Raw genomic sequence first — 72,089 nt, 5'->3', positions numbered from 1 at the left:
CACAGTGACTGACAACTCTCCATTTATACAAACTGAGCAGGGCAGAAATCTCGCAGACTCCCCTGCTTGTTCAGTGTCTGAGCTCTGGTGATTGGTAATCTGGGAGGGGTCGTCTTTACACCAGTGATCATATGTAGGAGAATGTAACTGCCCCCCCCCCGCATTATAAGAGCTCAGCGAAGATGTTGGGAAGGACGTCTTTCCAAGACAAAACGTTTGCTGACTGTTTCCAATAACAACGATCATATAATTCAGGCTGTAACTCAGGATCAGTACAAGTGATTACAATGCAGATTCATTCTATAAACAGTTCGAGGGGCGACGATACCGCAGCTGGGAGAAGTTTTAATGGAGCGGCGGTCGAGCGCGACCAATAAATCGTAAACCAGCCGAATTCTGAAGAACGCTTTAGAGGTGACTGGAGTAGAAGACACAAACCTGTCTGATGGATTACATGGAAGGAGGCGTTTACTCACTGGGTAAGTGTGAACGGACATGTTGTCTTCAGGATGGACTATCGTCGTGTCGGCGGCGGCTCCTCAATAACCTGCGGGAGCGGAGCACAGATCAGCCGGACATTCACCACCTGGATGGGACAAGAAATTTGCAAAAAAAAACAAACAGAAATTTTTCTCGTAACTCACCAAAATTGGAAAAGGACTAGAAAAGCCGGCATGGTCTACAAGGAAACGTAGCCTAAGCCACATGTATGAACCCTCCAATGAAGGCCTCCGGGTACTCCTACTACAGAGCTTATCCAGGTCTTTGAATAATCTGCAGCATGGCAGGGGATGGAAGAAATATATAATCTGGAATTGACTCACCCCCTGATGTACCCACCGCACCAGCGCTGGAGCCACGTGATCCTCCGCTCTGGTCACGTGTCACTGCAGCCAATATCCCGCCTCAACCACCTGCATGTGACCGCTGCGCCGGAGAACGAGGCCTTAGTACGGATAGGGCGGGGGTACCTTATAGTTTATTATTATATACAACACCTGCCGCCGATTTCAGAAGTCCCCGAAAACCCCTTTAAGCCTTGCCAGAACTCGCAGTGAATTGTACCAGCGATCCAAAAACCACCTGCTCAAGCCCCCCGAAAAAACATATAAGAATCAATTAGACCCCACACACGCGACCGTAGATTTTATCCGTAAATATGGACCAGTTCATTTCTACGGCTGACCGGCACCTTCCCGGATAATTACAGGAAGGTGTCCGGGCTGAAGGAAGTTTCTGTAAAAAATAGGACATGTCCTATTTTTTTATTTTATGGACCGCGCCTCAATACTTTATAATGGGGGCACGGCCCGCAAATGCAGGTGAATGTCTGCGGCCGTCCATGGTCGGCCGTGCCCGTAATTACAGACCCTTCAGTCAGGTAATCTCGGACCTTTCCGTCAGGGGAACTCATGGGTTTCCATTGGCATCACCATTAATTGCAGTGGCAACGGATCCGGTGCAATTCGTTGGTCACCGTTGTGTAACGGTTCTGTCGTTTTGCCGGAATGATCAGTGCAGTCCACTACGGTATGGATTCCATCAAAACGACGGAACTCTTACACAACGGGGACAAATAGAAACCATTTTCACCGGATGCGTCACCATTGAAATCATGGTTTCCGCTTGTTTCAGTTTGGGTTCCGTTCATGGGTTCCCGACAGAAAGCTCCGACCGAACCCATGAACGAAGCCTTGTTTGGTAAAAGTAGTAAACAAAGTGCAATATATATATATAGGGGATGTGACATCATCTTACTAATTACATATACAAATTCATATAAACATCAGATCAATACAGGTGATCCCATAAACACAAACGTTAATTATTAAGCTAAGTTCACACTGGCGTTACTATACGTTCACCTCTCTACCGTCAGAGGAAGAGGGGATCTAAAGATTGAACGGAACGCAACGGTTCCGTTAGAATTACCATTTCAATGGTAATTCTTTTGTTTCAGTCAATTTGCGTTTCCGTTTTTTTGACGGAAGCAAAAGTGCAATCTGCAGAACATTTGTTTCCGTGAAGGAAAAAAAACGGAAACCTAGCGAACGGAGACAAAAGGAAAGCAACTGAAACAAAAGAATTACCATTGAAATCAATGGTAATTTTAACGGAACCGTTGCGTTCCGTTTAGTCTTTCGATCCCCTCTTCCTCCGACGGTAGAGAGGTGAACATGTACCAACGCTAGTGTCAAAGAAGCCGAAGATAACTCACTTACATAGACTCCGATAAAAATCCGGACTCCAAGCCAAATAGAGTTTAAATCTAGATACATCCAATCGGCGTCCAGCCATCTCCAAGGCCCAAGCGCGAACCACAAAATAGATCATGAAAGCGTTCACGTACCCCGGATACCATGATCACGTGACCCAAAGTGCCACGTCACTGCGTATTTGCATTATGAAGACATCCAGTCTCCATGACTACCGCCCGTATGTCATGGACGGGGACAGGGCACCTACCATTTATCCACATTTCAATATATACAATGCATTGGTAAAGTCTTCAGACCCTTTCACGTTTTTCCACATCATGACAAAGTGAAGACAGGATGTTAGTTCTTTGCTAATTTATTGAAAAGGAAAAACTAAAATCTCACATTGACACAAGTCTTCAGCCCCTTTACTCAGGACTTAGTTGAAGCCCCTCTGGAAGTGATAACGGCCACCGGTCTTCTTGGGTATGTGATGCCACTGTCACGGCGCGGGGTGTGGACCCACGGGGCCGTACCGTGTAGCCGGGTAGCAGCTGGCCAACAAGGTACAACACAAGGTCTATAGTTCAGAACGGGTACCTGAGGCAATGTAGACAGTAGCGGAAGCACGACTTGACTTTCTCAGTAGATACGATAGCACGGGATACAAGGTACAGGCCGCAGGAACGGGTAACACTGGGAACTAGGAAACACTGGGAGACCATTTGCAAGACAAACTTGGGTAAACAACAACACTCAGGCGAGGAACAAGTGGGCAGAGCCACTTTATAATAGTCCACCAGCCATTTGGGCTAATTATTGGTTGGTGACAGCTGGACGCGTACTGGCCCTTTAAGGCCGTGCGCGCGCCCTGCGGGAAACAGTCCGAGGACTCGGAAGTGAGTGCCAGGGTCTCCCTGGAGGAAGCGGACGCCGAGAAGACTGATGTCCATGGCCGTCAGAGGGTGAGTCAGAACGACGGCCCCCGGCCATAGACGTTACAGTATCCCCCCTCTTACGCCCCCTCCTCTTGGGGCCAGAGCAGGAGAGAAATTTCATTACGAGGACAGGGGCATCAATGTTCTCCTCTGGCTCCCAAGACCTCTCCTCTGGGACAAATCCCCTCCAATCCACCAGGTAAAACATCCTTCCTCTTACTTTCTTGCTGGCTAGGGTCTCCCTCACTTCGAAAATTCCGGATGAGCCGCCAGGAGCCACTGCGGAACTAGGCGTCCAGGAGTAGCGGTTCAGGAAGACGGGTTTCAGCAGGGAGTCATGGAAGGAGTTAGGGATCTTGAGGGTAGGAGGCAGCCGAAGCTTCTAGGACACAGGATTGATCTGCACCAGAATCTCGAAGGGTCCAAGGAACCTGGGAGCAAACTTGCAAGATGGTACCCTCAGCCGGATATTCCTCGAAGACAGCCAGACCTTAGTACCTCGAAGAAACTGGGGAGGTTCTCGCCTTCTAGTGTCTGCCTTTCTCTTCATGCGGTCAACCGCAGCAGAATAGAAAATTGGGTCTGCTGCCATATCTGCAGAAAGTCCCTGAAGGTGGAGCCGGCTGCAGGCACCTGGGACATAGTAGAGCCGGGCAGGGGTATTCGAGAATGTTGGCCGTAGACTATGAAGAACGGACTGGAGGTGGTGGACTCACTGGTATGGTTATGATAAGTGAACTCTGCCCATGGGAGCAGCTGCACCCAGTCATCATGTCGTCTGGAGACAAAGTGCCGCAGATAGTTCTCCATAATTTGGTTAATCTTCTCAACTTGTCCATTGGACTGAGAGTGGTAAGCTGAAGAGAAGTCCAACTTTACACCGAGTAGGCCACAGAGTGCTCTCCAGAACTTTGAGGTGAACTGGACCCCTCGATCCGAGACAATATGCAGAGGTAATCCGTGCAGACGGAAGATGTGTTGCATGAAGAGATCAGCCAGTCGGGAAGCAGAAGGCAGGCCAGTCAGGGGAACAAAATGAGCCATTTTAGAAAAAAGATCCAAAACCACCCAGATCACACTGCATCCCGCAGAGAGAGGCAGATCTGTGACAAACTCCATAGCAATATGCCGCCAGGGGACATCGGGCACAGGCAGTGGTTGGAGCATACCGGCTGGTCAGGAGTGGGCAACTTTGTTTGCTGCACACACCGTACAGGAAGAGACAAAGTCCATGATGTCTTTGGGCAGCGTCGGCCACCAGAACTGACGGGCAATTAGGTCTCGGTTCTTACGGGCACCCGCGTAACCTGCCAGTTTGCAACTGTGACCCTAGTGAAGGATTCTTCCTCGATCAGCCAGACGTACAAAAGTTCTTCCCGGAGGAATGTCTCTAACCTGCAGAGGGTTAACAGAGTAGATGCAGGTAGGATCGATAATATTCTGTGGGGACTCCAGTGTCCTCTGTCTCAAATGACCTAGACAAGGCATCGGCCCTCACATTCTTGTCGGTAGTGGAGTTCGAACCGGAACCGTGCAAAAAACAATGACCACCTGGCTTGACGAGGATTCAGCCGTTGAGCCGTCTGTAGGTAGGTCAGGTTCTTGTGGTCCGTGAAGACCAGGATAGGTTGAGCTGCGCCTTCCAGTAGATGTCTCCACTCCTGCAGGGCCAGCTTGATGGCCAGTAACTCCCGATCCCTAATCGAGTAGTTGCGCTCTGCTGGAGAAAACAGCTTGGAGTAGTAACCACATACCACCGTCTTGCCTTTCGAACCTCTCTGGAACAATAGTGCACCGGCACCAACAGAGCAGGTGTCCACCTCTAATAAAAACTGTAGGGACACATCAGGGTGATGAAGAATAGAAGCGGACGTGAAGGCCTTTTTTAAGGTTTTAAATGTGACTTCCGCCTCTGGAGTCCATACCTTGGCATTCATACCCTTCTTAGTGAGGGTGGAGATGGGGGGGCTGTCAGAGAAGAGAAGTTGGGAATGAACAGTCTGTAGAAGTTGGCGAATCCCAGGAAGCGTTGTATGGCCCTTAAGCCTTGGGGGACGTGGCCACTCCATGACAGCCTTGACCTTTTCAGGGTCCATCTTGAGACCCTGATCAGAGATGATATAGCCCAGGAAGGGTAGAGACTTGTCTGGGAACATGCACTTCTCTAACTTGGCGTAAAGATGATTCTCCCTTAATCGAAGCAACACCTGGCGGACATGGCCCTGATGAGTCACAAGATCTGTGGAAAAAATCAAGATATCATCGAGATACACCACAACACAGACATAGAGGAGGTCACGAAAAATGTAATTCACAAATTCTTAACACACTGCGGGAGCGTTACACAGGCCGAAGGGCATGACCAAATATTCGTAGTGTCCATCACGTGTGTTAAATGCAGTCTTCCACTCGTCTCCCTGACGGATCCGGATTAGATTGTAAGCCCCCTGCCGGTCTAGTTTTGAAAAAATTTTTGGCCCCGTATGCGATCAAAGAGTTACGAAATCAGCGCCAATGGGTACCTGTTCTTCACCGTGATCTGGTTGAGGCCTCGGTAGTCAATGCAGGGTCGAAGGGATCCATCCTTCTTTTTGACAAAGAAAAACCTGGCTCCAGCCGGGGATGAAGATTTTTGCATGCAGCCCCTCTCCAGATTCTCCTTAACCCCTTAAGGACGCAGCCTTGTTTTGGCCTTAAGGCTCAGAGCCCATTTTTCAAACCTGACATATTTCACTTTATGTGGTAATAACGTCGGAATGCTTAAACCTATCCAAGCGATTCTGAGATTGTTTTCTCGTGACACATTGGGCTTTATGTTAGTGGTAAAATTTGGACGATATATTCAGTTTTTATTGTTGAAAAATTGCAAAATTTAGGGAAAATTTATAAAAAATAGCATTTTTCAGAATTTAAATGCATCTGCTTGTAAAACAGACGGTTATACCACCCAAAATAGTTACTAGTTCACATTTCCCATATGTCTACTTTAGATTGGCATCGTTTTTTGAACATTATTTTATTTTTCTTGGACGTTACACGGCTTAGAACATAAACAGCAATTTCTCTTTTTTTTAAGAAAATTTCAAAAGCCTTTTTTTTAAGGTACCTGTTTAGTTCTGAAGTGGCTTTGTGGGGCCTATGTATTAGAAACCCTGATAAAACACCCCATTTTAAAAACTAGACCCCTCAAAGTATTCAAAACAGCATTTAGAAAGTTTTTTAACCCTTCAGGCATTTCACAGGAATTAAAGCAAAGTGGAGGTGAAATTTGCAATTTTCATTTTTCTTGCTGAATTTCAATTTTATTCAATTTTTTTTGTGTAACACGGAAGGTTTTACCAGAGAAATACTACTAAATATGTATTGTCCAGATTCTGCAGTTTTTAGAAATGTCCCACATGTGGCTCTACTGCGCTCGTGGACTAAAACACAAGCCCCAGAAGCAAAGAAGCACCTAGTGCATTTTAAGTCCTCTTTTTTATTAGAATATATTTTAGGCAGCATGCCAGGTTTGAAGAGGTGTTGAGGTGTCAAAACAGTAGGAATCCCCCAATAGTGACCCCATTTTGGAAACTACACCCCTCACGGAATTAATTTATGGTTGTTGTTATCATTTTGACCGCACAGTTTTTTCACAGCACCTATTTGAATTGGGCTGTGAAATTAAAAAAATGAAATTTTTTCCAATAAGATGTAATTTATGATCAAAATTTCCTATTTTCACAGGGAACAAAATACCCCATTTTGTTGCCCAATTTGTCCTTAGTGCGGCAGTACCCCATTTGTGGTGATAAACTGCCGTTTGGGCCCATGGGAGGGCTCAGAAGGAAAGGACCACCATTTGGCCTACTGGGGATTTTTTGGTGCAAAGTCATGTATGCAGTAGCCCCTGAGGTACCAGTACAATTGAAACCCCCAAGAAGTGACCCCGTTTTAAAAACTACACCCTTGAGGCATTCATCTAGAGGTGTAGTGAGCATTTTGACCGGAGACCTACACCCCATAAACTGTAATGTGGGTTCTCACGGGTACGTCAATACCCTACATGTGGCTGTTATCAGCTGCCTGGACACACTGCAGGGCTCAGAGGGGAAAGACGAGGGGGGATAAGCTGTGCGGAGTTCATCAGGGTAAGAAAAACTGGGGTAGATTAAAAATCATGGGATGTATGATAAATTTTGAAGCACTCTTTCATACGGAGCCTTAGTTTTTCGGGACACGTGTCACATTGATATATTGTGTCCTCCCTTATCCTCCTCTTATAGCAGACTTTGTACCTCTTTTGACTTTTTTCTTTCTTGCCAGTTTGGGGAACTTCTCCTGGAAAGTGTTACCCTGGTACGATGCGTGTGGGCTCGCTTCCAGAAGAACTGGGTGCCCCCCCTTCTTGGTCCATAAAAATTAGTTTCTTGATAATCACCTCTTGAAATTCCAGGAAAGTTCCCGTCTGGCCTGTACATCGATGTAGCACGTACACATTGTACAATGCCATCTGTATGATGTGCCCGGCCAGCTTCTTATACCACACCGCATGGCGCTTCAGGGCTTGATCTGACAAGTCCACCCGTCCCATGTACCTATAGTAGTCCAGGATGCAGTCTGGTTTGGGGGTCCCTGTACTGGTACCTCGTACAGGTACATGGGTACTGATGTGGCATCTCTCTTGTCCTTGTACTTGACACACAATATGTTGCTGCTAGATTGTGCCTTTCTCTCACCCCTTCTGAGCGTTTGCCCTGCAGAGTCTTAGGGAGGCCTCTCAGGTTTCTTCTAGCAGTGCCGCATGCCGCAGGACTTCTGGGAGTGAGGCACTTGAAGAGTGGGACGCTGGTATAAAAATTATCCAGGTAGAGGTGGTGACCCTGGTCCAGCAGTGGGTGCACCAAATCCCACACAATTTTTGCATTAACTCCCAGTAAGGGAGGGCATTCTGGCGGCTGAATACTTGTGTCCTTCCCTTCATATATCCTAAACCTGTAGGTATACCCTGATGCAGTCTCGCAGCTTATACATCTTCACGCCATACCTTTCCCTCTTACTCGACAGGTACTCGCGGAATTGAACCCTCCCTTTAAAATGTACCAGGGACTCATCAATAGAAATACACTTCTCGGGGGTGTATGCTGGGAAAACCGGGCACTGAAACGGTCTAATAGGGGTCTCCGTTTATACAAACGGTAAAAACTGGGGTAATCTCGGGGTGGGCACGGCTCATTATCAGTATAATGGAAGAAGCGAAGTATTGCCTCATTTATTTATTTTTTTAGGTTCCAGTTCAGTTCTGAAGTTGCTTTGAGGGGCCCATATATTAGAAACCCCTATCAAACACCCCATTTTAGAAACTAGACCCCTCAAAGTATTCACAACAGCATGTAGAAAGTTTATGATCCCTTTAGGTGTTTCACAGAAATTTAGAGCAAAGTAGAGGTGAAATGTAAATTTTTTTTTTTTGTCAGAAAATCCTTTTTATACCATTTTTTTTATAACACAAAAGGATTTATCAGAGAAACACAACTTAATACGTATTGCCCAGATTCTGCAGTTTAGAGAAATATCCCACATGTGGCCCTAGTGCGGTAATGGACTGAAGCACCGGCCTCCGAAGCAAAGGAGCTCCTAGTGGATTTTGAGGCCTCTTTTTTATTAGGCACCATGTCCGGTTTGAAGAGGTCTTGGGGTGCCAAAACATTGGAAACCCCCCAAAAGTGACCCCAATTTGGAAACTAGACCCCTTGAGGAATCCATTGCAGTTTTCTTGGGGTGCATGCGGCTTTTTGATCAGTTTTTATTCTATTTTTAGGTGGCGTGGTGACTAAAAAACAGCAATTCTACTATAGTTTTTTATTCTTTTTTTTACAGCATTCACCGTGCACTATAAATGACATATTCACTTTATTCTGCGGGGCGATACGATTACGGCGATACCAGATGTTTATAGTTTTTTATGTCTTATGGCGTTTGCACAATAAAATACGTTTTGTAAACAATCATTCACTTTTTGTGTTACCTTATTCTAAGAGCCAGAACGTTTTTATTTTTCAATCAATAAAGTCGTGCGAGGACTTATTTTTTGCGTAACGAACTGTAGTTTCCATCAGGACCATTTTTCGGTACATGCGACTTTTTGATCTCTTTTTATTCCATTTTTTGGGAGGTGAAGTGACCAAACAATTGTGATTGTGGTTCGGTTTATTATTATTTTATTTTACGGCGTTCATCGTGCGGGATAAATAATGAAATAATTTTGTAGTTCAGGCCGTTACGGACGCGGCGATACCAATTATGTATAGTTTATTTGTTTATTTATTTATTTTTATTAATAATAAAGGACTGATAAGGGAAAAAGGGGGACTTTTACTTTTATTACTTTTAAATCTTTTATTTTCTTATTTTTACACATCTTTTTTTAACTTTTTTTTAACTTTATTACTTTGTCCCACTAGGGGACTTGAGGGCAGGAGGCCCTGATCGCTATTCTAATACACTGCACTACATACGTAGTGCAGGGTATTAGAGCTGTCAGCTACTCACTGACAGCAAGCATAGTGGGTCCTGACTTCGTCAGGACCCACTAGGCTTCCGTCTATGGCATAGCCGGACGCCATTGTTTGGTGTCCATTTGCCATAGTCACCATCGCCGGCCGCTATCGTGTAGCAGGCCGGCGATGGCGGATTAACCCCTAAGAAGCCGCGATCGCTATTAAACACGGCTTTTTAGGGGTTAATCAGCGGGGACACAGCGATCGGTCCCCGCTGTAGGAGCTGTGACAGCTGCTGTACGAGACAGCAGCTGTCACAGCTCCTGTATGTGTCGGGAGGATGGCCGAAACGGCCGTTACTCCCGAGACGTACTATTCCGTCATGGAGCGCGAACAGGGCGCTTACCATGACGTAATAGTACGTCAATGAGCGTTAAGGGGTTAATGTAGGCCGACATAGACTGGGTCTCCGGCAAGGTGAGAGGGTATACTCTACCGCGATGAGGGGACGAATCAGGAACCAAGTCGATAGCACAAATCGTATGCCCGATGTGGTGGCAATGTTTCTGCTTCTGCTTCCTTCCTGTTGAAGACATCAGCGAACTGAGAGTAACAAGGAGGCAACCCTGTCAATGACTGATGCGGAGAAGGCTGGGACGGATGGACATGCACCAGACAGCGGTCGAGACATTTGGGACCCCACTGGAGAAACTCCGGACTTCCAATCCAGGACTGGAGCATGAAGACGGAGCCAAGGCAAACCCAGCAGCACGGGGTTGACGGCCTTGGACAGGACATACAGGGAGATGAGTTCGGAATGAAGAGCTCCCACTTGGAGTCTCAATGGCTTGGTCACAGACAATACTGGGTCAGGCAAAGGCAGTCAATCTACCGTGGCAACGATCTCTCCAGCAGAACAGTGGGCAACTAAATAAAGATCAACAAGGTCTTGGCAGATGAAATTGGCTGCGGAGCCAGAGTCCAGGTAGGCAGAGACTGGATGAGGTCTCTCGCCAGCGACGATGGTCACGGGAATGAACAATTTGGAAGAGAGTTCTCTATTAAAACGCCGTAGCGCCCAGGGTTGTCTCTCCAGCCAATCCCAGGCGTTGGGGTTTCTTTGGCCTCTGGGAACACAGACGCATGACATGGCCAGCGAGGCCGCAATATACAGAGTCCAGAGGTGCGCCTGCGCTGTTTTTCTTGATCGGACAGTTTAAGCCGATCCACCTGCATCGGAACCTCGGGCGCAGCTGAAGAACAAGGCAAGAGGGGTTGCTGGAAGTTGGACACCAGTCTAGGAAGCCGTTTTTCCTGAAGAATCTCTCGGGATCTCTCTCTGAGCCTTATGTCCACACGGGTAGCCAGTAGAATCAGATCATCCAGGGCAGCTGGGAGATCTCGAGCAGCCAGTTCGTCCTTGATCTCGGGCGATAGGCCATGCCAGAAGGATACTACCTAGGCCTCATTGTTCCAGGACAATTCTCCTGCCAGAGTCCAGTACTGGATGGTGTATTCGCCCACGGAGGCGTCCTCATGAGGCAGGTTAAAGATAGCAGTGGCTGCCGACGAGGCTCGTCCAGGCTCCTCAAATACGGAACCGCACAAACCCCTGGAAGTCGCGGTCCCTGTTGTTCCCAGATTGGATTCGCCCACGCCAGGCCCTTGCCGGCAAGTAGAGATATAATGAAGGCGATCCTGGCTCCGTCCGAAGGAAATGCTCGGCGTGCAGAGTGAAATGGATATGGCATTAATTAAGTAAGCCCCTGCACGAACTTGCGTCTCCATGGAACCGAGGTGGTAATGGCCGCGAGAACCGAGGGTCCGAAGTGGGACTGCCAGGAGGTGTAGAAGGATGGTCGATCGGAGGAGCTTGAATAGGAGCAGTGGATTAATTAGCTAGCGCCCCTAGCTGCTGTGCCATGGAGTCTGCTGCCAAGAGGAGTTGATCCTGTCGTGCTTGCAGATCCTGCAGGTCCGCCTGCATGGCTTAGGAGGATGACAGGCCTGGCCTGAGCGTACTGTCACGGTGCGGGGTGTGGACCCACTGGGCCGTACCGCGTAGCGGGGTAGCAGCTGGCCAACACTTTCTCAGTAGATACGATAGCACGGGATACAGGGTACAGGCAGCAGGAACGGGAAACACTGGGAGAGCATTTGCAAGACAAACTTAGGTAAACAACAACGCTCAGGCGAGGAACAAGTGGGCAGAGCCCCTAATTATAGTCAATTAGCGATAATTCCTGCATCAACTCTCCAAAACAAGACCAGGAGTCTCACCAAGGAACTGTCATCATTAAGACGATCCCAATAAAGTCATATCACATTATTAAAATCTCCCACGTTCGAACCTCTGGCATCGCATTGACCCAGGACGTCACCTCTCTAATAACCTGGGAGTGTACGGAGGAGAAATATGTACCACAGGTGGATCCAATCAAGGTGTAGAAACAAGTCAAGGACAATCTAGAGACACGGGAGGCCCCAGAGCTAAATTTCAAGTGTCATAGCAAAGGGTCTGAATATTTATGTCCACGCGGAATAGGAGTTTTTCATTTTTTAAACATTTGCAGAAATTTCGAACATTTTGTTTTCACTTTGTCATTATGGGGCAGAACGATGGGGAAACTGGATTTAATTTTATTATAGCGCAAGACCTGAACATAACAAAATGTGAAAATAGTGAAAGGGTCTGAAGACTTTCCGAATGCACCGGAACCGGCTCCAACTCCTCATCAGGTGCGGACCTTTATACAGGGTGGTGCATCTCTATATTACAGTATCAGTCACGTGAAATTATCTTCTACCGATATGAGTTTATGGATTAGAGGATTATCGTTTTGCCCGGGATCGGTTTAAATTGTGCCAATATATGACGGCTCGAAGCCGGTGCAGATTTGACTTTCTGACTGAGAGCAGAAAATGTGGAAAGTTTATAAAGATGCGACTCCATGTTCTTTACCTCGGCTGCTGCGCCTTTCCTCGGTCTGCAGAACAATTTATTAGGTTTCGTCTTTATTTCCACCTGAAGTCCGCCGCCAGATACGAGGTCAGAGGGTCCCGCCGCCAGATACAAGATCAGAGGGTCCCGCCGCCAGATACGAGATCAGAGGGTCCCGCCGCCAGATACGAGGTCAGAGGGTCCCGCCGCCAGATACCAGGTCAGAGGGTCCCGCCGCCAGATACCAGGTCAGAGGGTCCCGCCGCCAGATACCAGGTCAGAGGGTCCCGCCGCCAGATACCAGGTCAGAGGGTCCCGCCGCCAGATACCAGGTCAGAGGGTCCCGCCGTCAGATACCAGGTCAGAGGGTCCCGCCGTCAGATACCAGGTCAGAGGGTCCCGCCGTCAGATACCAGGTCAGAGGGTCCCGCCGTCAGATACCAGGTCAGAGGGTCCCGCCGTCAGATACCAGGTCAGAGGGTCCCGCCGTCAGATACCAGGTCAGAGGGTCCCGCCGTCAGATACCAGGTCAGAGGGTCCCGCCGTCAGATACCAGGTCAGAGGGTCCCGCCGTCAGATACCAGGTCAGAGGGTCCCGCCGCCAGATACCAGGTCAGAGGGTCCCGCCGCCAGATACCAGGTCAGAGGGTCCCGCCGCCAGATACCAGGTCAGAGGGTCCCGCCGTCAGATACCAGGTCAGAGGGTCCCGCCGTCAGATACCAGGTCAGAGGGTCCCGCCGTCAGATACCAGGTCAGAGGGTCCCGCCGCCAGATACCAGGTCAGAGGGTCCCGCCGTCAGATACCAGGTCAGAGGGTCCCGCCGTCAGATACCAGGTCAGAGGGTCCCGCCGTCAGATACCAGGTCAGAGGGTCCCGCCGCCAGATACCAGGTCAGAGGGTCCCGCCGCCAGATACCAGGTCAGAGGGTCCCGCCGTCAGATACCAGGTCAGAGGGTCCCGCCGTCAGATACCAGGTCAGAGGGTCCCGCCGTCAGATACCAGGTCAGAGGGTCCCGCCGCCAGATACCAGGTCAGAGGGTCCCGCCGTCAGATACCAGGTCAGAGGGTCCCGCCGTCAGATACCAGGTCAGAGGGTCCCGCCGTCAGATACCAGGTCAGAGGGTCCCGCCACCAGACACCAGGTCAGAGGGTCCCGCCACCAGACACCAGGTCAGAGGGTCCCGCCGCCAGACACCAGGTCAGAGGGTCCCGCCGCCAGACACCAGGTCAGAGGGTCCCGCCGCCAGACACCAGGTCAGAGGGTCCCGCCGCCAGACACCAGGTCAGAGGGTCCCGCCGCCAGATACCAGGTCAGAGGGTCCCGCCGCCAGACACCAGGTCAGAGGGTCCCGCCGCCAGATACCAGGTCAGAGGGTCCCGCCGCCAGACACCAGGTCAGAGGGTCCCGCCGCCAGATACCAGGTCAGAGGGTCCCGCCGCCAGACACCAGGTCAGAGGGTCCCGCCGCCAGACACCAGGTCAGAGGGTCCCGCCGCCAGACACCAGGTCAGAGGGTCCCGCCGCCAGATACGATGTCTACGGGCAGCTTTGGCGCATTATATGGGTTCCCCTTACGTTAATATTTGGGAGCCCCGTGATCACCGTCTCTCCACAATTGGGGCTGAGAACATTTTGCGGTGTCGCCCTCTGCGCTGGCGATGACTTTTGGCGGCGTGTGACGATGTTATACCACGTAAATTAATTTCTTCATTTCTTAGTTATTGATGTGAAACCGGGAGATCTCCATGACGACGCCTCGATGCCCCCGTTACACAGCGTCGCCTACGGCAATAGTCGCGGGACAGCAGCCATATTGGAACACCCGATACCAAATCGATCAGAATGGGGTCTGTGTGCGTTACACCATCCTGTGGGTGGAGCTACGTATTACCATGGCAACCGCCTCACCTGACAGCAGCGTTATATACATTTATGTAGCACCAACAAGATGAGGAACAGAATATATATAAATAATGAGGGAACGGCACACACAATACACAGGTAAACCTATAGACACACGTATATATGCTCAGTATACACATGGACAGCGCTATAGGGAGGGACGGGTGACGTCATCCATGTACACAACACACATGATGCGGGTGACAAGTGCACAGGGCGCGGATGGATGAGCTCGGGTTTTCTGTACCTGGCTCGCAGATCACACGCCTGCACTCATAGCGGCTTCTGTTCCGCCAGGAGAGATGATTGCGGCCGGCTGATCCGTCAGATCTCTTCAATCGGTTCTCCGTACAATGGGCGCCGCCATGACAGAGACACCGCGCATGCGCAACGCTTCACCGTTGAAACCACGTCACGCCGCGCGCTCCGGGGCCACGCCCACTAATGTTAACCACAGCAGTTGTCTCGGAGGTCTCCTGTGATTGGTCAGACGGTCTGTAACCTCGAATAACATTAGTGGGACCGAATTTAGAGCGCAAGCGCAGAAGGTACGGCCCCAAAGTGAGATCCTCAGAGAGAAAAGCGCGGGCTACACCAAAACCACTCCACCTGCTCCGTGTCACCCCTCACCGAAACCACTCCACCTGCTCCGCGTCACCCCTCACCGAAACCACTCCACCTGCTCCATATCACCCCTCACCGAAACCACTCCACCTGCTCCGTGTCACCCCTCACCGAAACCACTCCACCTGCTCCGTGTCACCCCTCGCCGAATCCACTCCGCCTGCTCCGTATCACCCCTCACCGAAACCGCTCCACCTGCTCCGTATCACCTCTCACCGAAACCGCTCCACCTGCTCCGTGTCACCCCTCACCGAAACCACTCCACCTGCTCCGTATCACCCCTCACTGAAACCACTCCACCTGCTCCGTATCACCCCTCACCGAAACCACTCCACCTGCTCCGTGTCACCCCTCACCGAAACCACTCCACCTGCTCCGTGTCACCCCTCGCCGAATCCACTCCGCCTGCTCCGTATCACCCCTCACCGAAACCGCTCCACCTGCTCCGTATCACCTCTCACCGAAACCGCTCCACCTGCTCCGTGTCACCCCTCACCGAAACCACTCCACCTGCTCCGTATCACCCCTCACTGAAACCACTCCACCTGCTCCGTGTCACCCCTCACCGAAACCACTCCACCTGCTCCGTGTCACCCCTCTCCGAAACCACTCCACCTGCTCCGTATCACCCCTCACCGACACCGCTCCACCTGCTCCGTATCACCTCTCACCGAAACCGCTCCACCTGCTCCGTGTCACCCCTCACCGAAACCACTCCACCTGCTCCGTGTCACCCCTCACCGAAACCACTCCACCTGCTCCGTGTCACCCCTCACCGAAACCACTCCACCTGCTCCGTGTCACCCCTCACCGACACCGCTCCACCTGCTCCGTATCACCCCTCACCGAAACCACTCCACCTGCTCCGTGTCACCCCTCACCGAAACCACTCCACCTGCTCCGTGTCACCCCTCACCGAAACCACTCCACCTGCTCCGTGTCACCCCTCACCGAAACCACTCCACCTGCTCCGTATCACCCCTCACCGAAACCACTCCACCTGCTCCGTGTCACCCCTCACCGAAACCACTCCACCTGCTCCGTGTCACCCCTCACCGAAACCTCTCAACCTGCTCCGTGTCACCCCTCACCGAAACCACTCCACCTGCTCCGTATCACCCCTCACCGAAACCGCTCCACCTGCTCCGTGTCACCCCTCTCCGAAACCGCTCCACCTGCTCCGTGTCACCCCTCTCCGAAACCGCTCCACCTGCTCCGTGTCACCCCTCACCGAAAACCGCTCCACCTGCTCCGTATCACCCCTCACCGAAACCCGCTCCACCTGCTCCGTATCACCCCTCACCGAAACCACTCCACCTGCTCCGTATCACCCCTCACCGAAACCTCTCCACCTGCTCCGTATCACCCCCTCACCGAAACCGCTCCACCTGCTCCGTATCACCCCTCACCGAAACCGCTCCACCTGCTCCGTATCACCCCTCACCGAAAACGCTCCACCTGCTCCGTATCACCCCTCACCGAAACCACTCCACCTGCTCCGTATCACCCCTCACCGACACCGCTCCACCTGCTCCGTATCACCTCTCACCGAAACCACTCCACCTGCTCCGTATCACCCCTCACCGACACCACTCCACCTGCTCCGTATCACCCCTCACCGAAACCGCTCCACCTGCCCCGTATCACCCCTCACCGAAACCACTCCACCTGCCCCGTATCACCCCTCACCGAAACCACTCCACCTGCCCCGTATCACCCCTCACCGAAACCACTCCACCTGCTTCGTATCACCCCTCACCGAAACCACTCCACCTGCTCCGTATCACCACTCACCGAAACCACTCCACCTGCTCCGTATCACCCCTCACCGAACCCACTCCACCTGCTCCGTATCACCCCTCGCCGACACCACTCCACCTGCTCCGTATCACCCCTCACAGAAACCACTCCACCTGCTCCGTATCACCCCTCACCGAAACCACTCCACCTGCTCCGTATCACCCCTCACCGAAACCACTCCACCTGCTCCGCCTCACCGACACCACTCCACCTGCTCCGCGTCACCCCTCACCGAAACCACTCCACCTGCTCCGCGTCACCCCTCACTGAAAGCACTCCACCTGCTCCGTATCACCCCTCGCCGACACCACTCCACCTGCTCCGTATTACCCCTCGCCGAAACCACTCCACCTGCTCCGTATCACCCCTCGCCGAAACCACTCCACCTGGTCCGTATCACGCCTCCCCGAAACCACTCCACCTGCTCCGTATCACCCCTCACCGAAACCACTCCACCTGCTCCGTGTCACCTCTCACCGAATCCACTCCACCTGCTCCGTATCACCCCTCACCGAAACCACTCCACCTGCTCCGCATCACCCCTCACCGAATCCACTCCGCCTGCTCCGCGTCACCCCTCACCGAAACCACTCCGCCTGCTCCGTGTCACCCCTCACCGAAACCACTCCACCTGCTCCGTATCACCCCTCACCGAATCCACTCCACCTGCTCAGTATCACCCCTCACCGAAACCACTCCACCTGCTCCGTATCACCCCTCGCCGAACCCACTCCACCTGCTCCGTATCACCCCTCGCCGAAACCGCTCCACCTGCTCCGTATCACCCCTCACCGAAACCGCTCCACCTGCTCCGTGTCACCCCTCTCCGAAACCGCTCCACCTGCTCCGTGTCACCCCTCACCGAAAACCACTCCACCTGCTCCGTATCACCCCTCACCGAAACCACTCCACCTGCTCCGTATCACCCCTCACCGAAACCACTCCACCTGCTCCGTATCACCCCTCACCGAAACCTCTCCACCTGCTCCGTATCACCCCCTCACCGAAACCGCTCCACCTGCTCCGTATCACCCCTCACCGAAACCGCTCCACCTGCTCCGTATCACCCCTCACCGAAACCGCTCCACCTGCTCCGTATCACCCCTCACCGAAACCACTCCACCTGCTCCGTATCACCCCTCACCGACACCGCTCCACCTGCTCCGTATCACCTCTCACCGAAACCGCTCCACCTGCTCCGTATCACCCCTCACCGACACCACTCCACCTGCTCCGTATCACCCCTCACCGACACCGCTCCACCTGCTCCGTATCACCCCTCACCGAAACCGCTCCACCTGCCCCGTATCACCCCTCACCGAAACCACTCCACCTGCCCCGTATCACCCCTCACCGAAACCACTCCACCTGCTTCGTATCACCCCTCACCGAAACCACTCCACCTGCTTCGTATCACCCCTCACCGAAACCACTCCACCTGCTCCGTATCACCCCTCACCGAAACCACTCCACCTGCTCCGTATCACCCCTCACCGAACCCACTCCACCTGCTCCGTATCACCCCTCGCCGACACCACTCCACCTGCTCCGTATCACCCCTCACAGAAACCACTCCACCTGCTCCGCCTCACCGACACCACTCCACCTGCTCCGCGTCACCCCTCACCGAAACCACTCCACCTGCTCCGCGTCACCCCTCACTGAAACCACTCCACCTGCTCCGTATCACCCCTCGCCGACACCACTCCACCTGCTCCGTATCACCCCTCGCCGAAACCACTCCACCTGCTCCATATCACCCCTTGCCGAAACCACTCCACCTGCTCCGTATCACGCCTCCCCGAAACCACTCCACCTGCTCCGTATCACCCCTCACCGAAACCACTCCACCTGCTCCGTGTCACCCCTCACCGAATCCACTCCACCTGCTCCGTATCACCCCTCACCGAAACCACTCCACCTGCTCCGCATCACCCCTCACCGAATCCACTCCGCCTGCTCCGCGTCACCCCTCACCGAAACCACTCCGCCTGCTCCGTGTCACCCCTCACCGAAACCACTCCACCTGCTCCGTATCACCCCTCACCGAATCCACTCCACCTGCTCAGTATCACCCCTCACCGAAACCACTCCACCTGCTCCGTATCACCCCTCGCCGAACCCACTCCACCTGCTCCGTATCACCCCTCGCCGAAACCACTCCACCTGCTCCGTATCACCCCTCGCCGAAACCACTCCACCTACTCCGTATCACCCCTCGCCGAAACCACTCCACCTGCTCCGTATCACCCCTCGCCGAAACCACTCCACCTGCTCCGTATCACCCCTCGCCGAAACCACTCCACCTGCTCCGCCTCACCGACACCACTCCACCTGCTCCGTATCACCCCTCACCGAAACCACTCCATCTGCTCCGCCTCACCGACACCACTCCACCTGCTCCGTATCACCCCTCGCCGAAACCACTCCACCTGCTCCGTATCACCCCTCGCCGAAACCACTCCACCTGCTCCGTATCACCCCTCGCCGAAACCACTCCACCTGCTCCGTATCACCCCTCGCCGAAACCACTCCACCTGCTCCGTATCACCCCTCACCGAAACCACTCCACCTGCTCCGCCTCACCGAAACCACTCCACCTGCTCCGCCTCACCGACACCACTCCACCTGCTCCGCGTCACCCCTCACCGAAACCACTCCACCTGCTCCGCGTCACCCCTCACTGAAACCACTCCACCTGCTCCGTATCACCCCTCGCCGACACCACTCCACCTGCTCTGTATCACCCCTCGCCGAAACCACTCCACCTGCTCCGTATCACCCCTCGCCGAAACCACTCCACCTGCTCCGTATCACGCCTCCCCGAAACCACTCCACCTGCTCCGTATCACCCCTCACCGAAACCACTCCACCTGCTCCGTGTCACCCCTCACCGAATCCACTCCACCTGCTCCGTATCACCCCTCACCGAAACCACTCCACCTGCTCCGTATCACCCCTCACCGAATCCACTCCGCCTGCTCCGCGTCACCCCTCACCGAAACCACTCCACCTGCTCCGTGTCACCCCTCACCGAAACCACTCCACCTGCTCTGTATCACCCCTCACCGAATCCACTCCACCTGCTCCGTATCACCCCTCGCCGAACCCACTCCACCTGCTCCGTATCACCCCTCGCCGAAACCACTCCACCTGCTCCGTATCACCCCTCGCCGAACCCACTCCACCTGCTCCGTATCACCCCTCGCCGAAACCACTCCACCTGCTCCGTATCACCCCTCGCCGAAACCACTCCACCTGCTTGGTTTGGCTTGGTTGGGGGTCCAAGCACTGAGACCCCCACCAATCGCTAGAACGAAGCAGCTGAAGGTCTCGTGTGATCGCTCAGCCCTTTGTGTCTGTTCGGCTTTTTCCGGAAAGCCGATGTAGCGGTGTACGGGCTCATAGACTTTCTACTGAGTCCGTACACAATACATTTATTTCCGGAAAAAGCCGAACAGACAGGAAGGGCTGAGCGCTCACACGAGACCTTCAGCTGCTTCGTTCTAGCGATTGGTGGGGCTCTCAGTGCTTGGACCCCCACCAAGCCAAACTTCTGACATGTCTCTATGACATGTCAGAAGTTTGTCGAACGTTTAGCTGCACTTTAAGCTCATCTACTAGTATTCCTGATATAGATCAACCTCATCATTTACTTACTGTTAAAACCTTGTTTTATCCATTCAAATTTACTGTGAAGTTACGGCCACTAGGTGTCCCTTCAGGCCCTGTTCACATGGAGATTTTTGCAGGCTGATTTTGACCTGCCTGCATGTTCTTTGTGGCATTTTTTGCAGCGTTTTTTCGACTGCGGCCATTTAACGCCGCAGACAAAAAACGCACTGAAAACCGCTTTCTCTGCCACCAATTGATGTCAATGGGAGGTCACAGACGGAACCGTGGGCAGAAAGAGCATGCCGCTTTTTTTTTTCCTGCAAGCGTTTTTTCTCACTCTCAGGAAAAAGAACACCCGTGCCTCCCATTGAAATCATGGAGTCGATTTCGGCCATTCTTTGGCGCGCTTTCCTCATTAAAAACCGCCAAAAAACTCAGTGTGAACTAACCCTTACTGTAATCTACTGTCCACCCTCTTTTGTCAAGGAAAATTTGAATCTACTCACAGAGCAGAGGAGACAGACTGCAGGAAATGGGGGTGTCTCTTCACTGCCTGCCAATGGAAGTCTATGGAGAGGGGAGGGAGAAGCAGAGAGAGACAGACACGCTGCCCATACAAGTTTATATAGGAGGGAGGGGGAGCAAACGGAGGGAGAAGAGAGAGACAGACACGCTGCCCATACAAGTTTATGTAGGAGGGAGGGGGAGCAGACGGAGGGAGAAGAGAGAGAGACACACAGACACGCTGCCCATACAACTTTATGTAGGAGGGAGGGGGAGCAGACGGAGGAAGAAGAGAGAGAGAGACACAGACACGCTGCCCGTACAAGTTTATGTAGGAGGGAGGGGGAGCAGATGGGGGGAGAAGAGAGAGAGAGACACAGACACGCTGCCCATACAAGTTTATGTAGGAGGGAGGGGGATCAGACGGGGGGAGAGAGAGAGACACAGACACACTGCCCATACAAGTTTATGTAGGAGGGAGGGGGAGCAGGTGTAGGGAGAAGAGAGAGACACAGACTCGCTAAGTTATTCCTTTTTCATTTTAGTCATAGCAGCAGGTCCTGCACGCTGGTCATCTCTAGCTATTCAGCAGTAGCTGGGGCTGTAGCTGAGACAACTGATTCATTATTGTAGGTCGGATGACCCCATAGATTTGAGCTTGTGACTCATTCAGACGAGCGTATATGTAGCCCGTGTGACGGCCGTTAAAACAATGTCTGTCACACGGACTCATGTACATCAATGGGTCCAATCACACGACCATTGTTTCAACGGAGCGCGTGAAGGGTCCCTGAAAAAATAAGACATGCTTATAGTACTTGCTCCGAGCGTTGGCCATGTGCTGGTCCGATCGTGTGCTCCACTCTGGTGTTGTGTTTTTCCGTGTTTGCTTCTCTGTTTAATTTTCTTAGTTTTATACAGTTTCAATGTTTTCTTTTCTGCTTTCCTTGATTCCCTCAGTTCTCGATTGGTTGGTGTTTTCGTTGACCCTGCTTTGTAGTGTTTTCCTGGGGCAGCGTTTCCAGATTATGGACTCCATCATGGATAGTGAGGGTTAGTGGTGGGGTGTTATGGTCAGTGCTTAGGAACAGATCCAGGGATGAATGTAGGGTTAGCTTGTTATCATCTACCGTCCGTTTGGTGGCCATCACCAGACTGTTAACGTCGTTCATCATCCGTCTGACATCATCTTGTTCCATCCCTGTCCCCAATCGGTGAGTCTGTTTCTTGTATTCCTGTTGCCTGTCAGTACTGTGATACATGCTCCATAATTATTTTCCCTTTGACTGTCCGGTTGGCTCACAATTTGGCCCTGCTGTAGTCCTGGGACTGCTATAGGTGAAGCCTAGCCCGGTCGTCTTGTGGCCAGCCATCAGTGCTACAAAGCCCTTTCCCAAATATCACAGGGCCCGTGGGAAATGGTGTGAACCCACTGTGTCACTAAGTGTTTTGACCCGGGGAGCGGAGTCTAAGGGGACCACAGGCCACTTTTAACTCCTTTTAGTCACCCTTTAACCACTATACAATGGTCTGGACTTCGCTTCAGGGGAACCCCAGGTTGGTACCCCCAGAGTAGTCTCCATTGACAATGGCCAATGTCAAAAGACGTAGTTGACAATCAGACAGAATGCGAGGTCTTGTATAGAATAAGTCAGGGCAAACGAGAATCTGCAGTTGGTTGACCCAAAGGTCAGACGACAAAGGTTTGTCATGAGTCTCAAGCAATAGGTCAGGGCAGGCGAGGATAATCAAAGGTTCAGGCAAAGGTCAATCACAGGACATCCAAACTAAGTAAGTGCAGGTTATCGCTAGCAAGCTAGGAAGGAACCTAATTGCTCATACTTAAATAGGGAGATAGCCTTTTATAGCTTAAAATGCTGGGTGGACAATTTGACGCTCACTGGCCATTTAAGAGAAGAAGAGTCTAGGAAGTGCCTGAGATTCAGGAGGAAATCGGTGGCAATATAGGCCGCGATCAGACCGGCGTGAAGGAGGGACGTGGCGCTGGCCAGGAGCCAGAAGACAAGGCAAAGAGTTGAGTACACAACGGTGACGGACTTACACCGGTAAAGTGAGCCTAAGTAGGGCATAATATATATCAAAAAACCTAAAAAAAAATAACCAAAAGACCTAAAAAAAAAACTAGTATAGCCCTATATTTCACAAAAAAATGTGCAAAAATCACTTTAATAACGGAGAAAATAGTAATAACTGTTTGACCAGCAGTTGCGAAAAATTGTTATGGTAATTAAGGCCTAGGAGTAGCGGGTATTAACCCTTTCGCTGCCAGGGGTTTTTGGCAATTTTTGGTAACAGGGACAATTTCCACACTTTTGACAATTACAAATGAAACCTGAATTATTAATTAAAAATATCATACTAAAAAATCTATTACCTCTGTGCCGGCGATCCCCGGGGACGCCGGCATGTACTGCACCCGCCCGGTGCTCGTTCCCTTAGTGTACGTGCGCACGCCCTGGTAACCTCCTAAAGGGCTAGCACGCGCACTACGATAACCTTCCCTAGCCTAACCCTGTGCACCGTCCTACTTAAATCCGTCCTGCCTTCCTTCCTTCTTGTCCTGCCCTCCTTCCTTCCTGTCCTGCCCTCTTTCCTTCCTGTCCTCCTTCCTTCCTATCCTGCCCTCCTTCCTTCCTATCCTGCCCTCCTTCCTTCTTGTCCTGCCCTCCTTCCTTCCTGCCCTCCTTCCTTCCTGTCCTGCCCTCCTTCCTTCCTGTCCTGCCCTCCTTCCTTCCTGTCCTGCCCTCCTTCCTGTCCTGCCCTCCTTCCTTCCTATGCTGCCCTCCTTCCTTCCTGTCCTGCCCTCCTTCCTTCCTATCCTGCCCTCCTTCCTTCCTATCCTGCCCTCCTTCCTATCCTGCCCTCCTTCCTTCTTGTCCTGCCCTCCTTCCTTCCTGTCCTGCCCTCCTTCCTTCCTGTCCTGCTCTCTTTCCTTCCTGTCCTGCCCTCCTTCCTTCCTGTCCTGCCCTCCTTCCTTCCTATCCTGCCCTCCTTCCTTCCTATCCTGCCCTCCTTCCTGTCCTGCCCTCCTTCCTTCTTGTCCTGCTCTCCTTCCTTCCTGTCCTGCCCTCCTTCCTGTGCCTGAGCGTTGTTGTGTCTTCCCATGTTCGTTTAGCAAATTGTCCCTTAGTTGTATCCTGTTTCCTGTATCCCATATCCAGTAATTGTGTTTGTTCCAATATGAAGTCTAGTGTCGTAGTCGATTTCGTCATCTGTGCCAAGTGTCATCACAGCAAGTGTCTGCCTGGTACTCTTGTCCTAAAGACTTTCATTGGCTGTTGTTTGGCCAGCTGCTACTCCGCTACGGCGGGGAGGCCTAGTGGGTCCACGTACCCCATAGCCGTGACAATTATAATAATTGGTCAGTGCTAACAAAGTTGAAATCAACTATCGTTTATCGCAGAGCTGTGGATTCGGACACCATTTCAGGTGGAGTCAGAGTAAAATTTGGAGTCGGTAGAAATGTTCGTACCGATTCCAGCTCAGGCTTTAAAATAAAAATAATAAAAAATATATATTATCTTGTATTATAATAATGTCATGATTTGATAAATGCAGAGCTTGTTGCATATTTACTTTCATTGAAATTGACTAAAGTTTAGAAATTGTAATCATATAAATAAATGTCATGTTCCATCAATCCAAGGTCCCTGTTTATAAAAACAAAACAAAACAGAGATACCCTGGCTGTTCTAGTGGCGTTAAAAAATTGGTAATCATAGAGCATTAGTAATTAAACAATCTGAAAAATGGTTTATTTCCCCTACTGGGGTTAGCTGGCCTTCCATTGAAAACTGTTTAATAGGGGGTCAACCTCTATCTAATGTACTGTTGGCCTATGCCTCGAAACCTGAACTCCCTCTCCCCAATATCCCCACGGTTAGGGTTACTTTTAGGGAAAGATATGAAGTCCTTTGCCAACATACAGGAGCAGTTTCAGATTTCAGAGAGAGATATTTATAAGTATACTCAGATTAAGTCTTACTTGGCTGCCTCGCCTCTGGAGGATCTTCAGCTACCCCTATCTACTAGGGCACTTCTCTCTGGGTCCGGGTGGGGAGTTGGGAACCTTACGGCTAGACTGTACGATACCCTGAATGGGGATGTGGAGATTTCTAGGCGAGCATACTTCTTAAATTGGGAGAGAGACATGGAAAAATCTTTCACTCTGGCACAATGGGAAACGGCGATTAAGTGGACTCTGAAATCTTCAGTTTGTATGAATCTTCTGGAAGTTTTCCATAAGGTTTTGTTGAGCTGGTATTACACTCCGTCCAAATTGGCCAGGATATACCCTCAAACTTCCAGCTTATGCTGGCGTAACTGCGGCCAAGAGGGCTCGATTTATCATAGATTTTGGGGATGTCCCCGCCTGGCAAACTTTTGGACCGACATTTTTCAGTTACTCTCAGAGGTTATGAGAATTCCCATTCCTCAAGATCCATGTCTAGCTTTGCTATCTTTAGATATAGAAAAGATCCCGCCTGTTTCTCGACGCCTAGTGTGCCATGTTTTGCTTACAGCCAAACTATTGATAGCTAAGGCCTGGAAGTCCCCGACATCCCCCACATGTGAAGAGGTGGTGGCCAAGGGGTCAACACATTGTGTATACGAACGCATCTTCTATCTTAGACAAAATGGGTATGCTTCTTATATTGCCTTCTGGAATCCCTGGATATTGTATCATAAAGTGGCTGTGGGGATGACACAGATATCTGTAATTCCCCCCCCCCCCCATTCCCCCTGTTTCCTTCCCCTTGTTTCTTGTTCTCTGTTGATATGTTATGTGAACAGGATTGATCAATGCTGCCAACACTGTTGTAATACTTGTGTATGATACACTGAACATATGTATCAAATGTTGTCATATTTGAAAAATTTTCAATCAAAAATGAATGTTGAAAAAAAAAAAAAAAAATTGGTAATCAGCTCTCCTTCAGTTTTCTTGAGGGTATGTTCAGAAGGCCAAAAAATCGGAAGCAGAACGCCTCCAAACATCTGCCCATTGATTTCAATGGGAAAAACTGCGTTCTGTTCCGATGGATTTTTTTTTACGTGAGATTCCAGCAACGGATACGAAATCTCGCGAGATTACGGAGGTAAACGAGATTTCGTATCCGTTGCTGGAATCTCACAGAAAAGAGTCAGAAGTGTCAGGATTCTGAATACACATGACGTCCAGGCTGGATGGTCATGTGTATTCATTATCAGGACACTGGATTAACGTTAATCAAGCAGAATCGCTGTGTATGTGGCTGCAGATCATGTTCTAGTAAGAACGCGATTCTGCTGTCTAAATGAATGGAGAGGAGTGCATGATGCCGATTGGTCAGCGTCATGCACTCCTCAGTACAACGCCCACTTGGTCGAAAGTAAAAATACGCCCACTTGGGCATTAAGAATCCATTAGCATAAACCAAAATCGCTCCTAACGTTGTGAAAATAGATAGTTTTTTTAAATAAAAAGCATTACTGTCACCAACATTATAGCGCCCATCTCCTTATGTAGGAGATAGGACACTTATAATGTGGTGACAGAGCCTCTTTAATAATACCACCATACAGTGACTGAATAATACCTTCATACAGTGACTGAATAATACCACCATACAGTGACTGAATAATACCACCATACACTGACTGAATAATACCACCATACAATGACTGAATAATACAACCATACAGTGACTGAATAATACCACCATACACTGACTGAATAATACCACCATACACTGACTGAATAATACCACCATACACTGACTGAATAATACCACCATACACTGACTGAATAATACCACCATACAATGACTGAATAATACCACCATACAGTGACTGAATAATACCACCATACACTGACTGAATAATACCACCATACACTGACTGAATAATACCACCATACAATGACTGAATAATACCACCATACACTGACTGAATAATACCACCATACATTGACTGAATATTACCACCATACAGTGACTGAATAATACCACCATACAGTGACTGAATAATACCACCATACACTGACTGAATAATACCACCATACAATGACTGAATAATACCACCATACAGTGACTGAATAATACCACCATACAGTGACTGAATAATACCACCATACACTGACCGAATAATACCACCATATAGTGACTGAATAAACCACCATGCACTGACTGAATAATACCACCATACAGTGACTGAATAAACCACCATGCACTGACTGAATAATACCACCATACAGTGACTGAATAATACCTCCATATAGTGACTGAATAATACCACCATACACTGACTGAATAATACCACCATACACTGACTGAATAATACCACCATACACTGACTGAATAATACCACCATACAATGACTGAATAATACCACCATACAGTGACTGAATAATACCACCATATAGTGACTGAATAATACCACCATACACTGACCGAATAATACCACCATATAGTGACTGAATAAACCACCATGCACTGACTGAATAATACCACCATACAGTGACTGAATAAATCACCATGCACTGACTGAATAATACCACCATACAGTGACTGAATAATACCTCCATATAGTGACTGAATAATACCACCATACACTGACTGAATAATACCACCATACACTGGCTGAATAATACCACCATACACTGACTGAATAATACCACCACACCATACACTGACTGAATAATACCACCATACAGTGACTTAATAATACCACCATACAATGACTGAATAATACCACCATACAATGACTGAATAATACCACCATACAGTGTCTGAATAATAACACAATACAATGACTGAATAATACCTCCATACAGTGACTAAATAATACCACCATACACTGACTGAATAATACCACCATACAGTGACTGAATAATACCACCATACACTGAGTGAATAATACCACCATACACTGACTGAATAATACCACCATACAGTGACTGAATAATACCATCATACAGTGACTGAATAATACCACCATACACTAACTGAATAATACCACCATACACTGACTGAATAATACCATCATACAGTGAATGAATAATACCACCATATAGTGACTGAATAATACCACCATACAGTGACTGAATAATACCACCATACACTGACTGAATAATACCACCATACACTGACTGAATAATACCACTATACACTGACTGAATAATACCACCATTCACTGACTAAATAATATTACCATACAGTTTTAAATGACAGTATACAGCGTAATCTCGCGAGATTACGTTTGCCCTGCTGGAAATCTCACAGAAAAGATCCAGAAGTGTCAGGATTCTGAATACACATCACGTCCTGGCTGGAGGTAATGTATATTTATTGTCAGGACACTGCAGTAATGTTAGTGTGTGTTTATGTGGCTGCACAGCTATATTGCTATCTGCAGTGTAAATGAATGGAGAGAAGTGCATGATGCTGATTGGTCAGCGTCATACACTCCTCTGTACAACGCCCACTTGGTCTAAAGTAAAAACACGCCCACTTGGGCATTAAGAAACAAATTAGCATAAAGCTAAAAATCGCTCATAAAGTGGTAAAAACAGATCGTTTTTCTAAATAAAAACCACTGCTGTCGCTTACATTACAGCGCCGATCTCCAATGTAGAAAGAATGGTCCAGAGCCTTTGGCCCCCTTTGGTTGTGGGCCTAAATGTCTTTCCATGCGCCACTCTGTTGCAAAGAAGATGACACATGACATGAGAAACTGGGAGGTTCAAGCAAAGCTTGAAGGTTGTGAAAACTTTTTTTTGTCTGATAACCAAAAGGTTGGTGGTTCAAGCCCACCCAGGGATGATTGTACCCTCTTTTTGTTTCAGTTGCATGTCAGAGTTACAGAAAGTCCTACTGTGGCTCTCAACTGAGAGTTTCGGTCGGATGCCCATTTCAAATACCCAACACAAACAAGAGACCCCTCTGAAAATAGATAGAAGACGAGGGCACCGGGAGAGCATTTGTCGACAGGTTGAAACATCATCTATGAGACTAACAAAAGTTCCTTCGAGCCGGAATTGAACCAGCGACCTAAGGATTGCTGATTTTCTACTACAGTCCTCCGCTCTACCAGCTGAGCTATCGAAGGCTTGCCGAGCTGGTTGTCGGGTGCTTCCTAAGCTTGCAAATGAGTTACATGAGTAGGGAAACAGAGGAGAATTGTCCCGCTCTTTGAAAAACTCGGCAAACCAAAACTTTGGAGAATACGGGCGTCGATCCCGTTACCTCTCGCATGCTAAGCGAGTGCTCTACCATTTGAACTAATTCTCCCCCAATTTATGCAGGAAGTGCCGCTCTCCCGCAGGTCCAGAAGTTACATAATCAATCTGGAAAACGCAGCTAGTTACACAGGAGGCTACCTAGTGATGGACACTGCCCACCAAGTCTGGTGGGATCACTGAGGACCACACAGGGTCTCTCTAGATGAAGGCCCTGGAGCACGACAGCCATCTTGGATGCACATGGCCATCTGCTTCCATTTCTTCTTCCCACATTTCCCCCTGATGAGCGCCTTGGACTTAACAACCCACCTGCTGATCATACCCACCTCTACCTCCATTAGAAGAAGCAGCCTGAGTACCTGTAAATGTGACTCAATGTGAGTATCATCAGGCCGTCTGTGGAATTCCTCCCTCCTGAACACCGCTCTAAGGGTATGTGCACACGACCTCTTTTCAGGCGTAATGGTGGCGTTTTACTCCTCGAATTACGCCTGAAAAGACGGCTCCAATACGTCGGCAAACATCTGCCCATTGCTTGCAATGGGTCTTACGATGTTCTGTGCAGACGAGCTGTCATTTTACCCCTCGCTGTCAAAATACGGCGCGTAAAATGACGGCTGGTCAAAAGAAGTGCAGGACACTTCTTGGGACGTTTTTGGAGCCATTTTATCATAGACTCCAATGAAAACAGCTCCAAAAACTCAGCAAAATACGCGAGTTGCTCAAAAAACGTCTGAAAATCAGGAGCTGTTTTCCCTTGAAAACAGCTCCGTATTTTGAGACGTTTTTGACTGTGCGTGTGAACATACCCTAATAGCTACAGCTGAAGCCACATTCCCTCAGACATTTCATAGGACTGGTAATTTGAGGCGCTATAGATGCGGTTTTACTGCTATCTATTGGACGATATGCGTTACTGCAACTAATTTTTTCACCCAAAGTCTAACACGACTGTTAAAGACCTTTGTTCTTAAAGTAGAGATATTATTCATCACTATTATGGTTTTCTACTAGCATATATCTCATTCTTGTTACACTGGTGTACTAACTTGAAATTGTCATAGGGCAGCAATGGCTGACCAGTGACTTTAACGGAAATAAAATATGCTTGCCTAGTTAATAAATACTGCACTTACCTCTTCAGAAATTGGTCAAAATTGGACAGCAGAAAAACAGAGAGTCCAATACTACTTCTACTACTTCTAAAAATATCAGTTTGGATACCTTTCTTAAAAAAGCTTTCACATCCCATCAAAATTCAGCCACTCTGAGTTTACAACATGAAAAGTCTGCATAACTTTAGGGCGTGGACACGATGGCAGATGACGACTTGCAGGCAGCACAGGGACTTCCTGTATCGAGATCTTTCATTAGACAAAACACTCACAAAAGCTTTGCATCCTCTGGTCTCTGAGCTACAAGAAATAATGCATGATGTCCGCCAAATAGAACAGAGGGTGGAACAACTTGAAACCGTTCAGACCCAAGTTATTTATTTCACAGATGCGTCTTCCCCTACGTTTGCGACATGTCAAGACCACATGAATAAAATGATTGACTGGATGGAAGATCAGGGTAATAGAGGTAGGAGTAACAACTTGAGAATTAAGGGCATTCTCAAATCTTTGCCGCCTGAATCCCTCCACATGTCTGTCAAGCAACTCGTTATACAGATCCTCAGAGTCAATTATACGGATGAGATCACCATTGAAGGAGCTCATAGGGCAGTTAAACCAAGACCAAAACCACAAGAAGCTCCTAGAGATATTATTTGCCGTTGGCTTAGCTCTAGAACTAGAGATGATATTTTGAAAGCGGCCAGGGGACAAGAACCGATTACCTGGGTAGGTTTTAATACACCAATTTTTCAAGACTTAGCGAATATTACATTGTCTAACAGACGTATTCTCAAACCATTTACAGATCTTCTTAGGAGCAGAAACATAGCACATAGATGGATGTTTCCATTTGGGATCAACTTCATGTCGGAAGGGAGAAGATGGATTATTCGAAAACATAAGGATCTACCAGAAGTCCTGGAAGCACTTGCCATAACGGTCTTGACCATACCAGATTGGTCCGCTGCACAGGATCTTACTTGCCTCTTATCTATTACTCCTTCAGCTTCCTGGGAATTGGCAGGCCAAGGGAAATCGGCCAAAGCTCGTAGACCCACAGACATAATCACTCCGAGGAAACTCAGCGTAGATCCAGACTGATTTGAACTGGAGCATGTGAGAACTTCCTTTAACCTTAGAGGCGCTGTTTCAAGCTTTGCTTCTACTTCTCTTGTCTTTTGAACATCTTTAACAGGGACTGTTTTTCCTTTCCGAAATGGTCAGATAAAATACATTCTCGCAGTGTTATATGTCCTCTTTCAATTTACTATTTGGCTTTGACTCATGTCATTATGTTTACTTTATTGTCTGCATAACCTGTTTTTTCCATCATTTTTAGAAGATGTGCCCAGTCTCCAAGCGATGATACTTGTGCGCCTACCTTTGGCACTGCCTACCCATGAGGGGGAAGCAAATTTAGTAGTTTACTGCATCATAAGGCTCACCAGGCGACAATTCCTCATATACAGGGGCCTTACCTAGTTAATTTGAAGAGAGGATCAGTGTTACCTCTACTGTTAGGCTGGGTTCACACGACCATGTTACGTCCGTAATGGACGGAACGTATTTCGGCCGGAAGTACCGGACCGAACACACTGCAGGGAGCCGGGCTCCTAGCATCATAGTTATGTACGATTCTAGGAGTCCCTGCCTCTCCATGGAACTACTGTCCCGTACTGAAAACATAATTACAGTACAGGACAGTTGTTCTGCAGTGAAGCAGGGATTCCTAGCGTCGTACATAACTATGATGCTAGGAGCCCGGCTCCCTGCAGTGTGTTCGGTCCGGGACTTCCGGCCGAAATACGTTCCGTCCATTACGGACGTAACATGGTCGTGTGAACCCAGCCTTAGGGTATATGTTTTCCTCTTTTGACCTCACAGTTGTTATTGCAGTTGCTCTATCTACAGGGTGGGCCATTTATATGGATACACCTAAATAAAATGGGAATGGTTGGTGATATTAACTTCCTGTTTGTGGCACATTAGTATATGGGAGGGGGGAAACTTTTCAAGCTGGGTGTTGACCATGGCGGCCATTTTGAAGTCGGCCATTTTGTATGCAACTTTAGTTTTTTCAATGGGAAGAGGGTCATGTGACACATCAAACTTATCGAGAATTTCACAAGAAAAACAATGGTGTGCTTGGTTTTAACGTTACTTTATTCTTTTTTTAAGTGTGGATGTCTTTCTCCCGTAAAAGCAGAAGGAGCATGGAGCTTACAGGGTGCCGGGTGGTGTAAAAGTATAGGTGAGTCGTTAGTGTACAGAGTGAAGAATTGTGGGAAGAGAAAAGAAATCAGAATGATTTAAATAAGAAAGTCGCAACGTAGAAAAGATGGTCTAGATCCAATGGCCCATTTGGTTGTGGGCCCAAAAGCCTTTGCCTGCGCCACTTTGTTGCAAAGGTGAAGACATGAGAACCAGGAGTCATATACTATTCAAGAACGAAAATAGAAAATATAAATCTTTATTGATACACGTAAATGGACAATACAATGTATAAAATACAGAGGACTTTTTGGTTAAAAGTCATTATACACTTAAACAATCAAACCCCTTCTCCTCAAGAGGTCCAACCTGGGGCTGCTATCCATGTGGTGAGCGCGTGGCATGTGTTAACATAAAACGGGCCACCACCTTTGAATCAGTAAGTAATGGGCAGCAATTCAATATACAGTACAACAATATATATCCTGCAATACCACCTTTGTGATCTATTATGCAATGTGTGGGCTTTCAAAAGTTTACGTAGGATTGACATGTCGTCAACTACGAATCCGAATCAGGGAACATGTGTGGGATATCATTGTTGCCATGGAAGTGAAGGATTTAACCCTGCTCAAAACAATTCCAAAACTCTTCAAATTACATCATGGATGTGACCCCAGAACTTTTAACCCCTTCCTGACATTTGACATATCCATACGTAGGGTAAGTGAACCCACTCCATACGATGGCAGGGTCGGCTGTTTGTTACAGCCGACACTTCAGAGTAACGAGCAGCATCGCACTCGAGCGCAATCCCGCTCGTTTAACTCACTATTGACCGCAGCATTTAAATCGTTAGAAAAAGGGGGGGCGACCCACTCTAAGAGCTCATCGCGCCCCCCGCAACGCAATCGCGGGGAGGCGATGGTTGCTATGGCTGTCTGGGGGCCTAATGAAGGCCCCCAGGTCCGCCATCTTTGTGCACCTATTAAGCGCTGCCTCCGGCCTGTCAGAATCACAATATGCTGCAATACATTAGTATCTAACGATCGCTGGTTGAAGTCCCCTAGGGGGACTAATAAAAAATAAATAAAAATGAGTTAAATAAAGTTGTTTTTTTATGTAAAAAAAAAATTTAAAAATTCAAAGTTCCAAAAAAAACCTTTTCCCATTTTCCCCCTGGAGAATAGTGAAAAAATAAATAAATAAACATAATTGGCATCGCTGGATCCGTAAAAGTCTGAACTATTACAATATATCATTATGTAACCTGCATGGTGAACGCCGGAAAAAAAAATGTAAACACCAGAATCTCTATTTTTTGGTCACCTCATCTTCCACAAAAAAATGAAATAAACAGTGATCAAAATGTCGTACATACCCGAAAATGGTATTATTAAAAACTACAGCTTATCCCGCAAAAAATAAGCCCTCATACTGCGTAATCGACGGAAAAATAAAAAAGTTGTGGCTCTCACAAAAATAAAAAAGTTGTGGCGACACAAAATAAATGTTCTTTTTTACACTATATATATTTGGTGTCACCAGAGATGACTGCACATGCGGCCGTCCTGCTCCACAGTGACCACCAGGGTGTGCTTGCAAGCTCAGTCCAGACTTAAGGAGTAAAAGCACACACAGGAAGGAGATTGAGCTGATTGCTCCCAGAGCACCCTGGGCTATAAGAAGGGCTGTACCCCTCCCTGCAATGCCTTAGCGTTGTTGTCATTATCCTAGTATGTCTATGAAAATGGTCTCCTAAGTGTTTTCCAGTTCCCAGTGTTTCTGGTTCCTGCTACCTGTAACGCACGCTATTCTAGTCAAGTGCCATGTTGAGCTGAAGCCGTGCTGTGCTGTGTACCACGCCTGGAGCCTGCCTGCTGCCTAGTCCCAGCCGAGCGAGCCTGTATTGCTACTGTGTGAGCAACCACAGGTACACTATACGAACTATACACCGTGTTCCAAATTATTATGCACATTGGATTTAAGTGTCATAAACTTTTAATTATTCGTTTTTCAATTAAACTCATGGATACTGTTACGTCCATGGCCGGGGGTCGTCGTTCTAACTTACCCCTTGACGATCCCGGCCATGGAATCTCTCCTCTCGGCGTCCGCTTCCTCCTGGGAGACGCCGACACGCTCTTCTGGGTCCTCGCACTGTTTCCTGCAGGGTGCGTGCACCCGCGCGTGCACGGCCTTAAAGGGCCAGTACGCGTCCAGCTGTCTAAGATCAATAATCAGCCCAAATGGCTGCTGTACTATAAAAAGGGGCTCTGCCCACTGGTTCCTTGCCTGAGCGTTGTTGTGTACCCTAGTTTGTCTTGCTAAAGGTCTCCCAGTGTTTTCCAGTTCCCAGTGTTACCCATTCCTGCTGCCTGTACCCTGTATCCCTTGCTATCGTTACCTGCTGTGAAAGTCAAGTCGTGTCTTCCCGCTGCATCCGAGGTGTTACCTGCTGTGAAATTCAAGTCGTGTCTTCCCGCTGCATCCGCGGCGTCACCTACTATGAAAGTCAAGTCGTGATCCTGCCACTGTCTACATTGCCTCAGGTACCCGTTCAGAACTATAGACATTGTTTTGTACCTTGTTGGCCAGCTGCTACCCCGCTACGCGGTACGGCCCAGTGGGTCCACACCCCACGCCGTGACAGTACGCTCAGGCCATGGACCCCGCTGGCCAAGTTAAGAGCCTGTCATCCTCCCAAGCCATGCAGCCGGACCTGCAGGATCTGCAAGCACGACAGGATCAACTCATTGTGGCGGTAGACTCCATGGCACAGCATCTTGGTGTGCTAGTTACTTCCGTCACCACTCCAAGTCAAGCTCCTCCGATCGACCCTCCTGCTACACCTCCTGGCAGCTCCAGTTCGGACTCTCGGTTCTCGCTGCCATCGCCACCAAGGTTTCATGGAGTTGCAAGTTCGTGTAGGGGGTTCCTGAACCAATGCCAAATCCACTTCACTCTGCACGCCCGAGCATTTCCTTCGGACGGAGCCAGGATCGCCTTCATTATATCCCTACTCGCCAGCAAGGCCCTGGCATGGGCGAATCCAATCTGGGAACGACAGGGACCCGAGACCAGAGACTTCCAGGAGTTTGTGCGGTTGTTCCGTTCCGTATTTGAGGAGCCTGGACGAGTCGCATCGGCAGCCACTGCTATCCTTAACCTGCGTCAGGAGGACGCCTCCGTGGGCGAATACACCATCCAGTTCCGGACCATGGCTGGGGAATTGTCCTGGAATAATGAGGCCTTGGTAGCATCCTTCTGGCAAGGCCTATCGCCTGAGATCAAAGACGAACTGGCTGCTCGAGATCTCCCAGGTGTCCTGGATGATCTGATTCTACTGGCTACCCATGTGGACATAAGGCTCAGAGAGAGATCCCGAGAGATTCTTCAGGAAAAACGGCTTCCTAGACTGGCGTCCAACTTCCAGCAACCCCTCTTTTTCTTCTGCTGCGCCCGAGACTCCATTGCAGGTGGATCGGCTTAAACTGTCCAATCAAGAAAAACAGCGCAGGCGCACCTCTGGACTCTGTCTGTACTGCGGCCTTGCTGGCCATGTCATGCGTCTGTGTCCCCAGAGGCCAATAAAACCCAAATGCCTGGAATTGGTTAGAGAGACAACCCTGGGCGCTACTACACTTGATAGAGAACTCTCGTCCAAGCTGTTTATTCCTGTGACCATCGTCGCTGGGGAGAAACCTCATCCAGTCTCTGCCTACCTGGACTCTGGCTCCGAGGCCAATTTCATCTGTCAAGACCTTGTGGATCTTCTTCAGTTGCCCACTGTTTTGCTGGAGAGACTGTTGATCGTTGCCTCGGTAGATGGACTGCCTTTGCCTGACCCAGTGTTGTCTGTGACCAAGCCATTGAGACTCCAAGTCTTCCAAGCTAATCTCCCTGTATGCCCGCCCCAAGGCTGTCAACCCCGTGCTGCTGGGTTTGCCTTGGCTCCGTCTTCACGCCCCAGTCCTGGATTGGAACTCTGGAGAGGTTCTTCAGTGGGGCCCCAAGTGTCTAGACCGCTGTCTGGGCCATGTTCATCCATCCCAGCCTTCTCCGCCTCAGTCATTGACATGGTTGCCTCCTTGTTACTCTCAGTTCGCTGATGTCTTCGACAAAAAGGAGGCAGAGATATTGCCACCACATCGAGAATACGACTGTCCTATCGACTTGGTTCCTGAGTCGTCCCCTCCTCGCGGTAGAGTATACCCTCTCTCCCTGCCAGAGACCTTGTCTATGTCGGCCTACATTAAAGGCATGGTGTCGCCCCAAAAACATGTTTTTTTTTTAAAATTTAAACATTTAGTGTGTGGGTGATTAAACATTGTTCAAATTTTTTTTATTTTTTTCGCGAGTCAGGAAATATTATAAATTTTTTCAAATTTATAATACTACCCATTTTTGGTCACTAGATGGAGCTGTTTGGAGCTAGTTCCCAAAATTGCAGCATTGCAACATTGGGTTAAAAGCTATCGCTCTAGTGAGCTCTCAGCAATCCCCCCTCCTTTATCCTGGCTAGTGCCGGGATAAACGAGGGGTTTGAAAGGTTTAACCTCCTACACTGTGTGTCGCCATTTTTTGAGGTAACCCACAGTGTAGTAGGTTTACATGCAGTAGTAAACACACACAAACACTAACATACATTGAAATCGCTTACCTGCTCCTGCCGCCGCGGCCCGTCCGCTCCCTTTGCTGCCGCTGTTCCATGTGCACTTGTCCGGAAGCCGCGACCGGAAGTAGTAATATTACTGTCCAGCCGCGACTTCCGGTCCACGGGAAAATGGCGCCGGACGGCGCCAATTTCGAATAGGACTGTGTGGGAGCGGCGCATGCGCAGTTCCCACACAGACGCCGTACACGGCAGTCAATGGGACGGGAGCCGTTCGCAGTCCCTATGGGACTGTGGCTGCCGTATTCCATGTCTGTGTGTGTCGTTAATCGACACACACAGAAATGGAACAAAAAATGGCAGCCCCCATAGGGAAGAAAAAGTGTGAAAATAAGAAACAGTAAAACACAAACACACAAATGAAAATAAACGTTTATATTAAGGCACTAACATCTTTAACATATAAACAAATTATTTGTGATGACACTGTTCCTTTAAGGAGAATCTGGAGAGGGGCTTCATACGAAAGTCTTCATCCCCGGCCAGAGCCGGTTTTTTCTTTGTCAAAAAGAAGGATGTATCCCTTCGACCCTGCATTGACTACCGGGGTCTCAATCAGATCACGGTGAAGAACAGGTACCCCTTGCCGTTGATTTCTGAGCTCTTTGATCGTATACGGGGGGGGGGGGCGAAATTTTTTTCCAAGCTTGACCTGCGGGGGGCTTACAATCTAATCCGGATCCGTCAGGGAGACGAGTGGAAGACTGCATTTAACACACGTGATGGACACTATGAATATTTAGTCATGCCCTTCGGCCTGTGTAACGCTCCCGCAGTATTTCAAGAATTTGTGAATTACATTTTTGTGACCTCCTCTATGTCTGCGTTGTGGTGTATCTCGATGATATCTTGATTTTTTTCTCCAGATCTTGTGACTCATCAGGGCCATGTCCGCCAGGTGTTGCTTAGATTAAGAGAGAATCATATTTACGCCAAGTTGGAGAAGTGCGTGTTCCAAGAGAAGTCTCTGCCCTTCCTGGGTACATCATCTCTGATCAAGGTCTCAAGATGGATCCTGAAAAGGTCAAGGCTGTCCTGGAGTGGCCACGTCCCCAAGGCTTAAGGGCCATACAACGCTTCCTGGGATTCGCCAACTTCTACAGATTGTTCAATCCCAACTTCTCTTCTCTGACAGCCCAGATCTCCACCCTCACTAAGAAGGGTATGAATGCCAAGGTATGGACTCCAGAGGCGGAAATCGCATTTGAAACCTTAAAAAAGGCCTTCACGTCTGCCTCCATTCTGCACCATCCTGATATATCCCTACAGTTTTCATTAGAGGTGGACGCCTCCTCTGTTGGTGCCGGTGCACTATTGTTCCAGAGGGGTTCGAAAGGCAAGACTGTGGTATGTGGTTACTACTCCAAGCTGTTTTCTTCTGCAGAGCGCAACTACTTCATTGGAGATCGGGCGTTACTGGCCATCAAGCTGGCTCTGCAAGAGTGGAGACACCTACTGGAGGGCGCAGTTCATCCTATCCTGGTCTTCACGGACCACAAGAACTTGACCTACCTACGGACGGCTTAACGGCTGAACCCTCGTCAAGCCAGATGGTCATTGTTTTTTGCACGGTTCCGGTTCGAACTCCACTACCGACAAGAATGTGAGGGCCGATGCCTTGTCTAGGTTATTTGAGACAGAGGACACTGTGGAGTCCCCACAGAATATTATCGATCCTTCATGCATCTACTCTGTCAACCCTCTGCAGGTTAGAGACATTCCTCCAGGAAAAACTTTTGTACGGCTGGCAGATAGATGAAGAATCCTTCGCTGGGGTCACAGTTCCAAGCTGGCAGGACATGCGGGTGCCTGTAAGACCCGAGACCTAATTGCCCATCTGTTCTGGTGGCCCACGCTTCCCAAAGACGTCATGGACTTTGTCTCCTCCTGTACAGTGTGTGCAGCCAAAAAAGTTGCCCACCCCAGACGGTCTGCTACAACCACTGCCTGTGCCCGATGCCCCCTGGCAGCATATTGTTATGGATTTTGTTACAGATCTGCCTCTCTCTGCGGGATGAAGTGTGATCTGGGTGGTGGTGGATGGTTTTTCTAAAATGGCTCATTTTGTTCCCCTGACTGGCCTGCCTTCTGCCGCTCGACTGGCTGATCTCTTCATGCAACACATCTTCCGTCTGCATGAATTACTTCTCCTCAGCTTACCACCCTCAGTCCAATGGGCAAGTTGAGAGGATTAATCAAATTATGGAGAACTACCTGCGGCACTTTGTTTCCAGAAGACATGATGACTGGGTGCAGCTGCTCCCGTGGGCGGAGTTCTCTTATAATAACCATACCAGTGAGTCCACCACCTCCAGCCCGTTCTTCATAGTCTACGGCCAACATCTTCAAATACCCCTGCCCAGCTCTACTATGTCTCAAGTGCCTGCAGCCGACTCTACCTTCAGGAACTTTCCGTAGATATGGCAGCAGACACGATCTTCTATTCTGGTTGCGGTGGACCGCATGAAGAGAAAGGCAGAAACCCTAGAAGACGAGAACCTCCCCAGTTTCTTCCAGGTAAAAAGGTCTGGCTGTCTTCCAGGAATATCCATCTGAGGGTGCCATCTTGCAAATTTGCTCCCAGATTCCTTGGACCCTTCGAGATTCTGCTGCAGATCAATCCTGTGTCGTACAAGCTTCAACTAACTCCTACCCTCAAGATCCCTAACTCCTTCCACGTCTCCTTGCTAAAACCGGTGGTTCTGAACCGCTACTTCAGGACTCCTAGTTCCGCAGTGGCTCCTGGCGGTTCATCTGGAACTTTCGAAGTGAGGGAGATCCTGGCCACCAAGAAAGTAGGAGGCAGGACGTTTTACTTGGTGGATTGGAGGGGATTTGGTCCAGAGGAGAGGTCTTGGGAGCCAGAAGAGAACATCGATGCTCCTGTCCTCGTGAAGAAATTTCTTTCCCGCTCTGGTCCCAAGAAGAGGGGGCGTAAGAGGGGGGATACTGTTACGTCCATGGCCGGGGGTCGTCGTTCTAACTCACCCCTTGACATCTCTCCTCTCGGCGTCCGCTACCTCCTGGGAGACGCCGACACTCTCTTCTGGGTCATCGTACTGTTTCCCGCAGGGCGCGCGCGCCCGCGTGTGCACGGCCTTATAGGGCCAGTACGCGTCCAGCTGTCTAAGATCAATTATCAGCCAAAATGTCTGCTGGACTATAAAAAGGGGCTCTGCCCACTGGTTTCTTGCCTGAGCGTTGTTGTGTACCCTAGTTTGTCTTGCTAAAGGTCTCCCAGTGTTTTCCAGTTCCCAGTGTTACCCGTTCCTGTTTCCTGTACCCTGTATCCCGTGCTATCGTTACCTGCTGTGAAAGTCAAGTCGTGTCTTCCCGCTGCATCCGCGGCGTCACCTGCTGTGAAAGTCAAGTCGTGTCTTCCCGCTGCACCCGCGGCGTCACCTGCTGTGAAAGTCAAGTCGTGATCCTGCCACTGTCTACATTGCCTCAGGTACCCATTCAGAACTTGTTTTGTACCTTGTTGGCCAGCTACTACCCCGCTACGCGGTACGGCCCAGTGGGTCCACACCCCGCGCCGTGACAGATGGTATTGTGTCTTAGGGCTCTTTGGATCATTGTAATCAATCTCAGACACCTGTGATAATTAGTTTGCCAGGTGTGCCCAATCAAAGGAAAACTACTTAAGAAGGACGCTCCACATTATTAAGCAGGCCACAGGTTTCAAGCAATATGGGAGAGAAAAAGGATCTCTCTGCTGCCGAAAATCGTGAAATAGTGCAATACCTTGGACAAGGTATGAAAACATTGGATATTTCAAGAAAACTTAAGCGTGATCATCACACTGTGAAAAGATTTGTGGCTGATTCAGAGCACAGACGGGTTCATTCAGATAAAGGCATAATGAGAAAGGTTTCTGCCAGACAAATTAATAGGATTAGGAGAGCAGCTGCTAAAATGCCATTGCAAAGCAGCAAACAGGTATTTGAAGCCGCTGGTGCCTCTGGAGTCCCGCGAACCTCAAGGTGTAGGATCCTCCAGAGGTTTGCAAGTGTGCATAAAGCTATTATTCGGCCACCCCTAAACAATGCTCACAAGCAGAAACGGTTGCAGTAGGCTCAGAAATACATGAAGACTAATTTTCAAACCGTGTTGTTTACTGATGAGTGCCGTGCAACCCTGGATGGTCCAGATGGATGGAGTAGTGGATGGTTGGTGAATGGCCACCATGTCCCAACAAGGCTGCGACATCAGCAAGGAGGTGGCGGGGTCATGTTTTGGGCTGGAATCATGGGGAGAGAGCTGGTAGTCCCCTTTAGGGTCCCTGACGGTGTGAAAATGACCTCTGCAAAGTACGTAGAGTTTATGACTGACCACTTTCTTCCGTGGTACAAAAAGAAGAACCGTGCCTTCCGTAGCAAAATTATCTTCATGCATGACAATGTACCATCTCATGCTGCAAAGAATACCTCTGTGTCATTGGCTTCTACGGGCATAAAAGGAGAGAAACTCATGGTGTGGCCTCCATTGTCCCCTGACCTCAACCCTATTGAGAACCTTTGGAGCATCCTCAAGCCAAATATCTATGAGGGTTATTCTGACATCCTGCAAAGATATTCAAGCAGAAACTGTCCAAATACTCCCAAATTCAATGGATGCAAGAATTGTGAAGGTGATATCAGAGAAGGGGTCCTATGTTAACATGTAACTTGGCCTGTTACGTTTTTTTTGCTTGAAAGAGCTTTTGATTTCTGTAAATATGACCTCCTGATGCTGCAAGTTCAACAAATTACCATTTTAGTCTCTTTACAACCTTTAAAATGTTTTGATCTCTGTTGTGCCTAATAATTCGAAACAGTGCATTTTGAGTTTTTTACTTCTAAAAAAAAATCTGTTATCATTAGGAGATTTGTTCAATAAAATTCGCATTATACTCCATCGGTTGATGGCTTGAAGATTATACTGACTGTCATTTGCATCGACTACTTAGGAAAATCAGCGAAAAATAACATTTGCATTATAATTTGGAATGTGGTGTAGACTGTGACCTGTGTCCTGTTGGCCAGCTGCCATGCCGTCAAGGTGGTACGGCCCAGTTGGTACACGTACCCAACGTGACAGTACGCTCAGGCCATGAATCCAGCTGGTCAATCCAAGACCATGATGACGTCACAGTAGATGCGGGCGGATATGATGGACCTCCGGTCTCAACAGGACCAACTCCTCCAGACCTTGAACATTATTGAATGTCGGCTTGAGGTGCAAGCTGCCGATCCTCTTACTACAACTCCTGGCAGTACTGATCCTCTGACTACACCTCCTGGCAGTGCTGATCCCCGACTTTCTTTGCCACTACCTGATCGCTCATCAGTTCTCGTGGCCCACGCTGCTCAAAGACATCACAGACTTTGTCTCCTCCTGCACGGTGTGCGCAGCAAATAAGGTTGCCAACTCTAAACCGGCGGGTCTGCTCCAGCCGTTGCCTGTGCCTGATGCCCCCTGGCAACATATTGCTATGGACTTTGTCACATACCTGCCTTTCCCTGCTGGTTGCAGTACGGTCTGGGTGGTGGTGAACCGATTTTCCAAAATGGCTCATTTCGTTCCACTCACCGGCCTACCATCTGCTTCCGGATTGGCCAATCTCCCTTCTGGAGAAGCCATTGATCGTTGCCTCGGGAGATGGACTGCCTCTGCCCGACCCAATATTGTCTGTGACCAAGCCGCTGAGGCTTCAAGTGGGAGCCCTTCACTCTGAGCTCATCTTCCTGTTTGTCCTGCCCAAGGCCGTCAACCCCATGCTGGGTTAGCCTTGGCTCTGTCTACATGCCCCAGTCCTGGATTGGAAGTCCGGAGAGGTTCTCCAGAGTGGTCCCAAGTGTCTCAACCGCTGTCTGGGGCATATCCATCCGCATCAGTCTCCTCCGCATCAGTCATTGGCAGGGTTGCCTCCTTGTTACTCTCAGTTCTCGGATGTCTTTGATAAGAAGGAGGCAGAGACGTTGCCACCACATTGAGCGTTTGATTGTCCTACTGACTTGGTTCCTGATTTGTTCCCTTCTCACGGTAGAGTATATTGTATCTCTCCTTACCTGAAACCCAGTAAATGTCTGCCTATATTGAGGAGAATCTAGAGAGGGGTTTCATACGTAAAGCCTTGTTTTTCTTTGTCAAGAAAAAAGACGGATCCCTCCGACCCTGCATTGACTACCGGGGTCTCAACCAGATCACGGTGAAGAACAGATACCGATTTCCTTTGATCTCTGAACTGTTTGATCGCATACGGGGGGCAATTTTTTTTTCTAAACTAGACCTGCGGGGGCCTACAATCTAGTCTGGATGATTCGTCAGGGTGACGAGTGGAAGACTGCATTTAATACACGTGATCGACACTACTAATAACCGGTTATGCCCTTCAGCCTGTGTAACGCCCCCGCGGTTTTTCAAGAATTCGTCAATTACATTTTCCGTGATCTCCTCTATGTCTGTGTTGTGGTGTATCTCGATGACATTTTAATTTTTTTCCCCAGGTCCTGTAACTCATCAGAGACATGTCCGCCGGGTTTTTTGTTTCGATTAAGGGAGAATCACCTATATGCCAAGTTGGAGAAGTGCGTGTTTGAAAGAAAGTCTCTACCGTTCCTGGGCTATATCATCTCTGATCAGGGCCTCAAAATGGATCCTGAGAAGGTAAAGGCTGTCCTGGAATGGCCGCGCCCTCAAGGCTTAAGAGCCATACAGCGCTTCCTGGGATTCGCCAACTTCTACCGGCTGTTTATTCCCAACTTCTCATTGACAGCTCCCATCTCTATCCTCACCAAAAAGGGCATGAATGCCAAGGTGTGGTCTCCAGAAGCAGAGGTCGTGTTCAAGAGCTTAAAGAAGGCCTTCACGTCAGCTTCAATTCTTCATCATCCTGATGTGTCCCTACAGTTTTCGTTGGAGGTGGACACCTCCTCTGTTGGTGCTGGCGCACTTCTGTTCCAGAGAGGTCCCAAAGGCAAGTGTGTGGTATGTGGCTACTACTCTATTCCTCCGGGAAGGACCTTTGTACGTCTGGCAGACAAAGGAAGAATCCTTCGCTGGGGACACAGTTCCAAGCTGGCAGGTCACGCGCGTGCCCGTAAGACCCGAGACCTAATTGCCCATCAGTTCTGGTGGCCCACGCTGCCCAAAGCCGTCATGGACTTTGTCTCCTCCTGTACGGTGTGCGCAGCAAATAAAGTTGCCCACTCCAGACCAGCTGGTCTGCTCCAACCACTGCATGTGCCTGATGCCCCCTCGAGACATATTGCAATGGACTTTGTCACAGATCTGCCTCTCTCTGCTCTATGCAGTGTGGTCTGGGTGGTGGTGGATCGATTTTCCAAGATGGCTCGTTTTGTGCCACTGACTGGTCTGCCTTCTGCTTCCCGACTGGCCGATCTCTTCGTCCAACACATCTTCCGTCTGCATGGCTTGCCTATGCATATTGTCTCGGATCGAGGGGTCCAATTCACCTCAAAGTTCTGGAGAGCACTCTGCGGTCTCCTCGGTGTAAAGTTGGCCTTCTCCTCGGCCTACCATCCCCAGTCCAATGGTCAAGTCGAGAGGGTTAATCAGATTATGGAGAACTATCTGCAGCATTTTATCTCCAGGCAGCATGATGGCTGGGTGCAGCTGCTTCCTTGGGCTGAGTTCTCTTCTAACAACCATACTAGTGAGTCCACCACCTCCAGTTCGTTCTTCATTGTCAACATCCACAAATATCTCTGCCTGTCTCCACTATGTCCCAGGTGCCTGCAGCTGACTCTACCTTCAGGGACATTCTGCAGATATGGCAGCAGACCCGATCTTCTATTCTGCTGGCCGTCGACCGCATGAAGAGAAAGGCAGACACAAGAAGATGAGAGCCTCCCCAATTTCTTCTATTCTGCTGTGGTTGACCACATGAAGAAAAAGGCAGACACTAAAAGACGAGAACCTCCCAAGTTTCTTTGAGGTACTAAGGGCTGGCTGTCTTCCAGGAATATCTGGCTGAGGGTGCCATCTTGCAAGTTTGCCCCCAGGTTCCTTGGACCCTTCTAGATTCTGCCGCAAATTAATCCTGTCTCTTACAAGCTTCGGCTGCCTCCTACCCTCAAGAACCCAAACTCCTTCCATGTCTCCTTGCTGAAGCCTGTGGTCCTGAACTGCTACTCTAGGATACCTAGTTTTCCAGTGGCTACTGGCGGATCGTCAGGTACTTTCGAGGTGAGAGAGATCCTGGCCACCAAGAAAGTAGGAGGAAGTTATTTGGTGTATTGGAGGGGATTTGGTCCAGAGGAGAGGTCTTGGGAGCCAGAGGAGAACATCAATGCTCCTGTCCTCTTGACAAAGTTTCTCTCCCGCTGTGGCCCTAAGAAGAGGGGGCAAAAGAGGGGGATACTGTAACGTCTATGGTTGCGGACAATCGTCCTGACTTACCCGCTGACGGCCGCGGCTATGGACGAGTGAGTTTCCGGCTGCATCTCCCTCCTAAGAGACGGCGGCAATCACTTCCTGGTCCGGACACTGTCTCCCACAGGGTGCGCGCTCGGGCGTGCATGTCCTTAAAGGGCCAGTGCACGCACAGTTGCAGAATATCTGCAATTAGTCCAGAATGCTGCTGGACTATAAAGTGGGCTCTGCTCTCTTGAACATTGCCTGAGCGTTGTTGTGTTACCTAAAGTTTGTCATTGCAAATGTTCTCCTAGTGTTTTCCAGTTCCCAGTGTTAACCGCTCCTGCTGCCTGTACCCTGTATCCCGTGCTACCGTGCCTCTGTGCCCTCAAGAGTCGGAGTCGTGTTGTGTCTTCCGCTGCATCTATTGTGTCACACCCTGCCTGGTGTTCGTCTACTGTCGGAGCCTCATCTTAGCCTGAATCCACCGCTACTGTCTAAATTGCCTCAGGTACACTTTCTGGACTATTGGCATTGCATTGTACTTGTTTGGCCAGCTGCTATCCCGCTACGTGGTACGGCCCAGTGGGTCCACACCCCGAGCAGTGACAACTATTTTCCTTTATATTATAAACGTGCTCACAATTTAACATACTGCTTTACACGCAGCCCTTTTTCACCTTACATGTGTTTGAACAGACACAATGTTTGTGAAGACGGTATCACTTTCTAGGTGTGCCGTCTGTCGCATGCTGTGTCTCACCTGTATTATCTTCTATATATAACACTTAGAATGTAATTCATGCTCTTTCTGTGATCACATTCAATGTTTACTTCACATTTGGTACATAATTATTTTCACTATATCTGTATTCTTCTGCACTGTTCAGACCTCTAGCAGCGATTGTTAAATCCATGCATATCTTTGCTCACCTTTTTTATATTTATGCTTTACACTTTTTATAATATTACTTCCGTCATTGTGACCTGTAAAATGATCCACTGAAGATGGTCGTATTCTCTGGTATATTGATATTTTAATTGTTAAAACTATGCGCTACATACTGTAGCTTCCATGGCCGCGGGCCGTTGGGTTTACTCACCTCCCAACGCCCGCAGCCATGGATCCTTGAGCGCTGGTCCTCATCTCCTTCCTAGGAGACGCCAGTGCTCAATTCCGCTTCGGTCTGCTGTGTTCCGTAGGGTGTGTGCGCATGCTCATGCCCGCGCACAAAGGAAATCGTCGTCATCATCATCAGCTGCCCAGATTACCTGGTCTATAAGAAGGTCCCAGTCCTTCTGATCCTTGCCTGAGCGTTGTTAGTTTTCCCAGTCTGTCTTGCAAATGGTCCCTCAGTGTTTCCCGTTCCAGTTGTTACCCGTGCCTTGTTTCTTGTTCCTGTTTCCCGTGCTGTGCCTATAGCATCGAGTTGTGCCACGTCCTGTGTCATCTGCCACGTCTGGAGGAATCCGCCACATCCTGTGTCATCTGCCACGTCCAGCGGAATCCGCCACGTCCTGTTTCATCTGTCACATCTGGAGGAATCCGCCACGTCTGGCGCAACCTGCGGCACCTGTGTCATTCACCACGTTTGGCGTCATCTGGCCAGCTGCCTCCCTGCTACGGCGGTATGGCCTAGTGGGTTCACTAACCCGCTTCGTGACAGTACGCTCAGGCCATGGCCCCCGCTGGTCAACCTGAGACTTTGACGACACAAGCCATGCTGGCCCATGCTGGCCGAGACAGAGGATCTCCAGTCACGACAAGACCAACTCCCCCTGTCGGTGAACGCTATAGCCCATCGGCTGCTTGCTCCAACCACAGTCGTCACCGCACCCATTTCTGCTGTTCCTCCTGCTACACTTCCTGTCTGTACCGGTACCAATCCTCGGTGTTTCTTGCCGCTACCTCCACGCTATGACGGAGATCCGAGGTCCTGCAGGGGATTCTTGAATCGTTGTTATTGTAATTTTCTCCCAGCGTTGCCACTCTGATTTATTGTTGAGCAGCAGCGCAGGGATGACGGCTATCACTGTGTTTATACAGACGTAAAGTCTCAGTGAGCAGCTGACTGCTCACCGAGTATGTTTTCTCCCAGTGTTACTGCTCCAATCTGTGTTAAGCAGAGGTGCTGGGATAACAGCTTTCGCTGCATTCGGATAGACCGACAATAACAACGCATTGGTGATCAGTCAGCTGCTCACTAGGCTGTCTGCCTGTTTAAACGCAGCGATAGTTGTCATCCCAGCACCTCTGCTCAACACAGATTGGAGCAGTAACACTGGGAGAAAACGTACTCGGGGAGCAGTCAGCTGCTCACTGAGACTTTACGTCTGTTTAAACACAGTGATAGCCGTCATCCCAGCGCTGCTGTTCAACAATAGATTGGAGTGGCAACGCTGGGAGAAAATCACACAATTAAAACGCATTGGTGATCAATCAGCTGCTCACTCAGACTGTCTGCCTGTCTAAACGCAACGATAGCTGTTAACCCTGCGCTGCTACTAAATTACAGATGCAGCTGGTAATCCTGGGCTGCTAATCATTTAAAGACCCGAGTGGCCACGCTGGGATAGAATATACATATAACAATATACTCAGTGACCAGTCAGCTGTTCACTGAGACAGAGCACGATTCCTTGCGGTGTGCATACGCAGGGTTTATAATAAATCCAATACAGACCCTTGCAGCACCACCTCTTCTATTTCCACTGAAGGAGAAAAGCTTCCAATAGCTTCCTTATCAGTGGAATTTGAAAACCAAGAAATACATAATATAATAAAATAAGGTTGAAAGACTTTATTAATAATAAAAATATTATAAATTGTGGCAATAAAAGGGGACATTGCACAGGACAAATCTTTTCCCTACTACATTAGTCGGTATCAATAAAACCATTGAAGGCGACATTAAACCCACCGTGCTCTACTTTTCCCTCTTTACCCATACCTACATTTTTTATCCAGAAAGAGCTTGTGGATCATCTTCAGTTGCCCACAGTTCCCTTAGAGATGTCTTTGGCTGTTTCCTCAGTTAATGGACTGCCTCTGCCTGATCCCATCATTTCTAAAACCAAGCCGTTGAAGCTCCAGGTTGGAGTCCTTCATTTGGCACTAATTTCTTTCCTTGTTTTGCCCAAGGCCATCAATCCTGTTCTACTGGGCCTGCCCTGGCTTTGACTACATGCCCCAGTCCTGGACTGGAATTCTGGAGAGGTTCTCCAATGGGGCTCCAAGTGCCATGGTCGTTGTCTGTTGCAGATCCATCCTGTCAAGCCTCCTCTGCGTCAGTCATTGGCGGGACTGCCTCCCCAGTTTGCTCAGTATGCAGATGTTTTCAGCAAAAGGGAGGCTGAGATGCTGCCTCCACATCGGACTTATGACTGTCCCATTGAACTGGTTCCTAATGCCTCTCTCCCCCGTGGTCGAGCATATCCTCACTCCTTGCCAGAGTCTCTATCCATGTCGGCCTATATCAAGAAGAATCTGGAGAGGGGTTTCATACGAAAGTCTTCCTTCCCGGCCGGGGCTAGATTCTTCTTGGTTAAAAAGAAGGAAGGATCCCTTCGATCCTGCATTGACTACGGTGGTCTCAACCAGATCACAGTCAAGAACAAATACCCGTTGCCACTTATACCTGAGCTGTTTGATTGCATACGAGGAGCCCAAATTTTTTCTAAGATAGACCTACGGGAGGCTTATAATCTAGTCCGGATTCGCCAGGGTGATGAATGTAAGACGGCATTTAACACCCCGGATGGGCACTATGAATACCTAGTGATGCCCTTCGGACTGTGTAACGCTCCCGCAGTGTTTCAGGAGTTCGTTAATGATATCTTCCGAGATCTCCTCTATGTCTGTGTTGTTGTTTATCTCGATGATATTTTGATTTTCTCCCCAGATCTGACGACTCATCGAAGGCATGTCCGTCAGGTTCTACTACGATTAAGGGAGAATCATTTATACGCCAAGCTGGAGAAGTGCGCCTTTGAGAGGAGTTCTCTGCCATTCCTGAGCTACATCATTTCGGATCAAGGCCTCAAGATGGATCCTTAGAAAGTGAAAGCTGTCCTGGAGTGGCCACGTCCTCAAGGCTTAAGGGCCATACAGTGGTTCCTGGGATCACCAATTTCTACCGGCAGTTTATTCCTAACTTCTCTTCTCTGACGTCTCCCATCTCTACCCTTACCAAGAAAGGTGTGAACGCCAAGGTGTGAACTCCAGAGGCAGAGTCCACATTTATTAGCCTCAAGAAAGCCTTCACTTTAGCTTCGATTCTCCATCATCCTGACGTATCTCGGCAGTTGTCACTGGAAGTGGACGCTTCCTCTGTTGGTGCAGGTGCACTTCTGTTCAAGAGGAGCTCCAAAGGAAAGGCAGTAGTATGTGGCTATTACTCAAGACTTTTTTCTTCAACTGAGCGCAATTACTCTATTGGAGATCGGGAACTGCTGGCCATCAAATTAGCTCTGGAGGAGTGGAGACATCTTCTAGAGGGCACTGCTCACCCTATCCTGATCTTCACCTACCACAAAAACCTTACCTGCCTTCAGTCAGCACACAAACTGAATCCCTGTCAAGCCAGGTGGTCGCTGTTCTTCACCCGTTTCCAGTTTGTGCTCCACTACCGTCCTCCGGACAAGAATGTGAGGGCCGATGCCCTGTCCAGATAGTTTGAGACGGAAGATACGGTGGAGTCCCTTCAGACTATTATAGACCCGTCCAGCATTGTCACTGCTAATCCTCTGCAGGTTAGAGATCCCTCCTGGGAGGACTTTTGTTCGGTTGGCAGACAGGAGAAGAATTCTCCGCTGGGGACACAGTTCTAAACTGGCTGGGCATGCTGGTGTCTGTAAAACCCGAGACCTGATTGCTCGTCACTTCTAGTAGCCCACGCTACCTAAAGATGTTCTGGACTTTGTCTCTTCTTGTACGGTGTGTGCCTCTAACAAAGTTACTCACTCCAAGCCCGCCGGCCTGCTTCAACCTCTGCCTGTACCCAATGCCCCCTGGCAACACATTGCGATGGACTTTGTCACAGACCTTCCCCCCTCAGCAGGATGCAACACAGTCTGGGTGGTGGTGGACCGGTTCTCTAAGATGGCACATTTTATCCTGCTGACCGGCCTACCTTCTGTTCCTCGACTGGCGAGTCTCTTCATTCTACACATCTTTCCCTTGCATGGCTTGCCTCTACACATTGTGTCCGACCGGGGAGTTCAGTTTACTTCAAAGTTCTGGAGAGCCCTTTGTAAACTCCTGGATGTGAGATTGGACTTTTCCTCAGCTTATCACCCCCAGTCCAATGGGCAAGTTGAGAGGATCAACCAGATCATGGAGAATTATCTCCGCCACTTAATCTCTTCACAGCATGATAACTGGGTTCAGCTTCTTCCATGGGCCGAGTTCTCATGCAACAACCAAACAAGTGAATCCACCACTTCCACTCCATTTCACATTGTGTACAGTCAACATCCTAGAGTCCCTCTCCCAGTGTCGACCATATCTCAAGTACCCGCTGCTGACTCTGCTTATGGGAACTTTTTGCAAATCTGGCAACAGACCCGGTCCTCTATTTTACTGGCAGTCGATCGCATGAAGCGAAAAGAAGATACTAGGAGAAGACTAAAGTCTGGCTGTCCTCTCAGAACATTCGCTTGAAGGTACCCTCATACAAGTTTGCTCCCAGGTTCCTTTGTCCTTTCGAGATTCTGCAACAGGTAAACCCTGGGTGCGCGCATGCGCTGTAAAGCGATCTGCTGGGTCTCTGTTTTGAGCTGTCTCTTTGACGCTCTGCACCTGCGCTGTTTCTCTAGTGACGCATCTGGGAAGCGGCGCATGCACGGATGCGCCTGACGGTCTGGGACGGTATTCTCGGGTCATTTAAAGAAATTACGCGCATGCGCCGTTGACCCAAGTTATGATTGGTCTAGGATGCATCACATGTCTATGTACAACCTTCTATTTAAGTTTGACTTGAACACACTGCCATTACCCCTTGATAAAGCTACACGCGAAATGCGCATCGGGGCGCATTTACGAGCCATTTGACCACATCACTCCTTATGGGTAAGGCACTTTGCTATTTATACCTCTAATGGAACTTTGTCCGCTAGCATTTCTTTGTTTGGGGAACTGCACTACCAGCACATCACTCCAGACTTTTCCATTGAGATGGATTTTTATTTTCATTATACCAGCGCATACCTCCTTTTATCTCTGGTTATTCCATTTACAACTGTACCCTGTACACTTTTGCATTTTTTTTTACCAACATTATATACTCCTTTTTTGACAAGCATTAGGCTATTCACTTGTTCTTGAGAAGGTGTTGCTTTACATTGACTGGTTACATTTGTTATCATTTCCTCTCTTAATTTGTGCGACTTTGTTGCATCAGTAATGTGATCTTTTGGTCACCTGTATATTGTTATTTGGCTCACATACAGTTAAATCCAGTTTTGGATCCTCTGTATTTGATACATTTTATTGTCCATTTACGTGTATCAATAAAGAGTTCTATTTTCATACTTCAATAGTATATGACTCCTGGTTCTCTTGTTTGCATATGTTCATCATTTTGGAGTCTCTATTCCTTGGGTGGTGTGATGCTATACCAGAGGCGTAGCTAGGTTCTCCAGCACCCGGGGCAAAGATTCAGTTTCAGATTCCCCATAACCTCTTTCTTGACATCTCCTACCCCCTCGCCATGTTTGTTTTCTCTACCAATCAATTAAGTGTAATTTATTTTCCAAATTTTTTTTCTATGTAACTCGAGCATAAATACATTTTACAAGCAATATAGTTCTATACACAACACCAGAACCAAGCTCATTACATATATACAGCACCAGAACCAAGCTCATTACATATATACAACAACAGAACAAAGCTCAGTACATATATACAGCACCAGAACCAAGCTCAGTACATATATACATCCCCAGAACCAAGCTCAGTACATATATACATCCCCAGAACCAAGCTCAGTACATATATACAGCTCCAGTACCAAGTTTTTTACATATATACAGCACCAGAACAAAGTTCATTACATATATACAGCACCAGAACAAAGCTCATTACATATATACAGCACCAGAACAAAGTTCATTACATATATACAGCACCAGAACAAAGCTCATTACATATATACAACACCAGAACAAAGCTCATTACATATATACAGCTATGTGTAATGTTTTGATACACGGAGATCTAGTCGTTTCTTCTGTATAGTGTACCTATGTTGATTTAGTCTCATCTTAAACTCCAGAGAGGTCTCACTCACATAAAGAAGATGGCATGGGCATTCTAGAATATAAATAACAAAATTGGAGGTACAGTTCAAATAGAACCGTATGTCATATATTCGTTTTGAGATTGGGTGAATGAATTTAGGGCCTTTATGGATAAGGGGCAATTAATGCAATTTAAGCAAGGATAACAACCTGTATTTTGCTTGGTGAGATACGTCTGTTTATGTGCTCGACCCGTACCAATGTCCGATTTTACTAATCTGTCACCCAAATTAGGTGATCTCCGATATGAGAATAGGGGAGCGTGTTTAATCTCAGGGACTTGGGGAAAGCAATGTGTTAACATTGGCCAGTGTTTTAGTACAATTTTGTTAATAGAATGACTGTCTTCAGCATAGGTAATCACGAATGGAATACGAGCAGAAGCTGGAGTTCGCTTCTTTGTGGTCAATGATGTATCCCTGGTCATTTGATCCACTTTGTTTCTCTGATGTGTAAGGGATGATAGGGGATATCCTCTGTTCCTAAATTTATCATCCAAGTTCTGAAAGGTTACAACTTAACATCATCTATACATATTTCAGAGCATCTCACCATGTTCATGGGAACATGTTCACGGAACCAGTACTTCAATTTAATGGATCTAAACAAATTGTACAGGTCATTATCCAACTCATTCCAATCTGTATGTGAGGATGGACAGAAGGAGAGTCCCTTATTCAGAACCGAGATTTCAGTCGTGCTAAAAATTCTTGATGAAATGTTAATGACTAGGTTTTCTTCCTCTGTGTCACGCCCCATATACAGGACACTGTCCCCATATTGACTCCTCTGATAGAGGCACAGGAATATGGAAAATTTTCAGTAGACCTAAAAATCCTTACTGGAAAATTGAGAAGCGAACAAGAAGCTGTAAAACGGTCTAAATGGCAACGCGATAGTGATGACTACTAAAGGGGCAGGATATATCAGTGGAATGATAACCTACGTGGAAGAAATAATGGACAATTCCAGGAGACTAGAAAACGTAGGAAACCCCAGGATCTAACTCTACAGAAAAGAGATATGCCATCTTTCTCTTTTTTAGGGACACCCATATTGGCTCCAGGCACATCAGACGAGGTGGGAGGAGACACCAAAGTACAAAGAGGAGCCAGGAACCAGAGAACCCAACCGCCAACAAAAAAAATGTATTTTTCTTTTTTTTTGCTACATCCCTATACACATGTATATGACATACATGCGTTTTTTTTTAGATACATGCAATTTTAGTACTTTTTTTTATATTATTACCTTTTTCACACTTCATATATCAGATGCTGTTAATTTATAACAGAAATCTACATATGACATACTTATATATTTTATTAATGCTTCTTAATATTTTTTCTATTAAACACATCACATTTATGCGTACCTTGGTTATTTGTATCTCTTGCTCCATATTTCTCTTTTGCTTTATTTCTTCTGTCCAGTTATGAGTTTTTTTACGACTTTAATCAAAGTGGGGGAGCGTGGTTGTCTCTGTGGCGCAATTGGTTAGCGCGTTCGGTTGCTAACCGGAATGTTGGTGGTTCAAGCCCACCCAGGGACGGCAGTGCCCTCTTTTTGTTTCAGTTGCATGTTACAGAAAATCCTATCGTGCCTCTCAACTTAAAGTTTTGGCCAGAAGAGGAGGGCACCGGTTGTAAGACCATTTCATCATGTACAGTGTGAAGAATTGTGAGAAGAGAAAAAAATCCCAGTGATTTGGATGAGATAGTTGCAATGTAGAAAGAATGGTCCAGAGCCTTTGGCCCCCTTTGGTTGTGGGCCTAAATGTCTTTCCATGCGCCACTCTGTTGCAAAGAAGATGACACATGACATGAGAAACTGGGAGGTTCAAGCAAAGCTTGAAGGTTGTGAAAACTTTTTACAGAAAGTCCTACAGTGGCTCTCAACTAAGGAGCCTCACACACGGGCGTGTTCGGTACGCACGTCGGCAGTATATCCCGGACCCAACACACTGCAGGGAGCCGGGCTCCTAGCATCAAAGTTATTTTATGACACCAGGCGTCACTGCCTCACTGCGGAGCTACTGTCCCATACTGATAACACGATTACTACTGTCCAGTACTAGCAACATAGTTATCTATGATGCTAGGAGCCCGGCTCCAGGAAGTGTATTCGGTCCAAGAAATACGGCTGACGTATGGACCGGATATCTCACACCAAACACGCTCGTGTGTGGTAGTATTTAAGAGTTTAGTTCGGATGTCCGTTTCAAATACCCAACACAAACAAGAGACCCCTCTGAAAATAGATAGAAGACGAGGGCACCGGGAGAGCATTTGTCGACAGGTTGAAACATCCTCTATCAGACTAACAAAAGGTCCTTTGAGCCGGAATTGAACCAGCGACCTAAGGATTGCTGATTTTCTACTACAGTACTCCGCTCTACCAGCTGGCCGTGCTGGTCGTCGGGTGCTTCCTAAGCTTGCAAATGAGTTACATGAGTAGGGAAACAGAGGAGAATTGTCCCGCTCTTTGAAAAACTCGGCAAACAAAAGTATTGGAGAATACGGGCTTCAATCCCGTTACCTCTCGCATGCTAAGCGAGCGCTCTACCATTTGAGCTAATCCTCCTTCTTGAGGTCCATGTTGGGGTCCATGCTGGTTTCCATGTTGGGGTGCCTGATTCACCACGATTGTGATCATCACATACTTTTCAACATGTAGCTTTGAGGTTTTTTTTGTTTTTTTAAGTGGATGTCTTTCTCCCGTAAAAGCAGAAGGAGCGTTGAGCTTACAGGGTGTCGGGTGGTGTAAAAGTATAGGTGAGCCATTTGTGTACAGAGTGAAGAATTCTGGGAAGGTAAAAAAATCCCAATGATTTAAATAAGAAAGTCGCAATGTAGAAAGAATGGTCTAGATCCAATGGCCCATTTGGTTGTCGGCCCAAAAGCCTTTGCCTGCGCCACTCTGTTGCAAAGGAGAAGACATGTGGCATGAGAAACTGGGAGGTTGCGTGTATAAAAAGCATAGTCTGAAGGTCGTGAAAATGAGATGGTCACGGATCGGGATCTCTATTCTATTCTGACGAGAATAACAAGTGATTCCGACTGGGGATAATGGCCAAATTGTAAGAGGGGGCGAGAGTAAAGCAGAGGATGGTTTCTATGCATCAACCTCTGGGTTATGGGCCGGGAATGCTAACATGGAGGTCATCTCTGTGTTGCAATCCGTCCATTTGTTGGCGGCTGGAGTGCCACGCAGTTGTTATTTTTTATTTTTCTGTACTTTTTATTGTGTTGTTCAGAAGGTCCTCTAAGAAAAATACTCCATTGACCCTGTTGTGGCTTCTGCCATGGCATGGGCATAGGTGACCAATGCTCATTTATGTGTGTTGGAATTGAAGGCTATCCCCCCTGTTCAAATCCTACAGTATCCTACTGTACCACAAATTGGTCAAAAAGTTACTGCTGATTATGATAAAAAGGTGTCAGAATATGTAGTGCATCTGTCACGGCTATGAAGTATTTGAACCCACTAGGCCACCCCGATGTAGTGGATTATCAGCCAAACTATAGTCAATAACAATCTCTAGGACAATAGTACATGGATGGAGGATTTGGCAGACACATTTTGCGTAGCAGACATGAGAAGTAGCAGACACTCCAGCAGGTGGAAGGAGGCGCTTTGCTGGCTCCCTTCCCCTGCTTGTGTTTCAGAAGCGCTCGGACCCGGAGAATAAGCAGCTGCCTTTCCGCCTGGGCACTTCTTCTCTCAGTGGCATTGCTACCGCTGTAGCAGCCGTAGCAGCTGCTAGCGGTGACACCGGACATGAGGGTGTCGTGACGGGCCCCCCTATGGCCGCTAGCAGCCACTGTGGCTGCTACAGCAGTAACTACGCCCCATTTAATAGTACCTGCGTCCTTAGGACGCAGATACTATTGAAAACTATAGCAGAGCAAGGTGGTACCTCTCTGTTCTGCTACCTACTAGGCCAGTGGTGCCGCGACACTCCTCTGAACCACTGCCACGGCCGTGTTTTCTCTTCTACTCCTCACAGCGCAAATTGCATGTGGGGAGGAGAGTTTAGCATACCCCACCTCCGTACGTATCACCCCCCTTCCTGTAGATAGCACCACTGTAGCTCCCTGAAGGAGGGGAATGCCCCTGCGGCCGGGGATTCCACTCCTGGATGGATCGCTCGATGTCTCTGTTCATATATGGACACTGACATCAGGGGCAACTCCTGAAGCGGAATCCCAGTCCACAGCGGGATCCCGCTCCTTCAGGAAACTACAGTGGCGCTATCTACAGGAAGGCAGGGGGGTGCTATCTACAAGGGGACTGTGCGGCACTGCCTACAAAGGGGCTTTGTGGCACTAGCTACAAGGGGGCTGATGGTCATTTTACTGTGAGTGGCGGGCTGATGGTCATTTTACTGTATGTGGGGGGCTGATGGTCATTTTACTGTGAGTGGAGGGCTTATGGTCATTTTACTGTGAGTGGGGGGCTGATGGTCATTTTACTGTGAGTGGGGGGCTGATGGTCATTTTACTGTGAGTGGGGGGCTGATGGTTATTTTACTGTGAGTGGGGGGCTGATGGTCATTTTACTGTGAGTGGCGGGCTGATGGTCATTTTACTGTGAGTGGGGGGCTGATGGTTATTTTACTGTGAGTGGGGGGCTGATGGTCATTTTACTGTGAGTGGCGGGCTGATGGTCATTTTACTGTGAGTGGGGGGCTGATGGTCATTTTACTGTGAGTGGCGGGCTGATGGTCATTTTACTGTGAGTGGGGGGCTGATGGTCATTTTACTGTGAGTGGGGGGCTGATGGTCATTTTACTGTGAGTGGCGGGCTGATGGTCATTTTACTGTGAGTGGGCGCTGATGGTCATTTTACTGTGAGTGGGGGATGATGGTCAATTTCCTGTGAGTGGTGGGTTGATGGTCATTTTACTGTGAGTGGGGGCTAATGGCCTTCAAGTGGTTTCCACCTCTGACCTCCTATTGAAATTAATAGGAGGCAGAAAATACCTGCGGCACTCGTCTGGAGCTTTTTTGCTGCGTCTTTTGCAATAACACCTTCAAATAACGCTGTAAAGGATCTGCCAGACACAGATTCTGTGACGACGCCCGTGATTAATCAGTCTGCACCTGTTCCTAGGTCTGATAGAGTGACTCGATCTGCTACAACTCAGGCTGATGATTAAGGACCCTAGCGGTCTGAAACGCGTAAGCGTGGTCCCGGGTTTCTTTGTTTTACTTTTGTTTTAACATGACCTGAATAAAACTTGGAACTTTTAAATTTGAGTGCTGGATCCGCCTTTTCTACACACCATTATTGCTCAGGCTGGTAGGCTTAGGAGTGGGGGAACCTATCACAGCCTGGCCAGACGGTTCTAGATCCCGCCCTCGGTCTATTTATACCTTCATTTCCTGCTTGTCTTTGCCTGTGATTCTTTCTTGTTTCCTGGCTCTGCTGCTCCTGCTATTACTATTGACCTCTGCTTCATATTGGCCCTGGCTCTACTGACTACGCTCCTGCCCTGCGTTTGGTACCTCGTACACTCCTGGTTTGACTCGGCTCGTTCACTACTCTTGTTGCTCACGGTGTTGCCGTGGGCAACTGCCCCATTTCCCTTAGCTTCTGTGTACCCTTGTCTGTTTGTCTGTTGTGCACATATTGAGCATAGGGACCGTCGCCCAGTTGTACGCCGTCGCCTAGGACGGACCGTGCAGGTAGGCAGGGACTGAGTGGCGGGTAGATTAGGGCTCACCTGTCTGTCTCCCTACCCCGACATTACGTAATCACAGGCCCATATACCTTTTCTACCCTGGTTCTTACACTACTATGGACCCTCTTGAGACCCTGGCTCAGCAAATGGTGGTCTCTCCCTACAGGTCCAAGTCCTGGCTCAGAGGTGCGACCTGCGTAATGATACCCAGGTAGTGCCCTCCACCTCACCTCTTGAACCCCACCTCAAGTTGCCTGACCGGTTCTCAGGGGACCGGAGGACTTTTTTCTCTTTACGGGAGAGTTGTAGGCTCTATTTCTGTCTAAGGCCCCACTCCTCAGGTTCTGAGAGCCAGCGACGGCCCCCAAGAATGGGTCTTCTCCTTGGCTCCTGAGGTCCCTGAACTTTCCTCTGTTGACCTTTTTTTTTCTGCTCTCGGGCTCATCTATGACGAGACTGACAAGACTGCCTTTGCCGAGAGTCAGCTGGTGACCTTACGTCAGGGTGAGAGACCCGTTGAAGAGTACTGTTCTGACTTTAGGAAGTGGTGTGTAGCTTCTCAGTGGAATGACCCTGCCTTGAGGTGCCAGTTTAGATTGGGTCTGTCAAACGCCCTGAAAGACCTATTAGTTAGCTATCCCTCTTCTGACTCTCTAGATAAGGTTATGGCTTTAGCAGTACGTCTTGACCGACGTCTCAGGGAACGACGACTTGAACGTTTTTGTGCCTTCTCCTCTGGCTCCCCCATGATGGCTCCCGAGGTTCCGTTGTTTCGTTCTTCCACGGAAAACTCGGCTGAACCGATGCAACTCGGGGCCTCCGTGTCTCCCCAACAACGTAGAGAGCTCCGCAGGAAGAATGGTCTCTGCTTCTACTGTGGGGATGACAAGCATCAAGTGAACAACTGTCCTAGGCGTAAGAATACTCCAGCCGGAAAACTTCCGCGCCTAAGTGACCATCAGGGTGGTCATTTGGGCGCACAGGTATTTCCCGTAAATATGAAACATAATAAGGTCCTGCTTCCCTTTCAGGTCTCGTTTGAGGGTAGGTCCGTCTTCTAATATTATGTCTGTGGAATTTGCTATGTCTCTAGCTATGCCATTGATTGATTTGCCTAAACCTGTCCCGGTAGTGGGTATCGACTCCACTCCTCTTGCTAATGGTTATTTTACACAGCATACCCCTGTTTTTGAACTCCTTGTTGGCTCCATGCATTTGGAGCAGTGCTCTGTACTGGTGATGCAGGGATTATCGTCCGATTTGGTTTTAGGCCTTCCCTGGTTGCAGTTGCATAATCCCACGTTTAACTGGAATACTGGGGATCTTACTAAATGGGGTAATGAATGCATGACGTCATGTTTTTCTGTTAATTTTATTTCTCTCCCTGAGGAGTTGAACACACTACCTGAGTTTATTCAGGACTTCCCTGATGTTTTTTTCTAAAAAGGCCTCCGAAGTGTTACCTCCTCATAGAGAGAACGATTGCGCAATCGATTTGGTATCAGGAGCTAAGCTCCCTAAGGGTAGGATATTTAATCTTTCTTGTCCCGAACGTGAGGCCATGAGAGAATATATCCAGGAAAGCCTGGTCAAGGGTTACATTCGCCCCTCTACTTCTCCGGTAGGTGCTGGCTTCTTCTTCGTAGCGAAGAAGGATGGTGGTCTTAGGCCGTGCATCGATTACCGAAACTTGAATAAGATCACTGTAAGGAACCAGTATCCCCTTCCTTTGATTCCTGATCTCTTCAATCAGGTTCAGGGGGCCCAATGGTTCTCTAAGTTTGATCTTCGGGGGGCTTATAACCTTATCCGAGTCAGAGAAGGGGATGAGTGGAAGACTGCGTTTAACACGCCCGAAGGTCATTTCGAATACCTCGTCATGCCCTTTGGGTTGTGTAATGCTCCCACAGTCTTCCAGAATTTCATAAATGAGATTTTAAGAGACTACCTGGGGGTATTTCTTGTAGTGAACCTTGATGATATACTTGTGTTTTCCAAGGACTGGTCCTCCCACATTGAGCATGTCAGGAAGGTGCTCCAGGCCCTTCGGGAAAACAAACTCTTTGCTAAAACCGAAAAATGTGTGTTGGGGGTGCAGGTGATACCATTTTTGGGTCAAGTCCTCACTCCTAACGAATTCTGCATGGACCCTGCAAAGGTTCAGGCTGTGGCAGAATGGGTCCGCCCTGCCTCCCTGAAGGCCTTACAGTGTTTCCTGGGGTTTGCTAATTACCACAGGAGATTTATTGCTAACTTCTCGGTCATCGCTAAGCCTCTTACGTACCTTACTCGCAAGGGTGCTGATCTCCTCCACTGGCCTCCGGAGGCGGTCCAGGCTTTTGAGATCCTTAAGAGGTGCTTTGTCTCTGCCCCAGTGCTGATCCAGCCTAACCAAATGGAGCCATTCATCGTGGAGGTTGACGCCTCCGAGGTGGGAGTGGGTGCTGTCTTGTCCCAGGGTACTAGGTCTCTCACCCATCTCCGTCCCTGTGCCTACTTCTCCAGGAAGTTCTCCTCCACTGAGAGAAACTATGACGTTGGCAACCGCAAACTCTTAGCCATTAAATGGGCATTTGAAGAGTGGCGCCACTTCCTGGAGGCACCAGGTAACGGTCCTTACCGACCACAATAATCTGATTTTCCTAGAATCTGCCCAGAGGCTAAACCCGAGACAAGCTCGATGGGCGTTATTTTTTACTAGATTCAACTTTGTGGTCACCTATAGGGCTGGGTCTAAAAATATTAAAGCTGATGCACTGTCGCGTAGCTTCATGGCCAGCCCTCCTCCGGAGGAGGATCCTGCTTGTGTTTTGCCCCCAGGTATAATCATATCCTCTGTTGATTCTGACTCTGAAATTGCGGCTGATCAAGGTTCAGCTCCCGAGAATCTTCCTGAGAACAAGCTGTTTGTTCCCCTGCAATTCCGGCTAAGTTTACTCAGGGAGAATGATGACTCTGCACTATCTGGCCATCCAGGCATCCTGGGTACCAAGCACCTCATTGCTAGAAACTATTGGTGTTCTGGGTTGCCGAAAGACGTTAAGGCCTACGTCGCCGCTTGTGAAATTTGTGCTAGGTCCAAGACTCCCAGGTCCTGACCAGCGGGCTTACTATGTTCTTTGCCCATTCCCCAGAGACCTTGGACCCATATCTCCATGGATTTTATCACCGATCTGCCTCCATCCCAAGGCAAGTCGGTGGTGTGTGTTGTAGTAGACCGGTTCAGTGAGATGTACCACTTTGTGCCCCTCAAAAAAACTACCCAATGCAAAGACGTTAGCTACGTTTTTTGTAAAACACATCCTGCGTCTCCATTGGGTTCCTGTGAATATTGTTTCTGACAGGGGGGTACAATTTGTTTCATTGTTTTAGAGAGCCTTCTGTAAGAAGTTGGAAATTGATCTGTCCTTCTCCTCTGCCTTCCATCCTGAAACTAATGGCCAAACTGAGAGAACTAATCAGTCTCTAGAACAATATTTAAGGTGTTTTATCTCTGACTGTCAAGATGATTGGGTCTTCTTCATTCCCCTCGCCGAATTTTCCCTTAATAACCGGGGCAGTAACTCGTCGGGGGTCTCCCCCTTTTTCTGTAATTTTGGATTTAATCCACGGTTCTCTTCCGTTTCACCTGGTGGTTCCAATAATCCTGAGGTAGATGTCGTTCATCGGGAACTGTGAACAGTCTGGGCCCAGGTTCAGAAGAACCTTGAGGCGTCCCAGAGCATCCAAAAGACTCAGGCAGATAAAACACGTTCTGCTAACCCCTTGTTTGTGGTCGGGGATCTGGTGTGGCTGTCTTCAAAAAATTTGCGCCTTAAAGTTCCGTCCCAAAAATTTGCTCCCCGGTATATAAGGCCGTACAAGGTCATTGAGGTCCTTAACCCTGTCTCCTTCTGGCTGGAGTTATCCCCGTCTTTTCAAATACACAACGTGTTCCATGCCTCCCTCTGGAAACGCTGCTCCCCGTCCTTGGCTACCTCGGGAAACCTCCGGTCCCTGCTCTCACTCCTGAAGCGGTAGAATTCGAGGTGGCCAAGATTGTGGACAGCAGGATGGTCCAAGGCTCCCTCCAGTACCTGGGCCATTGGAGAGGATACGGGCCTGAGGAGAGGACTTGGGTACCCGCCTGGGATGATCACGCCGGGTTATTGCTCAGGAAGTTCCATCTTCGGTTCCCCAACAAGCCAGGTCCACCTAGGAAGGGTCCAGTGGCCCCTCATAAAAGGGGGGGGGGGTACTGTAAAGGATTTGCCAGACACAACTTCTGTGTCAACGCCCGTGGTTAAGCAGCCTGCATCTGTTCCAAGGTCTGCTAGAGTGACTCGATCTGCTACCACTCAGGCTGGTAGGCTGAGGAGTGGGATAACCTATCACAGCCTGGCCAGACGGTTCTAGCTCCCGCCCTTGGTCTCTTTATACCTTCATTTGCTGCTTGTCCTTTGCCTGTGAATCTCTTGTTTCCTGGCTCTACTGTTCCTGCTATTACCATTGACCTCTGCTTCATATTGACCCTGGCTTGACTGACTATTCTCCTGCTCTGCTTTTGCTACCGCGTGCTCTCCTGGTTTGACTCTGCTCGTTCACTACTCCTGTTGCTCACGGGGTTGCCATGGGCAACTGCCCCACTTCCCTTTGCTTTTGTGTACCCTTGTCTTCTGTTGTCTGTCGTGCACATATTGAGTGTAGGGACCGTCGCCCAGTTGTACGCTGTCGCCTAGGACGGGCCGTAAAATTAGGCAGGGACTGAGTGGCGGGTACATTAGGGCTCACCTGTCCGTCTCCCTACCCAGACATTAGAACACCGCTTTCAGCTGAATCCGTCAACTGGTCTGACAGCGGCAACTGTGTGCCTCTGAAACCTCATTAAAACCATATGGCCTAGTTCACATTGCGTTTTTTTTTCAACGTTTAGCATGTACATTGAGAAATTCCCAGTGGAGACCTTGATATTGTCCTTTTGGTCTCTCTTGGGCTTGTATATGTCGGTATACCTTTTATTCAAAGGATGAAATAGCATAGTAAACTGCACTATTCCATCCTGAGGGATCACGCAAGAAAAATGTATACCGCGCGGTACATGTATTTTAAACATGGGAGCTTATGGGTGACGGATGCCACCATGTGACATCCGTCACAGGTGTTCAGGCGTATATGTCAGGAAACTCCAACATCACTGTCCATAAAACTTCCCCCGGCAGAGTAGAAGCACTCTGCCCGCAAATTTTGGCGGGCAACTTCGGCCTGATATCAATGTCCATACTGTATATGGACAGTGACGTTGGGTCTTTGTCAGAGACATGTCCTCCGCCAGAGTGCTTCCGACACTCTGGCTGGGAACTCTGGTATTGTAGCTCATGACATCATGGTCCATATATGGGCAGTGACATCAGGAGCATTACCGATCAAAAAACATGCAATATCTGCTCCGGGCGCTTTGGCGACGTATCATATTGTATGCCTACACAGAGGGATACGTCACAGCCTTCAGTCAGAGTTATACCTTAGATGGAAGGCTAAAACGCGATGTGAACTGTAGGCCTAATACTGATAAAATTAAAGTTGTGTCAGATACCACAGGGCACCTTTAGGAAACTTGTGGAGACCATGCCTCAATGGGTCAAAGCTGTTTTTGGATCCTACACAATTTTAGGGAAGTGGTTTTAATGTTATGGATGATCGGTGTATGACGTTAATAAGGGAATTAGGAAGAAACTTGTGTGAAGGAAAGACATGAAACCTTTTCTGATATCTGCATGGAGTTTGTCTTCCTGGTGTTCTCTTTGGTTTTCTCTGGGTTCCCCTGTTTCTTCCCACACTCAGAATACAGACCGAACTGTAGTCAATTGGCTTCCTACGAAACTGGTTCTAGTGTGTGTGAGACGGATGATGGGAGTGATACATTGTGTGAGACGGGTGATGGGAGTGATACACTATGTGAGACGGATGATGGGAGTGATACATTGTGTGAGACGGATGATGGGAGTGATACATTGTGTGAGACGGATGATGGGAGTGATACACTATGTGAGACGGATGATGGGAGTGATACATTGTGTGAGACGGATGATGGGAGTGATACATTGTGTGAGACGGATGATGGGAGTGATACATTGTGTGAGACGGATGATGGGAGTGATACACTATGTGAGACGGGTGATGGGAGTGATACACTGTGTGAGATGGATAATGGGAATGATACAATATGTGAGACGGGTGATTGGAGTGATACACTGTGTGAGACGGATGATGGGAGTGATACATTGTGTGAGACGGATGATGGGAGTGATACATTCTGTGAGACGGATGATGGGAGTGATACATTGTGTGAGACAGATGATGGGAGTGATACATTGTGTGAGTCGGATGATGGGAGTGATACATTGTGTGAGACGGATGATGGGAGTGATACATTGTGTGAGACGGATGATGGGAGTGATACATTGTGTGAGATGGATGATGGGAGTGAAACATTGTGTGAGACGGATGATGGGAGTGATACATTGTGTGAGATCGCATTGTTAGCTCCTTGGGACAGGGATAATGGTGGTGGTTGCAATCTGTACAGCGCTGTGGAATATGTTGGTGTGATATATAATAAATGGAAAATGAATAACCTAATCCTCTCACTTGTCTACATGATATTTCTTCTCACGCTGTATTTACACGCACCGTTTTTGTGACGTTTCTTTGCGTTGTTCAGAATTTGGGGCTGACCCTAAGACCTCATGCCCACGTGTTACAAATCTGTGTTATATGGATTCATACAGTGGCAGGATGAGCGACTATGAGACCATGCTACATAATACTCCATGTCTGCCACACTGGATCCATGCTACATAATACTCCATGTCCGCCACACTGGATCCATGCTACATAATACTCCATGTCCGCCCTGCTGGATCCACGCTACATAATACTCCATGTCCGCCAGACTGTATGCATATAGCAACATTTAACCCATAAGTCTCCCCTCCCCATACTAAAATTAACATCACACCGACACATAACTCTCTTTTAAAGTGGTGTTGACCCGGGGGTCGGCCACAGCTTTATTAACACAATAAATGTAAATAACAAATTGACCAAATATAAAACGCAATGACCTCAACATAGGTCAATAGCAACCTGTATGCCTGCCTAACCAAGGACATGTAGGTAAATCCCCTTCTACTACCGCCACCAGGTGACCATGTATTCCTCAACTACATGGAATGAAAAAATGAAAACTGAAATTAGTGCAAAATAAGGTCCGGCTTCCATCTCCTTATGCGCCTCACAGCCGCATCCGATAACCCCAATTCACTGGCCATCGTGGCCGCCCCAATACAGAACGAATGAGTACCGTAATCCCCTGGCGGTTGTCCAACCTGAACCAAAGCCTTCCGAAAAATAGCAGAAAACGGAAACCTAGTAAGCGGCCGCCCATCCGAGTGTGACAAAAATTGGGCCCCGGAACTACGCACCCCCAAGAAAGCCGACACCGCCGCCACCGGACAGGCCGGACCCGGGACTGCCCGAAGCGCCACCCAACAACCCCGCCCAAACACATCCGTTTTAGAGCGACGAATCCGCAACCGAACCCCCACCGAGGAGACTACGACGTCCTCCAAAAGCAAACCCCCCGGCCACGCCGCCCCCATTGGAACTAACCACGGAAAACAAAACAGATTCATATGGAGAAGAACACACCGATGTCAGTGCCCGTATAAGCACCTGCAACAAAGAAAAAGACACCGGCCGCCGCGACTCCCGCCTAGAAGCCATCTTCTTTCAACCCTTCAAGGCTTGCAAAATAAAAAAGGACTTAGTCACATCCGACCACCCCCTCAACTTAGAAAAGAAAGCCACCCTGGCCAGACGTCGCTGCGCCACCACCCCCGAAACCCCCCGCTTGCGAAAAGCCGTCAGATATTCCAGCGTCACCGTCGTGCGCAGCACCGGATCCTCCCCAACCAGTCTATCCCCCGCAACACTCAACCATTCCTTCCACGCATTACCGTAAGTGGCCCAAGTCGAGGGCACCAGGGACGACCTCACCAAGGGCACTAGCTCCAATACAGCATCCTCCACATGAACTCCGGCCAGCTCTGCCTGCGGGCAAAGAGAGCGAAAAACCTGACAACGTAAATGAGATAAAGCATCAGCAACAACATTATGAACAAGATGTTACACTGCAAGCACCGCAACACCAAATGACGGAGCAAAGCCAACACCGGACCTGAGGAAGAAGTAAGGTGGTTAACAGCAAAAACAACACTCATATTATCCGACCAAAACACCACAGACCTGTTGGAGAGGCGCGCCCCCCACAATTCAACGGCGACCACTATGGGGAAAAGTTCCAACAGCGTTAAATTTGCGCACCAACCCTTGTCTTTCCAGGAATCAGGCCAAGCTTCCGCGCACCAGGCCGAACCCAGCAACGCCCCAAACCCTGCCGCGCCAGCCGCGTCCGTAAACAATTCCAAGTCCACGCTGGAAATGGAAGGCGTCCTCCAACACGTACGCCCATTGTAGTCCTCCAAGAAAGTGCGCCAGACGCGCAGATCCGCCTTGACAGAACTAGAAATCCGAACATGATGAGAAGGCACCGAAACGCCCACTGTAGCTAAGGACAACCTCCTGGCAAACACACGCCCCATGGGCATAATACGACCCGCAAATACCAACAGACCTAACAATGATTGAATCTGCCGCAACTCCAACTTAAGCGCAGCCAGAGCCATGTCCAATGCCGGGAGGTGAAAGACCATGGCAACCGAATCAATTTCAATACCCAGAAAACTCAATACCGTCACCGGCCCCTCCGTTTTTTCTTCAGAAAGGACTGGCTCTTGTCCAGAAACTGAAAGAACCTCAACAAAAACTGACAATGCCCCGAGGACCCAGGCCCCACAAACAAAAAATCGTCCAGATAATGAGTCACCGACCCAGAACCGGTGAGATCCCGCACCGCCCATTCTAGAAATGAGCTGAACACCTCAAAATACGAACAAGAAATTGAACAGCCCATCGGCAAACACATATCATAATATAAAAACCCTTCCAACGCACAGCCCAACAGGTGAAAACAATCCGCATGAACAGGCAACAAACGAAAAGCGGACGCAATATCAGACTTGGCCATAAGGGCGCCCGCCCCCGACACACCAATTCAACCGCCGGATCAAATGAAACATACGAGACCGTTGCCAAATGACTGACAATCCCGTCGTTCACCAACCGCCCCTTGGGATGGGACAGATGGTGAATCAGCCGGAACTTTCCAGGCTCCTTCTTAGGAACCACCCCCAGGGGCGACACCCGAAGATTCGGGAAGGGCAATGCAGCAAATGGGCCGGCCATGCTGCCAAGCTCCACCTCCTTTTCCACCTTTTCCCTAATAACGGCTGGGAACTCCTGCGCCGACTTCAAATTCCTAGACATAACCGGGTCCGCCTACGCCGTAAACGGAATAAAGAACCCAAAACAAAAACCCACTCTAAGCAGGGCGGCTTCCGCCATCTTGGGGTACCGGTCCAACCACGGGAGCATCGTGGACATGCGCACCGGCGTCCTCCCCTCTACCAACACCCGCAGGGCGGGCTACTGTCGCCACCCGACGGGAGCACCTGACCGCCGCATGGGTAACCCCACAGGAGGAGCACTCATGCCGGAACTTACAAGAGGCATAGAATCTACAGTGTCTCTCATTAAAGAGCCAACAGGCTCCTGCACGACGGACACCCCCAACCCCCCCGCCAACCCCGCCCCCACCGGAAGGAGTAGAGGCGGGGTGGCGGGCTGAAAGGGGCGCTGTGCCATCATCAAGCGCAGCCAAACATCAGTCGCTTTTGTATCCCATCCCACCTCAGGCCCACTGCGCCCTACGCCGACGAAACTCCTCATCATATCGCGACCAGGCCGAGCCGCCGTGCGATTCATATGCACTAAAAATCGTATCCAGATACACAAATAACTGACCCGCACACTCCGGCCGAGCCTGACTAAACACCCCCCCTAAAATAGCAAAGGCCTACACCCAATTATTAAAAGACCGCACGACCCGAGGCTTACTCAACACACCCCTTTCCAGTTTACGCTCTTTATCCACCGTCGACGAATCAACCGACAAAAGGGACCAAATATTAATATACGCATTCTTCCCAATTTTCTCACGCACCTCTTCAGACACATGAGCACCTAACGGAGACACGCTACAAAAATAAGAATCTCTGAAAGCGGGGACCGATGGAGTGGACATAGATGTGGACGCCTCCACCGTGGACCTCGCCCCTGTGGCCTGCGACGACGGTCCCACAGGCAACGATACGGCCCCAGCCACCAGAGATTGCACAGCAGACAATAAATCATTTGCAGACATGTTATCAGCATTCCAAGCCCTAAGGCAGGCATACTCACCATGTCCAGCAGCTGACGCATCTCCTGGTGCGGACGGACCCATTTCAGCCGTTGTGGCAACCGGGACCACCGAAACCACCGCAGTCGTAGGGGGAGCGACCCCCGACGCTCCCACTGAGGAACGCCGACTCCGAGTTCCCCGTTCGGACGCAGCGTGAACACTACTGTGACCGCTCCTTGCAGCCTGCCAGCTATCCCGGGAGTGGTCGGACGATGAGGAGTCAGACGGAGAACGCCTATAACGGTGATGATGACGCCGATGCCTCCTAGACCGCCTGAGACCGTACACGTGGCGCCGCCCTGACCCAGCCCTACTCGCACCATGCCTGCTATGGGACCGATCCCGGCATTCTCCTTGTACGCCCGCCACCGACACAGCTGCCCCCGCCGCCGGCCCAGGCAGCATCGGCAGCACATCAGCGGGAGGGGCCACCGCCTGACGTTCCACCCTCCTAGCCGACCGGCCCGAAAAGAAAAACTCTGACCCGTCAAATGATCCATCTTCCCCCGACTCATCTACCCCCTCCTCCCCCTCCCCTACAAAACCCCCCACCTCCTGTCCCTCTGAGGCAAATAGCAACGGCACGCTCCCCACCGGGGAAGCAGCCGCAGCTGCAGAAATGGAGGCCGCCGCCAGGGCCTGTCCCACGAATCCCCCCCGTCCATAGGGCGGGGCCTAAGGCCCACCACACCCGTGGCTCCCCTGCATACCTGTGTCGGGGGAACCTCATCCCCCACAACGGCCGCCGACACTCCCGGTCCTGGAAGCACCAGCGCCGGAGGAGGCGACATCACCGACGGGGAGGGACCGGAATCAACGCCGCGCTCGCAGCCCCCGCCGCCGACCGCACCCCACCGGAAGTGGAGAGAGAGAGACGGACCGGCGGACGAGAGGCCCGAGCCGAACGCCGCCGCCCGGCAGGAGGAGCAGGCACAGCTGACTCCCTCAGCAGGGCCTGCAGCCAGTCGCTCCCTTCTGCGGCGATAGTGGCGCGCAGCGCCTGAAGGAGATGTGCACGATCCATGTCTGAGAAAATTTCTGACAAAGAGGCCCACTACAGGTAAGCAGCCCCTTTTATAACCCCTTCCCATATGCTAAAACTGCCCCCTCTCCTCCTCTAACTCCCCCCCTGCCTAAATGACTCATCCCTGTAACAGAGAGGGGGAGGGGAGCCAACTCCTCAGCCTCACTTAATCCCTTCCCTGCAACAGTCCCTGGCTCAGCGGCTAAATGCCTGTGATCCCCCATCACTGGATCCACGCTACATAATACTCCATGTCCGCCACACTGGATCCATGCTACATAATATTCCATGTCCGCCACACTGGATCCATGCTTTGTCCTGTACATGGACAATGGACCACCTGCAGTCCAGCCAGCAGCACTATGTATATACCCTGCTCCCGGGTCATCAGACGCCTTTGTCCTGTACATGGACCATTAGGCTTATAATATATATATATATATATATATATATATATACCCCTTGCTCCCGGTACTTTAGATGCCTTTGTCCTGAGCGGGGTCACATGTATAAAGCTGCGGCTGGAGAAGACGGAGCGCCGGCCACACTCTCTCCTGAGCGGGGTCACATGTATAAAGCTGCGGCTGGAGAAGACGAAGCGCCGGCCACACTCTCTCCTGAGCGGTGTCACATGTATAAAGCTGCGGCTGGAGAAGACGGAGCGCCGGCCACACTCTCTCCTGAGCGGGGTCACATGTATAAAGCAGCGGCTGGAGAAGACGGAGCGCCGGCCACACTCTCTACTTTGTTCTGAGCGGGGTCACATGTATAAAGCTGCGGCTGGAGAAGACGGAGCGCCGGCCACACTCTCTCCTGAGCGGGGTCACATGTATAAAGCAGCGGCTAGAGAAGACGGATTGCCGGCCACACACTCTACTTTGTTCTGAGCGGGGTCACATGTATAAAGCTGCGGCTGGAGAAGACGGAGCGCCGGCCACACTCTCTCCTGAGCGGGGTCACATGTATAAAGCTGCGGCTGGAGAAGACGGAGCGCCGGCCACACTCTCTCCTGAGCGGGGTCACATGTATAAAGCTGCAGCTGGAGAAGACGGAGCGCCGGCCACACTCTCTACTTTGTCCTGAGCGGGGTCACATGTATAAAGCTGCGGCTGGAGAAGACGGAGCGCCGGTCACACTCTCTCCTGAGCGGGATCACATGTATAAAGCTGCGGCTGGAGAAGACGGAGCGCCGGCCACAATCTCTCCTGAGCGGGGTCACATGTATAAAGCTGCGGCTGGAGAAGACGGAGCGCCGGCCACACTTTCTCCTGAGCGGGGTCACATGTATAAAGCTGCGGCTGGAGAAGACGGGCGCCGGCCACACTCTCTACTTTGTCCTGAGCGGGGTCACATGTATAAAGCTGCGGCTGGAGAAGACGGAGCGCCGGCCACACTCTCTCCAGAGCGGGGTCACATGTATAAAGCTGCGGCTGTAGAAGACGGAGCGCCGGCCACACTCTCTACTGAGCGGGGTCACATGTATAAAGCTGCGGCTGGAGACATGATGGACGCTTGTTGTTTGGTCACAGGGAGCAGCTGGAGGTGACGTCTTCTTTTTTAGGCTCCTCTCGCCGTCCGTATAATGACCGGGTGCCGTGTTTATCAACTTTAATAATTTACTTTCTATTTGCAAACATTTAATTATCTGCCACTTGTAAAAATATTTGTCTCATCCCCAGCACAGGCGTGCCACCTGCCACCTGATGCCACCATCCAAAGTAACAAACATCTGCATTTATAAATCCGGGGCCGGGGACGAGGAGGATGATGATCGGATTATCTGGTGTGTGAGCCCCGGATAACTGTAAGTAAGACTCAACCATTGTGTGATATACAGGGGGGGACTGGAGCCCCCAGCAGCAGATTCTCTCCACCTTCCAGTATCTTATGATTTATTATTCTACACATAGGGCGACCGTCCATGTTAAGTTCTTAGGTAACAAGGTCTCCGCGCTTTGTTTCTACTACTGAGGGCTCATCATGTCTTATAGGAATAAAACGTAGTCATTTTAGAATGAAAAGATCAGACTTTCTGTAGCAATTCCTTAGTATTTTCAAGATCTCTGCT

At 49.2% G+C, this 72,089-nt stretch overlaps 1 protein-coding gene, 1 long non-coding RNA gene and 1 other non-coding gene across 6 annotated transcripts in view; 1 reads left to right on the top strand and 2 right to left on the bottom strand.

Moving 5' to 3' along the window:
- The window catches only part of LOC142759003 (uncharacterized), a 66,361-nt gene extending 51,472 nt beyond the window's left edge, over nucleotides 1-14,889 (bottom strand). Inside the window, exons 1-2 of one of the 4 annotated variants that reach the window (XM_075860785.1) lie at nucleotides 14,708-14,889; nucleotides 477-586 (exon numbers count right to left, since the gene is read on the bottom strand). In XM_075860785.1, the coding sequence (XP_075716900.1) occupies nucleotides 477-497 (21 nt within the window). In that variant the 5' untranslated portion in view covers nucleotides 498-586; nucleotides 14,708-14,889. The remainder of the gene's footprint in view (nucleotides 1-476; nucleotides 587-14,707) is intronic. The other 3 variants (XM_075860786.1, XM_075860788.1, XM_075860787.1) reach the window with 3 other exon arrangements.
- Nucleotides 14,890-29,026: 14,137 nt separating this feature from the next.
- On the bottom strand, nucleotides 29,027-29,112 carry TRNAY-GUA (transfer RNA tyrosine (anticodon GUA)). The gene is given in 2 exon segments: nucleotides 29,027-29,062; nucleotides 29,076-29,112. It is a non-coding gene; the product is annotated as a tRNA-Tyr (tRNA).
- A 1,486-nt stretch (nucleotides 29,113-30,598) lies between these two features.
- Nucleotides 30,599-32,614, top strand: LOC142760604 (uncharacterized). Its single transcript, XR_012883325.1, has 3 exons — nucleotides 30,599-31,089; nucleotides 31,169-31,479; nucleotides 32,542-32,614. It is a non-coding gene; the product is annotated as an uncharacterized LOC142760604 (long non-coding RNA).
- The last annotated feature ends 39,475 nt before the right edge of the window (nucleotides 32,615-72,089 follow it).

This window comes from Rhinoderma darwinii, chromosome 4, assembly GCF_050947455.1.
Source record: "Rhinoderma darwinii isolate aRhiDar2 chromosome 4, aRhiDar2.hap1, whole genome shotgun sequence".
Taxonomy (NCBI): Eukaryota; Metazoa; Chordata; class Amphibia; order Anura; family Rhinodermatidae; genus Rhinoderma; species Rhinoderma darwinii.
The sequence above is the reverse complement of the archived record's forward strand: the minus strand, read 5'-3'. Positions and strand labels throughout refer to the sequence as shown.